Source organism: Psammomys obesus, unplaced genomic scaffold (genome assembly GCF_907164565.1).
Source record: "Psammomys obesus unplaced genomic scaffold, mPsaObe1.curated_primary_1811, whole genome shotgun sequence".
In the NCBI taxonomy this organism is placed as follows: domain Eukaryota; kingdom Metazoa; phylum Chordata; class Mammalia; order Rodentia; family Muridae; genus Psammomys; species Psammomys obesus.
Genome location: NW_026596134.1, coordinates 25,272,570 through 25,342,981, shown reverse-complemented (window position 1 = coordinate 25,342,981; position 70,412 = coordinate 25,272,570). Strand labels below are relative to the sequence as shown.

Below are 70,412 nucleotides of genomic sequence, written 5' to 3'. Positions count from 1 at the left end.
GGTGGAAAACAACCACCCTGATGAAAGCTACAGGAGTGCCAGTTAATTGTCTCTTTGGTTGTATTTTTGTATTTTTTCTTTCTTCTTTTCTTCTTCTTTTTTTCCCCCCCCTCAAAAAATGTTTTCCAAAGGAACATAGGGATTGAATGGGAGCCAGATGTGTGACTCCTGGCTCGTGTCCTCAGTGGAGAAAGTCTGAACTTCACAGAACAAATTATGGTGTCCTGTAAGCCAGGGAAGGCCCCTGGGCACTGGAGGCCCCAAAGAAGTCCTGCCTCCTCTGCTTGGTGTCTCTGCCAGCATGGCTGGCTGTTGGGGACCTGCCTTTCTGCTGAGCCTTCTCAAATGCTGAGTCACACCTTTAAGCAAGGAGCCACAAGGCAGGTAGGAGACTGAATTTACATTGTCCGACAGGGAAGTTGGAAAACCAAAGAAATAAAATGATGTCTTGTCCCACATAGCCTTTGGCCTCTGGGATTTGTTTGGCTAACATAGGACTGTCTGTTCCGGGGCTCCCTTTCATTTTAAGGGGTTGGGAGTCCATTTCTGTCTTCTGAGAGTGCATGCTTAGGACCAGGGTTTACCTGGAGGGACACTGTCAGGAATTGGACAGGAGTGACAATTGGGACTGGCTGCCCAGGACTCTTCCTCCGCATACTAGGTGTGCTAAGCAGGCTAGGCCAGCTGCAGAGAAGGGCTTTTGTCTATTGAGATGAAGCATCCGTGGAAGAGAGATTCTCTTAGGTCCGTTCCCCATCTTAGTTTCCTGTAGCCGCTGTCATTTTTGTGGTTCGGGGTTCTGCCATTTGCTTATCCCCATGTCCATCTCATCCATAAGTCCTGTGGACCCTGAGGTGCTGGGAGTGGAATCCAGGGCTTTTGCATACTGGATCCACTCCCATTGGATACGGTCTCTAGAGGGATTTTGATGAGATTGGATCCTGTCACTTTCCTGCTTGAGGTGTGTCCGTGGCTTCCTTTTTACTCAAGAGAATTCCTTCAGCAGGGCTGCCCCTGCAGAAGCAGGCGGGTCTCTGTGAGCTGAGCTGCACAGAGAAACCCTGTCTTGAAAAATAAAAACAAGGGGCTGGAGAGATGGCTCAGCGGTTAAGAGGGCTGGCTGTTCTTCCAAGGGTCCTGAGATCAATTCTACCAACCACACGGTGGCTCACAACCATCTATGGTGAGATCTGGTGCCCTCTTCTGTCTGGCGCACAGGTGTACATGCAGGCAGAAAAGTGTGTGCATAATAAATAAATACATACTTAAAAAGAGAAAGAGAAAAAGATCAGGGTTTTGTAAAGTGGGCCCTGCTCACTCTCTCTTCACTGGGCTTGCCCTTGACTGTTGGGTTCTAGTCACACTGGCTGCCTCTGATCCTTTCTGTTCTCGTGGTTCTTGTAATTGCTCCCTTAGTCTAAAATGCTCGTTCTTCCTTCTTCCACTTTGTTTCTTCCTCTACTCATTTCCCCCTCACCCCTTATCCTTTTAAAGTTAATTAATTTTAGGCAGGGTCTCACTGGCTGGCCTGGAGCCCTCTTGTAGACCAGGTTGACCTTGAACTCACAGAGCTCTGCCTGCTTCTGCATCCTGGGTGCTGGATTAAAGTTATGCATCGTCAGGCCTGGCTTCCCCCTTCTGTTTTAGCGTGTGGTCCGTGCTAACCATGGGTCCCAGATCTTCATGCTGCAGAGTGCCGGGATTACAGGTACACACCACCACAGCCAATTGTGATGCTCTCCCCCGGCATTTTACACGGCGGACACCTCTCTGAGTCACTGCTCTGCGTAACCTTTTGGATTCTCTAGTGGGTTCTTACTTCTATTTGTTGCTTTCTTATTGTCCCCTTTAGAATACTGACCTATGAAAAGCTTCTCCCCCCCCCCCTTTCCTTACAGCACTGAATCCCATGGATGATAGAATAATTCTAGGCACTCAGTAGGTGCTAATACTTGTTGAAAAGAGAAAGAATGGAATGGGGCTTTTATCTTTTCTTACTGTTAATCCTGTGAGATCTGGCTTTTGAAACCTAATCGGTGGTCTTAAATATTTCTCATAGGCCCATCCCCACCACCACCATCTTGACAACCACCCTGTGATCTGTTTTGTTTTGTTTTTCACGTCCACTCTGCCTACATGGGATCTACTGCTGTTTCATGAGAAGGTCCAGAATGATCTTACCTGAATCTGATTCACTGTTAGTGTTTTCCCTTTTGCCCTTAGCACAGATTCCTTACTAGCGACTAAGGCCTGCCCAGTCCAGCCCCTACCTAGCACTGAGCTTGTTTCTCACTTTCATGTTGTAGCCGTCACCCAGATTGACCTTTCTTCTGTAGGCTTCCCTCTTTTCCCATAGGGCGAACCCCCAGAGCCTTGCCAAGATAAGGATTTGGTAAAGGAATTGGACCAGGGGATTTTAATCTAACATGCAGTGGCAACCTCTAGCCAGCAGGTGGCAGTCCAGTGCAACAAGACAACTTCCACTGGGCATGCCAGCTGGGTTCCAATTCCTTTCTATTTCGGCCATGAGTAGGCCCAGGGTCCCTCCTGAGAATATGTAATGCAACCCTACATTTTCTTGCTTACATTCAGCACCAGGCTCTCTGAGGCTGGGAGCAGTCCTAGTGGGACCTAAAAACCATTATGGGGTTTTGGATGCAGCTCAGCGGATAAACACTTGGGTTCTTGTGTGTGTGTGTTACTGTGAAACCAAAACACATCTATGTATCACTGCCTGGAGGGTGGGGATGGGGGAAGGCTTGTTAGGAATGTGGATTCCAGCGTCCTGCCCAGATTTACCAATTCCCACCCGAGATGTTCATGTGCCTCTTCCCATTTGAAGGCAGGATCACAGCTGACACTTTTCTCCCCACAGCAAGAGTTAGGTGAGGGGCTGGAGAGATGGCTCAGCGGATAAGAGCACTGTTTGATCCTCCAGAGGTCCTGAGTTCTATTCCCAGCAACCACATGGTGGCTCACAGCCATCTATTCTGGAATCTGACGCCCTCTTCCGATAGAACACTCATACATGTTAGGTGAATGAGTGGTAGGGGGAAGGGGTTACTTGGAGTCTGATTCTGCTTGAGGAGTGGAGAGCGAGCTAGTGCCTGAGGAGATGCTTGCTCAAGGTTACTCTCTGGTGAAAGTACTCCCTGGTCCTGAGAAGGAAAGATAATTTCATCTCAGACCAGTGAGGAACCCTAAACCTGCAGCAGAAATTTTAGCTTCTGTTGGAAACAAACAAATAATGTGACAGTTTTGTTAATGTTCTGAAGAGATGATTTCTGTGTGGCTTTAAGGGAAAGTTTTATTTATTGAGGTTTATCATTTTATGTGTTTGGGTGTTTTGTCTTCATGTGGGTGTCATAGCCCCCTGGACTGTAGTTATAGACAGTTGTGGGCTACCGTGTAGGTGCTGGGAATGGAAGCCCCATCGTTTGTTTGGAAAAACAACTGGTGTTTTTTGGTTTTTCAAGATAGAATTTCTCTGCATAGCTTTTGCTTTCATTCTATTGACCAGGCTGGCCTAGACCTTAGAGGGCTGCCTGCCTCTGCCTTCCAGGTTACGAGATTAAAAGCATGCACCACCACTGTCCAGCTCAGCCACTGCTCTTAACTGTTGAGCCATCTCTCCAGCCACCCAGAGGGAATATTTTAAATACAAAAGTTCCACCCTAGGAGTCTGGGTATGGTGGCGACATACACCTTTAATCCCAGCCCTCTGGAAGCAGAGGCGGGCAGATTGGACTCTGGGGTCAGCCTGTTAAGTGATCTCTGAGTTGCAGGCCAGCCAGAGCTATGCAGTGACACTCTGGAAAAAAATTCACCCTCAGTCCTATGAGATGGCTCGGTAAAGGCCACTTTCAGTAAGGCCTGAGGACATGAGTTTGATCCCAGGCACCCAAATGACCGACTGACTCCCACATGTTGACTTTTACATTTCCCACTAAGAAAATCATTCCATCTTTTTTAATGAAGATTATTTTGGCTACTGTGGCACCTGGTGTGCTGCTCAAACGCTTCTTAAGAAGGAGCTGGGTGTGGTGGCATGTGCCTGTAATCTCATCCATGGGAGGCTGAGGAGGCGGCCAGCCTGGGCTACATAGACAAGGATACCCCACCTTAAAAAAAATAACAAAGGCCAGGCATGGTGGTACATGCCTTTTAATCCCAGCGCTCAGAAGGCAGAGGTAGGCTGATCTCTGTGAGTTTGAGGCCAGCCTGGTCTACAGATTGAGTCCAGGAGAGACATGACTGGATACACGGAGAAACCTTGTCTAGAAAAACAAAACAAAACAAAAAAAATTAAAAAAAAAAAACCTCAAGAATAAAACAAAGACTTTCTAGGAAGTTTAGTATTCCTGTGCCCCTGGGATTAATGGTGGCCTTCAGACCCTGAGTGGCCGGCCACATTACTTCCTGATGTGGTGCTTCTGCCTCATCAGCTGCCATTCTGCGTTCCTTCTCCCACTCTTCTCTGGGTAACCCCCTGTAGCATCCAGCTATGGGTTGAGCTGGCCAGAGGCTGAGTTAACCATTCAGGCGTGTGGGAACATCACGGTCTTGCCAGTTCGTGTGCTGCTGGGCGATCACAGGAGAGAATCGTTCATTTAGTCCGACCCTGCCCTCTCCACTGAGCAAAGCTCTCATACCAGGTCACACCTGTGGTCCCTGGCCAGCCTGCCAAGTTCTGTCATCCGTGGCTGAGGTGCAGGCCCGCAGACAGAACACGTCCTCAGCCACGGACCTCTGATCAGCCATATGCTAGGGAGAGCCGCTTGGCCTCCACCCCTCCGAGGCTTCTGTCGGCGGCCAGGCCGCTGCGGTTGGATGACACGCACAGAGTGGGTGGGTTGGCCAGGAAGGATGTGCCGGCTCCGCACTGCCTCCGGGCTGATCCCCATCCTCTGACCTGTAGTTGCTTAGGGACCAGTGTGGGGTTGGGGGTTCCAGTGATGGTAGAGTGCCTGCCTCGTACATGCAAAACACCAAGCTTGCTTCCCCCTCAAAAGGCCGACTTCAGTTTGCTGGATACTAGGAGGCTGCTAATCCGAGGGGCAGTTCTGCCACAGCAGTCCAGTCGGGATCAGGAAGCGGAGAAGCGAGGCTTAGCGTGTGCAGGGAGAGGGGCCGGCTGCAGCCCTGTGTGCAGTCTGCCCGCTCCTCACAGGAGCCTCCAGCAGCTGACAGCAGGGTTCCCTAAAGCAGGTTCCTAAGCGTTCCTATTGTTTACCTCATGGAAGAGGAGGAGCTGAGCTTTTAGGGAAATGGAGAGCAGCAGAAAGTAGGTTTAACGGTGTTTAAAAGAAAAAAAAAAAAAAAAAAGAAAATTCCGCAGAAGACGACTTTGAAAATAGCATGAAATCCGATTAACTCCCGGCAGTGCCTCCGTGCCGAGCTGAGAGCGCTGGGGGCGCCGAAGGCAGCAAGGAGGAGGCTCAGCAGGAGACGCTCTGTCAGAAAGCAATCGCTTTCTGCCTGGGGGTGACCACTGGGGTGGCCGAGGGTGGAGAGGCCACAAGCTGAGGTCCTCTGGGGTGCATCAACTGGCAGTTCCAGGCACCGGCCCTCGGTATTGGGATAGGGGCTGGGAGGAAGAGAAAGCCAAGCTGCGGGAGGGAGATCCTGGAAAGAAATGACTGACTTCCCCCGAGCCCCCCGTGCCAGCCTGGCTCAGAGCCTCTGCCTTCTGTGGCTTGTGAATGCTGATCATTTCTAGGTTCCCTGATTTTGGCAGAAGTCAGAACTGGGGACAGTGTCCATGGCAGGTGCTGTGGGTTTGCACTGAGCTTCAGAGCTCAGCTCTCTGAAGACCGGAAGGAGGCTGCTGTCTGTGAGATAGTGGACGTGTCCTTCAGTCCATCTATGGTTACTGTCTTAGGGTTTTATTGCTGTGACCAGACACTATGACCATGGCAACTCATTATCATTATTAGTTATTACGTTTTATTCACTCTGTATCCTGGCTGTGGCCCCTCCCAAACTCACCCTGCCTCCCTCATCTCACATATGCCCCTCCCCTAGTCCACTGATGGGGACGTCCTCCTCCCTTTCATCTGACCCTATCCTATCAGGTCTCATCAGGACTGGATGCACTGTCTTCCTCTGTGGCCTGGCAAGACTGCACCACACACACACACACACACACACACACACACACACACACACACATACACACACACACACTGCAGCTCTTATAAAGGAAGACGTTTGATTGGCGCTGGCCTAGAGTCCAGAGGTTTAATCCAGCATTGTCACGGCGGGAAGCATGGCAGCATACAGGCAGACATGGTGCTGTAGAGGCAGCTGAGAGTTCTACATCCTGATCCCCAGGCAGCAGGAAGAGACTGTGAGACAGTGGCCTGGCTTGAGCATCTGAGACCTCAAAACTCCCTGCCCCTTCCCCCCCCTGTGACACACTTTCTCCAACAAAGCCATACCTCCAACTCCTCACCTCCAAATAGGGGTCACGGCACTGGGGTGTAGCTCAGTTGGTGGAGGGCTTGCTCAGCCTCTGCCTCCCGAGTGCTGGGATCAAAGTTGTGCACTACCACTGCTTGGCCTTAACCAGTGAACCATCTTTCTAGTTCCCGAAACAATGTTTTTTTTTTGTAAAAGATTTATTTTTATTCTTATTTATGTGTGTGGGGATGGGGCAGAGAGGCCAGGCATTGGGTCCCCTGGAGCTAGAGTTACAGATCACCCATCTGACGCTGGTGCTGGGAACCAAACTCAGATCCTCTGGAAGAGTGTACTTTTTAGATGCTCACCTGAGAGCCATCTCTCCAGCCCTTCACCTTGTCTTTTGAGTCAGTCTCTCAATGAGCCTGGGGTTCATTGTTTTAGTTAGGCTGGCTGAACAGGGGATCCCCAAGATGTGCTCTGCCTTCATCCTCCCCTCCGGTGACAGATGCACACCTACACACCTGGCTTTTTACATGGGTCCTGGAAATCCAGACTCTGGTCCTATGTTTGCTTGGCAAGCACTCTGCCAACTAAGCCAGTCCCAGCCTGCATGAAGTGTATTTATGCAAAAAAAAAAAAAAAAAAAAAAAATATTGTTATGGGGATGGAGAGAAGAGCATTGACTACTCTTCCAGAGGATCTGGGTTCAATTCCCAGCACCTACATAGCATCTCACACCTGTCTGTAACTCCAAGATCTGACACCCTCACACTGCCATACATGCAGGCTCAGCACCAATGCACATAAAATAAAAACAAATTGTTATTAAAAAAATTTGTTGTTATCCCATTACAGTGAAAACACACGCACACATACGCAGAGGGGAATAATTAAACGGTTATTCAGTGTTCACTGACTAGTCTTTCTGTCTCACTAACTTTTCTCCGTGGGAGCTGTGGTTAGCCCTCTCTGGATGCTGGGAGGAAGGCAGGGACCTTGTCTCCCGCTAGCGCCATTTCCATCTTGAGTTGCCTGAGAGACACTGGACACCTTAAGCTTTGCCTCTCTGAGCTTCCCTAAGGGTGGTGCAGAACAAGTGAGAGACTGCCCTGTACCTCACCTGGAGACAGACAGAATCGCCAGAGGGCTTTCAAACTTGGCTTTGTCCAGGCCAACTGTTCAGCAGTTAAAATCACAGTCTGCATGGTCTCACTGACATGTTCTGCGACGCTTACCTTCTAAATACAGGCTCTGTCCTTCATTCCACCCACTCATTAGACTACAGTGTACTCCTAACTAATTTTCCCCACATACGTACTAGAGTACTAGATGGGTTCTTCTGTCTTCCCTCCCTCCGCCCCTTTTTACCTCCCTCCTTTTTTCTTCCACAAGTAGGCCTTCAATAATCCTGTGTGATATTCCACCTTGAGCTACACACCCAGCCTCCTCCCAATATAGCCCCCTCTAATTAAAATTTTTTTTAATTTCAAGATTTATTTATTTTTTATGTGCAAGAGTGTTTGGCTTGCATGGACAGCTGTGCACCTCATGTGTGCAGTGTTTTCAGAGGCCAGAAGAGAATGTCAGACCCCCTGAAACTGGAGTTACAGGTAGTTGTGGGTCTGTATGTGGGCGCTTGGTTGCTGTACTGGGGTTCTCTCCCAGAGCAACAAGTGTTCTTAACCACTGAGCCATCTCTTCAGCCTCCTGTATAGAATTCTTGCCAGAGATTTATGCTCTCAATTTAGTCCCGAGAAAACACCAGATAAGCTGAGCGTGGTGGCATAAACCTTTAGTCCCAGCACTTGGGAGACAGGGGCCAATCTGGTCTACAAAGTGACAGCAAGGGCTACACAGAAATCTTGAAATATGCCACACACCTATCTTGAAATAACAAACAAACACATCAATGACCAAAAAAAACAAAACAAAAATAAGAAATTAAGAACAAAACAAAAGAAAAAAATTAAGAAACAATTAAAAATTAAAAACAAAGAAATTAAGAAAGAACAGAAAAGAACAAACAGACAAGCTCAAATTGAACTCAAATCAAGTTCATGCGTTGTAACTGACCAGTATTATTCACAAGTGGTCCCAGCACTTGGAAAGCAGAGAGTGTGTGTCTGAGGCCAGTTTGGTCTACCTAGTGAGACTCTGTCTCAAAGACAAAACAAAACGTCAAGGTCATATAAAACAAACTGAGAAACTGTCACAGATTAAAAATGCTAAAGAGAGGCTGGAGAGATGGCTTATCGGTTAAGCGCTGCTCTTCTAGAGGACTCTGGTTCAATTCCTGGCACCCACATGGCAGCTCACAACGGTCTGTAATGCCAGTTCCAGAAGATCTGACACTGCCACATAGACGTACATGCAGGCAAAACATCAATGCACACACATACATACATGCATAAAAGAGACTTGACAGCTTGGTGTGGCCCCTGGATTCAATGCACTCTGGAAAAAAGACTGGGACAAACCTGGTGAAATATGGGAAGGTCCTGTGGTCTAATTAATAGGACCTCGCTGCTATTTTCTGTTATGATCCTTTTTACCACACTTCAGTGAATCTTTAACACAGGCGGAATTACGTAAAGGGCATATGGGAATTCCGTGTACTGTTTTTTATGTTGGTTTTGTAGGCTCAAAAGTACTTAAAAATAAAAAGCTAAAAAGAAAATTTGGGGGATGGAGAGACCATGCCCTCTTGCATGGTCCTCTTGCTGAGGACCTGAGTTTGGTTCCCAGCCCCCATGCAGGACAGATCATGACCACCTGCAACTCCAGTTCCAGGATCTGACTTCCTCTTCTGGTCTCCAAGGGCACCACACACACATCTGGCACACACAGTTGTGAGCGTGCATGCAAGCAAACACTTGTACACATAAAATAAAAATAAGGAAATCCTTTAAAAAGAAAAAGAAACGTTTCAGGGGTGAGGATGTGAATGAGCGCTGCTGTGCCTGACAAGAATGCCAGTGCCTGAGGCACAGAGACCTCAGCTCAAGAGAATAAGAAGTGTGAGATGATGAATCTCTCTAGCCACCCTGGTGGCACATTCCTGCAATCCTAGCACTTGGGAGGTGGGAGCAGGAGGATCAGAAGTTCAAGGCCAGCCTGTGCTAGATAGTGAGTTAGAGAGCCTGGGTTACATGACAGCTTCTCTTAAGATCAAAAAACCAAAACAAAATAAAAGGAACAGATGAAGAATCTGCTTTCCTCTGTAAATGGTTTTGCTCAGGCATTTCATCACAATGGGGAATAAAAACCAAAGGTGACACGAAGATCAATATACCCGTGTAATTGTGTTTTCATATACCAGCAGTGAACAACCCGGAGAGTAAATTTAAAAAGCCAATTCCAGTAACACAACATTCAGAAAACTACCTAGGAGTAAATTTGGGCAGGTAGTTAAGGGTTAACCCACCAAAAACTGCAAAACGATTATGAAGGGACAATCAGCCATATACCCGGAACCCCAACACAAGAAGAGAGATCAGAAGTTATCCTCGGCCACATAGTGAGTGAAAGGTCAGCCTAGGCTAAATAAGACTGTTTCCAAAAACCTAAAGGAAAGCTAGCGAGACGACTCAGTGGTTAAGAGCGCTTGCTGCTATTCCAGAGGCTGGGAACTACGTTCCTAACTGCCTGTGACTCCAGCTCCAGGGACCTGGCACCTTTTGGCCTCTGTTAGTACTTGAATGCTCACACACACACACAGGCACACACAAACTTTCTTTAAAAGTTAAAGAACAAACATATACATCAGAAAACTCATTATTAAGGTAGTACTCCACAGATGTTGAAAAATCCTTATCAAATTCCCCCTCCTCTTTTAGCCAGAGCTGACCAGTTCATGATGGACTGCCAATTGTCCTGAATAACCAAAACATTATCAAAAGAGAAAAGAAATGCTGGAAATTTGGAAGTCTTCAATCTTCTAACTGTCAAGGGGCCTGTGTGTGGTGGTACACACCTGTTATCCTGGCACTTGGAGGCCAGGCAGGACTACAAGTTCCAGGCTAGCTTGGATTCCACAGGGAGACCTTAAATCAATGGGGGGAAAAAAAAGCACACAGACTAGATAAAAACTTAAAAAAAACAATTTACACAAAATTTACAGTCATCAAAATGATGTAAAAGCATACATAGGTCAATGGAAGAGAATCTAGATTCCAAAAATAGGGGCTGGAGAGATGGCTCAGTGGTTAGGAGCACTGACTGCTCTTCCAGAGTCCCTGGGTTCGCTCCCCACCACTCAAACAGGGCTTCACAACCATCTGCAACTCCAGTTTTAGGGATCCAGTGCCTGATTCTGGCCTCCAAGGGCATCAGGTCTGCCTGTGATTCCCCCATACACAAAAATAACAATAAATTCAAATAAAAAGAAATTCCAAAAATAAACCATGGATATCTCTGGCCAGTAGGTTTTGACCTCAGTCCTGAGAGCATTCCAATAGGAATAGTAGAGCTTAGGTTTGTTGTTGTGGTTGTTTTGATAAATGATGCTTTCATACCTGGACAGTTACTTGCAAAAGACTGAGGAGAGACCCCTGCTTATTCTGTATAAAACACTAAGTCAGAATGAATCAATGACCTAACTAAGCTAAGCTTATAAAGCTATGACCATAGATAGGGTCATAGATGATCAGATTTGACACTAAAAATGAGAGCAACAAGAAAAAAAAAAAAAAAAAAAAAAAAAACAACTAGACCCCTCATACAGTATAAAAACTAAAATAAACAATAACCAAAACAAAAGCAGGGGAAATGGCAATGTCTGCCTGTAAGGCTAACACTTGGGGGAAGGGTCTGGAGTCTAAGGTCGGTCTTGGCTTCATAGGAAATGTGGAACCAGTGTGAGGGGCATGAGAGTTTGTGTCTCCTAAACCAAAATCAACACAAAAAAAAACCTAGACACTTTTATGTGACAAATGACATTTAAAAAATGCAGAAGAAACAAAATATAAGAATGAGGTCAAAGATTTTTCAAATTATATATCTGAAAAGAGTTTAATATGTGGAATATGTAATGAATCTGTTAAACTAAAAGAATAGGCAAACAAACAAACAAACAAAAAAAGAATAGGCAAACAAATAAATTATAGTTTGGGGCCTTGAGTAGACAGGCACAGGGAAAGGCTGGGGAAAGGCAGCTCAGTGCACGCTTAGCTTGCATAAGAGCCTTGGTTCAAGCCCAGAGATGGGAGTAGGGGAAGAAAGTGAAGTAATGAGACAGGCGCCAACTTGCTTGGATAAATCTCAAGAACATTATGCTAAGTAACAGAAGCCAGACACAAAAAGGTCACGTATTGTATGTTCGCCTTTGTGTTAAACAAACAGCAGGTAAATACGGACAGACAAAAAGCAGATTTATGGGTGCCAGAGAGAGAAAGAGGGGGAGTCATTTCTTTATGGCTAAGAGCGTCCTTCTGGGATGATGAAAGTTTGGAATAAAAAAAGAAGTATCGGCTGTACAGGATTCTGAGTACAGCCAAGTGTAAACCTCACACTTTTAGGGACTGAAGAAATGCCTCAGTGGTTAAGATCACATAGATGTAATACAGAGGACCCAGCTTCAATTCCCAGCACCCTCGTAACTCTAACTCCAGGGTATCTGGCCTCTGAGGGCCTGGTATATACATATGAACTAACTGTGGGCCTTTAATAAAAGCAGATGTTAGGATTTTGGAACTAAACCTGCTCCTGGGTTGCCTAACAACTCCTGTCGCCCACCAGGTGGCCACACCTTGAAGTCTTGGTTACCTTGCCCCTTAAAGGGACAACCCGACACGTGGTCTCTCTCTTGCTCCTGGCCTCTTCCCTCTCTTGGCTTCTCTTGCCTTTTGTCTCCTCTTGGTCTCTCCTTTCTCTGTCAGGGCGCCCCCTCTCTCTTTCTCCCCATCATGTCCAGCTCTCCCTTCTCTCTCTCTCTCTTCATCTCCATCTAATAAACCTCTTTCATATAACATTTGTTGTGATCATCATTATTTAATTTAATTTAACAGCAGAGGCAGGCAGATCTCTCAGTTCGAGGCCAGCCTGGTCTGCAGAGCAAGTTTGAGGACAACCAGGGCTACACAGGGAAACCCTGTCTCAAAAAAACCAAAACCAACCAAACAAACAAAACAACAGCAAAAACTCACCTAAACACATACACACACACATACAATTAAATACATACACATACACACAATTAAAAATAGCAAAAGTAAGATCTTCAAAGTTTGTCCATTTTTAGAGAGTCAAAATCAACTGTATTTACATCTCAGCTCAATTAATTGGGCTCAACACACACACACACACACACACACGCCACACCAGCAGCAGCTGCTGCACTCCGAGGTTCCAGTCCCATGCTTCATTCTCCCCTGGTCCAAAACCTGACACTCCTATCCTCAAATTAAGCAGTAGGTAATGCTCCTGCTAGATGAGGACATGGTCCAGCACCCAAGAAACTCCACTGTCTTTGTTGTTTCTCTCTTTATACTGTCCGAATCCCTGACAAGAGCCACTCAAGGAAGAAGGGCGTATTCCGGCTCACAGTCGGAAGGTATGGTCCGTCCATCACAGGAAAGACGTCACAGCGGCAGGAGCTTGAGGCTGCTGGTCGCATTGCATCGGCGGTTGATTAGCTAAGAAACGAACTCTGGTGCTCAGCTTTTAACGTTTTTGTTCAGTCTGGGACCTCGGCCCATGGACTGAGGCCACCCATAGTCAGGGTGGCTCTTTCCATCTCAGTTAACCTAATTTGGAAAATTCCTCACAGCCAGGCCCAGAGATTTGTCTCCTGGTGTTCTGGATCTTTCAGGTTGACAGTTAATATCAACCCTCACATTCACACCCTAAAGGCTCTGTCTGATTTTGTTTTTTTTTTTTTTTGGAGGGGGGATACGGAGAAACAGAAGCTCCCCAGGCCTCTGCCCTAACCAGCTGCCGCTTGAGTTCCGTTACCAATTAGGATGCAGCTATGGGTCTGCTGGGTCTGGCCCTCAGGCTCTGAAGTGTCTGGGCACAGGCCGAGTGGCTCAGATACACAGACTGTGAGAGCATTTACCTTAGAAGTCTGTGTCAAGTGGAAGGCTTAATTAAAGTGAAATGAAATGAAATGTAATAGAATTAAAGATTCCCAGGAGAGGGAGAAGAGAAAGAATTCCTCAGAGGTAGTGCAGGCATCGTAGGTCCAAAACCACCCAGAGCACAAGGAAGGAGGTATTTGGCTTTTGGAAAACATGGGTGAGGTGGGCAGGGGAATGAGGTCAGGGAAGGTAAGGAATTTAGTCCCTGTTCATGGGCCACGGTAGACTGTGGCTGCAGGTTTCGTAACCTTCGGTGGCTCTCAAGGCTGTGAACCTGACTGGAAGTTGTCTATAAAACCATGAGGACAGAGCTGGGCATAGTGGTATACCTCTGTAATCCCTGGAAAGCAGAGGTGAGCGAATCAAGGGCTCAAGCTTAGCCCCTGGTTGTACAGGGAGTCTGAGGCCAACCTGGCTCAAACGAGACCCTGTTTCAAAAATAAAAATAAAAACCACTAACAAAAATCACCACTTGTTACTTTCTCTCAAACTTCTGGGTTCTGTTCAGTATATTGCCTGCGCTAGCTGTAGTTAGTGTGTGTGTGTGTGTGTGTGTGTGTGTGTGTGTGTGTGTGTGTTTTCTAGCTAGCTATTTCCTGCCTCCATGATCACACCCTGCCCACCCAGAGCCTTTAACCTAGCAGCTCTTCTCCTTGGGCCTCTGTCAGTTGGTGCCTGGAATCAGAATGCTTTCCTGCCTGGCAGTCACACCCACCGCCTACTGCTCCAACAGCTAAGCTCTCCTTCACCCTTTCCCTCTCCTGAAGCAGCTCTCAGATGTCACTGATGAGTGACGAGCAATGTCCCAGGTGCCAAATCTGAACTCACCTCAGGGCACCTCCTCCTCATCTTATGCAAAACTCCCCTACCCCTCAGCCACCCCCACATCTGGGAACTTGGGCTTCACCCCTCTGCTCTGTTGTCTTTCTGAGAGGCAACAATCCCCCTGCCTCAGCCTTCTTGATGTTTTTCAGCTAGACCCTGACTGATGCAGTCACACGTTACTAGTTTTCCTACCTTGACCTTGTACCCTGCAGCTTTACAGAATTCACTTATCAATTCAAACAGCTGTTGGTGTCCTTCTGTTTCTCTGTACGTATAAAATCATGTCATTCTGCAAAGAATGATAGTTTGACTTCTTCCTTTCCGGTCTGGATGCCTGTCAATTTCCAGGAAGTGTTTTGTTTTGTTTTTCTCCTACCTAAGAAAAATGGGAAGCCTTTGAAGGGAAAGCTGGAAAGCTGACCGTATTGTATTTGCCTTAGGAAACTTCATTTGGGGACTGAAGAGATAGCTCAGCAGTTAAGAGCCCTGGCGGCTGCGCTTACAGAAGACCTGGGTTCAATTCCCAGCATCAACATGGCGGCTCACAACTGTGTTCTCACCCAGACATACATGCAGGCTAAACACCAGTGCACAAAAAAAAAAAAAAAAAGTGTGTTTAGGCCAGAAAGAGAAGCAGGGGGCTCTTTTAGAGTTTCCCTTCTCTCTCCACAGGCATAACACACATCTTTAATTCTAGCACTAGGAAGGCAAGGACAGGTGGATCCCTGTCCATGAGTCAGGGTATCCCTATGTTGTTCCTGCCCTGGAACTGCCTATGTAGATTAGGCTGGCCTCAAACTCAACAGAGTTCTCAGAGTCCATATAGGTACTGCTTGCCACCAGCTCCCCAACTGCTAGGATTAAAGTCAGGCACCACCACACCCAGCTACTTTTTATTATTATTTTTAAAATTTTTGAAGACAGGGTTTCTCTATGTAGTCCTGGCTGTTCTGGAACTCTCTCTGTAGACCAGGCTGGCTGAAAACTCACAAAGATCCACCTGCCTCTGCCTCCTTCGTGCTAGGATTAAAGATGTGCACCACCACCACCACTGGCAGGCCACACCCAACTACTACCCACCTTTTTTAGTGTGAAGTTCAGTGATATTAAATATATTCGTGTTGCTACACAACCGAGCTGCGTGACTTTTCATCTTGCAAACTGAGCTGCCCTCATTAAGCTCTTCTTGCAGCCACCTTTTGTCTCTGAGCACTCCTGAAACCCCACAGAAGAAAACATACAGAGTCTGTCCTTCTGGGATGCCCTACTTCCCTAGCACAACGTCTTTGACTTCCATCTGTGTTGCAGCACGTAGGGAGCTTTTGCAGGCGTCTGAGTGGATGGGAAGGAATAGACTCAAGGAGTTTTCAAGTCAGGATGAGTACAGGGAGGTAGGTGTGGGTTGGAGGGAGCACGCTCCTGCTTTTGGCCATGGTTTCAGATGAGAATGTGGACAGGCTGGAGGACTTGGAGAATGGGGCCCAGAATGACCCAGGGGCGGAGCTGCGAGCAGAAGACATCCATCCTTATGTATCCCAGCTCATCCAGGAGACCAAAGAGAAGCAGGCAGCCACTCCAGCTCCTTTGTCTCTGTTTGTGTCCTGCAGGGTGCAGACTTCACAGCTCCAGGGGGTGGTCTTTGTGGCATCCCAGATGAAAGGCAGAAGGCGCTCAGATACAGCAGGCTGGGCATCCCAGGGGTCCAACGTGTTGTCTCTGGTTTCTTCACCTTCCCAGGAACTGCAAAGCCCTCCCTATCTAGAAGTCCTTTCTCCAATTCCGCATAGCTGTGGAAAGAGCCTGACCCTGACGGTTCCCATGGTGAGTGAGAATGTGTCTACTGAAAGCAGGCTGGAGATTGACCCGATGCTGAGCCCAGAGACAAGCCCCCACCTCACCATTGTGACAGAGTGAGCAGGGGTGGTGGTGGCTCGGAAAGGGGACTTGGTGTGGGGAACAGGTGAGCTGTCAGAAAGAGCTGCACCAAAGAGACCTTTTTTTGCACCATACCTGGGAAGAATGGAGGCAGATAAGGGCATTCCAGGCACAGGGAGAGACTGAACAAAGGACAGAAGGTGAAAACCAGGAGGAGGCACTCTTCAGTTTGTGGCCAGAGGGACCTGACCAGGATTCAGCAGGGATCTGGGCAGCTAGAGCTAGAGTTTAGCGTCTCTGGCTATGGAAGGGATGGGATGGGAAAGGCTGGAAGCCATTTAGGGATGGGGGGTGGGGAGGAGTGGCTCTTTGAATTTAATTAATTAACTAATAATTAATTATTTCTGAGATAAAGGTTTCACGTAGTCCAGACTGGCCTCAAACTTGCTAGTTACGTATGTAGCTAAGGATAATCTTGAACTTCAGGTCCTCTTGTCTCAACCATTGAGCGCTGAGACTCTAGGCATGTGTCCCCCTACCCAGTTCATGTGGTCCCTGGAATGGAGCCCATGCCACACAGGCACTCTGACAACCTCACTACATCCCTCATCCCTAAAGAAAAAAAAAGTTGAGAAATTCCATACAGCATTTACTTAACTCCCCCCCCCCCCACACACACACAGCGGACCCCTTTATCTTATTTTGTTTTGAGACAAGGTGTCGGTTTGCAACTCAGATTGTCCTGGAACTCGTGTGTAGACAGCCTGGCCTCCAGCTTGCAGCCTGGCCTCCTCCTGTACTAGCTTCCAGTGTGCTGGGAACACAAGCATGCGTCCCATCCAGCACAGCACTTGGTGCTTCTGCAGGAGCTGTGTGGGCATTCATTCACGACCTGCCACACAGCCGGCCATCCCTGCCGTCGCAAACACCACCGGGACCCCTGTTTTTGCAGATGGGAAAACTCAAGGAACAGCTTGCCCAGAGGGCACTCGACTTGAGCCTGGGGAGTCTCTCTCTAGGAAGCTGTGATCTCTGGCTGCCATTATTCTGTGTCCCTGCCCACGTCTGAAGAGAAGTGTTTAGGGATCTGGCTGTGAGTAGAAGTGGCTGGAAATTGGCTTCAGACAGGATGTGGGCAGTGGCTGACTGCAGTCGTAGGCTCCCAGGGCCTGTGCTTCCTTTTACTATGATATAGCCTTTGCTAACCTCAGTCTTCCTGTCTGTTAGATGGGGACAGGAACAGCCCCCTCTGTGGTAGAGTTTGTTGGAGGGTCCTTTGTGTACTCAGGATGCCCTGTCCATGTACCTGCACCCGCTTTACTGTGGTGCAAACAAGCTCATGGTCCCCTTGTCTCCTTCTGGGGTGCTTCTGAGGAGACCCTGCTTTCTGGGAGTTTCTGCCATTTCCTTGCAGAGGTGGAACCGGCTCTGAAGCCAGCTGAGAGAGAGAGAGAGAGAGAGAGAGAGAGAGAGTTCAAGGGACAGAGCAGAGGCTGGAATGTTGGAAATTCAAATGAGCTGCATGAACGCCTTTTATTTTTGTTCAGAACATCTGAGTCTCCCTGTGGGGACTCCTCTGCCCAGAGTAGTTCCTCCCCCTGTGCAAGAGAAGATGTGAGAACCCCTGGGGGCAGGATGAAGCAAGGTTGTCACCCTCTTACCCACCCTGGGCCTTGCCACCAAAAATAGCAAGGGCTAGGGTATCAGCCCTAGGGAAGGGAGGGCTGAGGAAGCCTTTGAACTGGAGATACCCAGGAACCGGGCTGAGCCTGTAAAAGGGCAGGAAGGTGGCAGCAGGTGGCCCTGGGTTCTCTTTGCCTCCAGGAAGGCTAAAATCACCAGCTCAGATCAGCAGAGCCAGGGCCTGGGAAGTGAGGTCAAAGGTTAGCTCACAACCGCTGTGTAACACTGGGTAACCCATCTTTTCTGGGTTTCTGCTGCTTCTCTCTCGGCCCGATCCGCTGCCCGATCAGATGCTTACAGAATCCTTCCTTCCGAGGCCTTCCTAGATTCGTGCCCTGGAAGACTTGTTTATCGCCTTGCTGCAGCACACTTCTTGGCCACACCGTTGGAGTAGGGTTCAGGACTGTCCAGTCTGTGACAGGAGCTGAGATCTTTAAAGATCAGCAAGCATGCTTGGCATGTGGAGATGGTGGATTTCCTCCAGCTCCCTCCTGGGGTAACTGCCTCAGGGAGGGGAGAGGCTGTGAGCACACAGACAGATGGATGCCTTCATGGCCAGGGACAGGCAACTATTTAACCATCAGGGCAGCTCAGGCATGAGCCTATATATACATTTGGGTAAGGAAGCTAGTGTGCTATTTGCTGACTCTTGTGTTCTAGGGTAAGAGGAGGTCTGTTGTCCTTACTTGGTCAGTCCCTCATCCTCCTGTCCTTCCTGGGGCCATGAGGGAATGTCTTGAATGTCTTGCCAGGGCAAGAGAGTAATGAAAGTGCACTCCCCCCCCCCCATTTCCTCATGGCACCCTTGGCTCTATGGCTTAATTTAAGGCAGGAGCTTGCTTAGCAGCTGCCAATCACAGGCCAGGCGGCCTTAGTCACTGCCTGGGGGGTGTTGGGGGTGGGGAGAGGGCGCCCTCACGGCATCTTTGTGCAGGCTTTCCCCCTCCCCATTAAGCAAAGACTTCTCATCATCCTTGGTAGCCCTCAGAAAACAAACCTTGAGACGGAAGCAGAAGGTTGAAGAAGGGTGGGGTGGGTGCAAAGTAAGTGAGGAGGACCCTGAATTCTTGGTTCGGGGGTGGGGTGGGGCGGGGTGGAGTGGATGAGGCACTGCTCTGCCTGCCCAGTCTTCCCTGTGCAGCAATTTCAGTTTCTATTTTAAACAGTTTGGGTTGGTTGCTTCCCTGCCTTCCTGCTGGGTGTTTATAGTGAGGAAAATAATTGGTAATATTTGCACAGATGTGCTGGCACCGCAGCTCATCACAGGCACCTTTACTCAGGGGACAACCCCAGCCCCAGCCCCCAGTCTCTCTGCCAGCCAGAGGAACCAGCCTGAAGGGGAGGAACCGACAGCCCTGGGCCTTGGGCAGGAGGCACAAGCAGAGGTGGGAAGCGGGAGGGCTAAAGTGCCCCAGGCATGCCAGAGGCAGGCCTCAGCCAGAATGGGGGAGCGTGGTTGCCTGTGTTCCAAGGACTCTAGGACAAGCCCAGGCTCCACGGAGCAGGCACTTCCTAGCAGGGGGAGCAGAAACCCCCCAGAATCCTTATCTTTGGTAGAGCCTGAATTTGTATCTGAGGTTAGGAATGGAAGTGAAAAGGATGTGAGGAGGATGGGGAGGGGGAGGTTGGAGGGACAACCCACAGACTAGGTTTGAAAATAGTAAACCAAACTAGGTAAGATGCTATTTGCCCATATGAGACCGCCTGAGAGACACATGGAGATTACAGGCGGTAGCACACGCCTGTAATCTCAGCACTGGGGGAGGCAGAGGCAGGAGGATCTCTGAGAGTTTGAGGACAGTCTGGTCTACAAAGTGAGTCCAGGACAGCCAAGACTACACAGAGCAACCCTGTCTCAGAAAGAAAGAGAGAAAGAAAGAATGAATGAATGAAAGGAAAAACGGAAGGAAGAGAGCCGAGGACACAGGAAGCCGCTTGTCTCCTTTTCCTTCTTCTCAAGGCCTGGAGCAGCATACTGGAAGACGGAAGGAAGTGGGTGTTGTCTGGGCTGTGAGGTAGCCTGCCCAGTTAGGTAGGAGCGGGCCCTGGAGCCACCAGCCTAGAGAAGGAATGATGCCTCAGGGTGGGCAGAGCTGGGTGAGAGTCTTCACACCTCCTCCTTGTCTGCTGAGCATTCCTGCGCTGCAAACCCTCTGCTTGAGGCATGGCTGGGCCTGGGTGCAGGTTTGTGTATATGCAAATGTGTCAACATGGGATGCATATACCTGCATATGTATATGAATGTGCCTGTTGTGTTCCCTTGAAGCTAACCCTGAGAAACATCCAGTGGGGAGCCATTTCAGGCAGTGCAGTAGAGCGATGGGAAGGAGATGAGGAAAGGCAGCCAGTGAGGGCCATGAACTGCTACAGTGAAAAATGGATAAGGTCCTACTGCGGACCCGTGGGAACTAGGGACAGTATGCCTGGTCTCCCAGCCAGGGGGCACGACATCAAAGCTTCTTACCCACTCATGCCCACCAGGCACTGAGAGAAGGCTGAATGACCTCTCCAGTACTTTCAGTTTGACCTGCCTCTGGCCATGTGTCATCAAATCCCAGTATGCCGAGCGGGGAGAGGGGTCTGGGCAGATGCTAGCACATCTGCTTAGGGTGGTGGATATGGTGATGTGGACCCCAGGGACCTTTAGACAGTTCCCTATGGCTGGCCTCAGCTGAAGAAAGCTGGCTTATTCAAGGTCACACTCCTTTCTGGGGGGCCCACAACCAGTGACTGATAGATGAGATCATAGCAAGGCCTGGCTTGTTGCCCTGTCTTGTGTCAACCCTGAAGAGCATCCTGGTTCTACCCTGGGTGGGTCAGGCTGTCATTCTGGACTACATCGAAGTCTGGCCTTTCCTTATTCCAAGACCTGCCACCTCCCTTCCGAAAACACATCCCGTATGCTAATTTCTCTTCTCAGATCTCTGGCTCATGCAGTACAAGTGGCTGTATACAGAGCTGTGTCTTATATATGGATGTCCATGGGGCGTGGGTTATGTATAACACACCTCCCCAGAGCCTTCTAGAGACAGTGAGTGAGTCTGAGGCCAGGCCAGCTCTTCTGCTAGGGGTCCAGGATAGAGAGGATATTGGGGATTTAGTGCTGAGGCAGGAACCCGAGCACTTCCTCTCCGCACTTCCCAGGAGCAGCTCTGCGAACAGAAGATGTAGGGGAGCCAAAAATGGACAGCAGGGGATCGGGACCATGGGCGTGCCGAGCCCTGTGTCTGGGCAGTTGTGTAGAAGGCAGTCACACTGGTTTTCATCTATTGCTCCCTTCTTAACCTCCAAGGCTTAGAAGAGCTTTTTCTGCAGGCTTGCGCCTTATCTTACCTTGCCTTGCTTAAGTCAAACGCAATCCATCAACCTCCATCCCAGCCACCCCAGGCCGAGCATCCAGGAGCAGCACTGGCCTCTAGCCTCTTTTTCTCGAAGGCCATGTGGAGATCCAGAACAACAGACATGGGATAACGGAGGTCAGCGCTGGAGACACGTGGGAGACAGGCACAGGACCGCACGAGGCCCCAGGGGGCACCAGGTGTTACAGAAAAGTTTATTACCAGGGTAAATAAAGACAGTAAGAGGGCATTAAAACTGCCAGTGCAGGGAGTGGAGGGCGGGTAACCCCTGAAGTGAGGCAGATGAGGAGGTGTGAGAGGCGGATAGTGGTGGAACCATAACCCCATTTGGAACTTGATGGGGTGCGGGAACGGACAGGTTCCCCAAATCGTGCACAATAGTACCGTAGCTTGAGTCCCGGTGGGCCTACCTTCCCACTGTCCTGTGTCCTTTGTCCTTCATGTCTGTGAGACCCTGACATTCCATAGTGCATGGGGATGGAGGGGTTTGAAAGCAGTCCTGAGTGATGGTTATCAGTGAAGGTGCTTGAAGCCATTGCCAACACTACCCCATCATTCAGAGATGGGAATGTATTGTGACATGTGGGAAGGCTTGGCCTTCCTGCGGGAGGGTTTAGAAATGGCTGCAAAATTACTCCCAACTGGATATTCCAGGTGAAATCTCAGCAGCCCGGGCACCTCCATGGGAGGCTCCTGCAAACCCTGTCCACCAGCACGGAGAGTTACAGAGAAGCAAATCCCTTAGACATGTGTCCATGTCCATCCTCGGCCTACACTTCCCAGTCCCCAGCGTCCCTTCTCACCCTTTTCCCATAAGCCTGGATCTAGGACCCCGCACTCACTAGCTGGGGAGTAACAGTACCCATTCTCAAGCTCCTCTGGTAGGGGTGCCATCTCAGGGTCCTTCTAGTGGAGCCCAGAGAGGATGGTGGGATGAAGAACAGGGTCCGAGTTGGCAGGTCATGTGGTCCTGCAGCATTCCAGGCCCCCACCCCATCTGCTTCTGCATCTGCCTTTTGTCTGGTACAGAAAAGCCCCAGCAACCTGCCCTCAGCACAGAGCTCACCAGCCCCATCTCCACCTGGGAGATATGTAGTACCCAGAGTCAGGAAGAACAAGGGATGGCTGGGGTCCATGTATTTCTCTCCTGATTGGAGGGTCTTGAGCATCATGTGGGGGGCAGGTGCTCAAGTTGTACGCAGGTGAGAACCCCCTCGGAGTGGAAGGATTGGCTGGGTCCTTTGTCCCTTGGGCATTCCTTTTCCTTCCTGGAACCTCCTGCTCTTTCTCTGTGGGGAAGATGGCAAATGGAGGTTGAGCTGCCTGTGGGGCAGAGGCCCTGTAGGGAATGGGCAGAGGGGTTGGGCTTGGCCTATTAGTCAACCCTGCTCCTGCTTCCCATCCACGCCTGGCCCGCTCTGAGACTGGGAACAGTGGACAAGAGGACAGGATTGCACTGTGTGAGCTGCAGAATGGAACCCCCCCTCTCCAACAAGCTATGTGACAGATTCTCTTCAGGGACAAGGCTCTCCATAGAGCACACAGTTCCAAGCCTTACACCTTTCTCTGGTAAGCCAGGAGAGGCAGGATGAAGGTCCTCCTACTGACCACTAGCCATGGCCATTCTGGGACATGTAAGCAGCCAGAGCCACCACCACAGCCACATAGAGACCGGCCCCCACAGCGATGGAGAGTGTGGCTAGGAAGAGCGCCCGGCGGGAGGTGGTGCCGGCCAGGCGGAAGTCCCCTTTGGAGATGGCCTTGCTGGTCTAGGGAGACAAAAGGCTGATATAAGGCAACAGCTCCAGTCCACCAGGCCCTTGACCCCATCCTGCAGGTGAGTGTAAAGTCCTCCGGTAGAGAGAGGCATCTCTGGGCCCTCAGGACACTTACCCCCTGGGAGAAGTAGAAGGCAGCAATGCCCAGAGGCCAGAAGCAGCAGAGCATGGAGAAGAGCGTGAGCCCCAAGTGGTCCCTGGGAGGCAGGGTGAGGAAGGTGTCTTCACTCTCACTCTCTGTCGAGGCTGTATCGCTCTGCAAGAGAGTGGAGTTTGGTGGCAAAAACCTAGGGTCTTATAAACCCTGCTAGCCTGACAAGAGTTAAAAACACACAGGTGGGTAAGTAAAGGAGCCGGCCACCAGTCCCTGCACGGTGGAAGGAGATAACTGACTCCTGCAAGCTGTCATCTGACTCCCTCACAGGTGCTGTGACTGTACATACAGTAAACAAACAGAGACATAAACAAACTTGACAAAACAAAAACCAAACTTAAGAAAACAGGTAACACCCTACGGGAAGGTACAGAGCAAACCTTCCCTGCTGTTGACAGGGGAGGCTGGCTTTGTCACTCTATGCCACTCTACCAAAAAGCCTTTTCAGTGACCTTTTAGTGCTACTTTTAGGAACCTCTCACCATGGAAGAAGACAAGTCTCTGAGTGCAGAGATGTTTATCACAGCAGACAGACTGGAAGATGAGAGGCTTCCTCAGTGCCCGAAGACCGGGAGATCAAGTTAACAAATGATGGAAGGGCTCACAATGAAAGACCCTGTCACTTTACAAATCACCTTATAGAAGATATTAAATTACACAGAGCAATATCCTGGAAAATCAGGTTAGAAAGCCCCGTACTTTGTGGGAGAGAGGCAGAGAAGAAGCATGATCAGCTACCAACACAATCACATTATTTTCAAGTGATTAATAGTTGCTACTTACAATGGTTTATCACTTGAGTTGATAAATAGTTAACCCAAGCTAGTGCTTTTCCTCCTCTCTTCCCCCTCTTCCTCTCCTCCTCCTTCAATAGGATATCATGCTAGCCTTTAACTTACCAGATAGCCAAGGCTGACCTTGAGCTCCTGATCTGTATCCAGCTCCCAAGTGCTGTGAATACAAGTGTGCTTTCTTTTTTGAGAAGTCTTACTATGCAGTGCAGGCTATAGACCAAGCTGACATCAAATCTTCCATCTTCCTGCTTCTGCCTCCTGAGTGCTGGGATTATAGGCATGCTCCATCAAGCCCAGCTTAGAACCTACATTTTTTTTTAAAAAAAGCTACTTACCTCCTCCTCCTGGCTGTCCTCCTGGCCCTGCAGCTCTTCTTGAACCCCATAGGACACAGTGTGGATGGTGACATCCTCCTCAGCTTGACCAGGCTCTGAGCCCTGCTCCGAGGGCCCGGCTGAGGGTTCCCTGGCTTCTGTGAAGCTGGTCTCGCAGCTGCCTGCTTTGGGTTCCTTCACCTTGTCCCTCCCCAGGAGACAGCTGGGCCGATACCAAGCCTCTACGGCCAGCTGCAGGGACCCCGGGTCTAGGAGCTGGTGAGCCTGGGCAGGAGCGGCACCTCCAAGGAGGTAGGAATAAAGCTTCTCCTGGCAGGACCAGCTGGACGGGGCCTCCGAGTAGGCATAGGGACTGTGGAGGTGGGCGGGGCTCCTTGGCAGCAACGGGTTCTGTAGTTCACTGAGGCTCTCCATGGTTCTGCCAGCAGTTGCAAGGGAGAGGAGTCTTGGCCCGCCACGCAGTCCTCACGGAGCCTGCTGGGAGAGCAAGACAGGTAGTCACAGAGGCCGGGCCACTGGACGTGACCTGGAATGTTTGAGCATGTGAATTCCGTACTCCAACATGGCCCTAAGCCCTGATTTGCTGTTTGTCACCTGTGGGACCGTGAGCAAGCTATTTCTCAGAGCCTCAGCTTCTTTGTGAAGTGGGGAAGGTAGCGGTACTCCCTTCAGAAGGCTGGTTCCATCATTACTTGACTTGGCCCATGTTATCTAGCTATCTGCCAGGCACAGTACCCGGTGCTGAAAATACAGCAGTGGAAGAGGCAGCATTCAGGGGGAAGAGAGGTGTGCCTGCTTGTCTTCAGGACAAGCCACCCAAAGGCCTGTGTGTTGAAGGCTTAGTCCATGGTGTGTGGAAAGATTGTGGAAACCTTTGGGAGGTGGAGCCTAGCAGAGGTGTTAGGTCATGGGGTGTGGCCCTGAAGGGGATTTGCTGGGAGGCTGTCTTTCCTGCCCACTCTGGGGTTTTGTTTGTTTTTTTAACTTTCTGACTCCAGTAAGGGGTAATGGGTAAACTTCTGTTTATTATGCTCAATTATAAACCGGGTGGTGGCGGCACTCAGAACTCGGAAAGCTGTGAGTTCGAGGCTAGTCTGGCCTACAGAATGAGTTCCAGAGCAGCAAAGGCTACACAGAGAAACCCTGTTTTTGAAAAACAAACAAACAAACAAAAAGGAGGTGGGGGAGACACACACAACAGCTCCCTCCACTATAATCTCCGTGCAATCCTGGCTGCCTCACCAAAGGCACAAAGCGACAGGGCCTATAGATCTTAGGCGGAAACCTCTGAAACAGTCAAAACAAGCCTTTATTCTTCTTAAATCGATTAAGCATTTCTGTCCCAGCCCCAGAAAGCTTATTTCACGCAGAGAGAGGAGCGCCTGCGAAGGTCCTGTGGCTGGACGAAGGGTGGCAGGGAGGAGAGTCTGGGAGAGGGCTGATGTCGCTCAAGGTGCAGGAGGAGGATGGAGGGCCAAATGTGGCCCTGCTGAGGTCCACGGGGCTGCAGACACAGCAGAAACGAAGGGCGGGATTTGGCTCCTGAAGTGTTCTCTATGCTGAGCGCACTGGGCGAGAGTCTAGTCCAACTGTGAAAGCATTAAGGTGCTTTTTTCATATTAAAAATTAAAGATTTATTTATTTATTTGTTTTTTTTCGAGACAAGGTTTCTCTGGGTAGCCCTGGCTGTCCTGGAATTGGCTTGGTAGAACAGGCTGGCCTCGAACTCAGATATCCACCTGTCTCTGCTTCCCAAGCACTGGGACTCAAGGCGTGAGTCACGACACCCAGCTATAAATACTTATTTTTTAAGATTATTATTTATTGTTTTTTTATTTATGTGTATGTATAGGTGTGCTCAAACATGTAAGCCCTTTAGGAGGCTGTAGTTACGGATGGCCATGAACATCTGGAAACTGAACCCTGGTCCTCTGTAAGAGTAGCAAGCCATCTATTCAGCCCCCGTCCATTTATTTATTTAGAGAGTGTTTCTCTGTGTAGCCCTGGTTATCCTAGAACTTGCTCTGTAGACCAGGCTGGCCTCACACTCACAGAAATCACCCTGCCTCTGCCTCCCTGAGTGCTGAGATTAAAAGTGTGTCATCCACCTCCACCCGGCTCCATTTATTTATTTTGAGACTGGAGGTTGAGGCAAAAGGCCCACAGGGTTCAAGGTTGGCCTGGACTACAGAGATACTGGGAACCTAATGGTGGTGCTGGAGAAAAGAGAACAGGTGATGTTACAGGTCTTGGTGGTGGATGGGTCTGGAGGGTGAAGGAGGGTTTATTCTCAAGCCAGGCAGGAATGTGCTTAGCTTGGCACAAGGGCTACTTTTATGGCTACAGCTTTTGCCAGGGGAGGAAAGTTTTTGCTTTCCCTACCTACCCTCCACCAAAATGAAGTTTTAAGAAGTGTACTTTAGGCTAATCTGTCCTCTGAGGTAAACTGAGCTTGGGACGTTCCTGCAGGACCTAAGTCTTCCTGGGTGCTGAGGCCTGCATCAGTGGACATGAGCACAGGGTTCACGGGTTGGGAGTCAGGGACACTGGGAGCCATTCCTGGAAGTACACACACCTTCCCGGATGAACTGGAGGGCTGCTTCCCTCCAACTGTCTGTCTATCTGGAAGGTTGGCTGAAGGGAGGAGAAAAGCCATGGATCTGTTGTCTCCAACACATCCACACACTCCAGCAGGGAGGAATAGATATGAAGAGGGTGTTCAAGCAGCTGTAGGGACTTCCATAGTTTCGGGATGGTTCAGGAGTAACTTGCCGTGGATTTTGGTCTGCAGATTTGGATTCTTCCTTGGCTTTGAAGTGCCCGAGTTTCATCACCTAGATGATACTGGGTGGTGGTGGCGGCGGCGGCGGCGGCGGCGGCGGCGGCGGCGGCGGCGGCGGCGGCGGCGGCGGCGGGCGCACACCTTTAATCCCAACACTCGGGAGGCAGAGGCAGGTGGATCTCTTGAGCATGAGGCCAGCCTGGTCTACAGAGTGAGTTCTAGGACAGCCAAGGCTACACAGGGAAACCCTGTCTTGACAAACAAACAAACAAACAAACAGAGCAGATAGATGATAATCCTTGCCTGTCCCATGAGGCTACCTTGAGGATCCGAAGAAATGGCTGAGGTATGTATGATACATATATGCATGTAAAGTCCAACACACATGCTTGCTGCCCACAGAGATCAAAAGAGCATGTCAGAACCCCTGGAACCGGAGTTATGGATAACTGTATGCCACCATGTGGATGCTGGGAACTAACTCGGGTCCTCTGGAAGAGCAACGAATGCTCTTAACCACTGCGCCATCTCTTCAGCCCAAGAGGCCGCAATCCTTATTTCTGGGCTTCAGAACTCCTCTTTGCCCACTGGGGCCATTTCTGACCTCCCAGCTGCCATCCCCCTAATGACAGAAGGGAAAGCGTAGGGAGAGATTTCTGTTCCCAGGGCTGAGTTTATCTGATCCTTATCCCTGTTTCCAGCCCCTAGCAAGTCTTCACAGTCAACGCCTGGGAAGGAGTCATTTCTGCTCCTGCCCCCGAAGGACACAGATGGATTTCTAGAAAGACGGTTCTGGAGTAAAATGAAGACAGAATGGCCCCAGGGAGAATACCTGGGTGGTGGATAGAGGATGGGGGCATCAAGATGGGAGCAAGGCACACGTGGGCATGTCCAAAAGGTGTTGGGCTCCCCTAGATGACTCACCATTGGGGAGGGCATGGGTTGATACCCACATGAGGGCAGAGGAATGAGGAGAGGCTGCCGTGGTGCTGAGTCCCTGAGGGTTCTGCGCTGGACCTGGAGCTAGAGAAACGTCTAGTAGAGAATCATAAAGAGCAACTGTGGCCCAACAGTCCGACTCCCAAGGCGGAGAGGGCACAGGTGGTGCTGGGGTGCACGGCTGCCGTGTGTCTGGGGGCCCTGCTTAGTCATCACCCTGCTGTGGGTTCCATGTGGCTGTCACCGAAGCTTCCCAGTGCAGTGATGGGGCCTACGGCGTGGGCTGAGATACAGGTCAGGTTGCCACTGCAGCCTCTCACCTTTCGTCCCCGAGAGTCTAAAAAGCCCGTGGGACTGCTATGATGGGAGTGGTGCTCCTTCCTGGCTGGAGTGCCTAAATTACACTTGGGCAGCTCTGGGCAGATTCCTAGCAGGCCCACTCTCTCTGACCCCCCAAGAAAAGCCTCTGAACCCCATGGTATCCTCCTGTCTCCAAGCAGATATGATCCACCAGTGTGGAGTTGAAGACCACATGAGCCCAGGGCTCATGGGTTGGGTGTCAGGTACATTGGGTGCCCGTTCCTGGCCCGTCAGCCTTTTCTGGCCTTTCAGTGTCCCTGAGTGACTTTAGCCCTGCTTCCCAGTTCCACCATGTCACATCAGTCCCTGCCTCATCCCTACCTATTTCTCTGGGAACCTGGGCCATAGCTCCCAGAGGACCCCCAGTCTCTCCTCTAGACGGTCTCAATGTCTAGCTCTTGGGACCAGGGCCTCACAGCTGCAGCAGCGCTCTGTCACTCTCTTAGTGGCTGAGGTGTGCAGGAGCCTTGAGGAGGAGTGGGCAGCCCCGGGGCATTTAGAGCAGCTACACACATCAAACTCACTCCTGCCCTAACCTCTAGAGGCCTTGGCAAGTCTCTGTCCTTTCCTTTCATGCCCTCTCCTCCCCACCCCCAAAAGGATAGAGAGATGCCTGGAAACCAGAGGGGGATTCTCAAGCCTAAAGCAGGCAGAGGCAAGTGATCCCAGCTCACTCCCGCTTCCTGTCATGTCGGGACCCAACTGAGTTCCTACCCACCCCAGCTCCCCCTCACAGTCCAGGGTATTCAGCCTTTTCTGGATCCCCTTCCTCCTTGTGCTCTGAGGGTTTCCCCCAGCCCTCCAAGTAAGGCTAGCAACCCTTCGTGCACAAAGCTGTGTTTGTTTTTTTTTTTTTTTTTTTTTTTTTTTTTTTTCCACAGTGGAAAAAACAAGAAGTCACTTGAGTGTCCAAGAACTGGAAACAAGTTCAGTAAATGCTGGGTGTGCAATCCAGTGGAAAAGGCCTTTGAACAGGTTCACAAAGAATAATGACTTGAGAAAATGCTCATTGCCATTCCAATGAGAAGGAAGAAAAGCAATCGGCGCGTGCAGCGTCTGTACTCCGCCAAAATGTCAACAGTGATTAGCTCCTGAGGTGGTAGCACAGGTGCTTTTCATTTTCCTCTTCATTCCCTTTTTTCTCCTGTTTCCCATGCTTATCTATCTATCTATCTATCTATCTATCTATCTATCTATCTATCTATCTATTCTTTACAATGAGCATGTACTACTTTTAAATCAGAAAAAAAAAAAAAATTAAGGGATTAGATTTCTTCCAAGCCAGCTTATCTAAAATCCGATGAAGGCTAAGAGCCCCTTCTGGGTTTGGTGGCTGAGCGCAATTTTAAAGCCTTTCCCTGCCCACACTCCTACCGATGCTTCTACTTTCGAAAAGTCACTGGTGGGTGGTGGCAGCCAAGAGTCATGAATCTCTGTACACCTCACGTCTGTCCCCCACCTCACCCCAGCCCAACAGAGTTCATGGCCTCGTCTCAGGGACTCAACCCTGAGTCCTCAGTGGCAGAAAAGATAGTGGGTCACCAAGTCTTCAGTGCCGGTGGCCTGGCTGGACCTTTGGGTCTGATCCTTTGCTCTGCCTCCCCGTGCTCTTGTTCCCCAGGGTAGGAGACCAAGGCAGGGCAGTTCTCACAGCTGTCTCAGCTACCTGGTCTTCCACGGGCTGTGCGTGCTTTCCAGATGCTGGTGTGCTTGCTGGTACACCTGCAAGTGTGTGTGTGTGTGTGTGTGTGTGTGTACACGTGTACTGTGCTCCAGAGGACAGGCATGAGAACATCTGGATTCTGAAGTTCCTGTAACTTACACAGGTGGACTTGTGGGTCTGGGTCCTGCAAGAGGAGAGTTGGGGGGAAGGTGCCTCTGAGAAGGCCAAGCCCCTGGGTTGTCTCCTGAACCTAGAGCCAGCTGAGCCCTGAGGTTGAGGCTTTGCACGCACAGACCAAAGACAGGAAACCATCCCCGGGATCCCCCAGGGTCCAATTACAGCCTCCTGTGATGGTACAGAGCAAGAGTAGAGACCTCCTTACCCGGAGAATGTATGGGAGAGTTAGGAGGAGCTGACTGTGAAAACTCGGCTCAGTCGCTCCCTGGAATTCTATTGGGAGAAGAACAATAACTCACACTTATTGGGGCTTTTCACCACGTGCCAGGAACCAAACTGTTCTGAGTGCTCATTTGACTCTATAATTCTGACAGAGCATAACAATAGGGGGTGGCAGCAGCAGCGGCGGCTTTCTCTTCCAGCTGTGACAGACTGTGAGTGTCACATTAAACTGCCAACAGAAGCTGGGAGAGCTGGGATGGGGGGTGGGTGGGGATGACAAGAGGGCCCCGAAGAATCACAGAATTCAAGGGATTGCAATACCAAGCAAGGTCCCAGAGGAAAGGGAGATCCAGGGAGGTGAGCCTGAGCTTCTCTGTGGGGCCGGTGTCTCCTGAGGGGCCGGTTCATTGCCGGCTGCTTACCGGCTGCTTACGGCAGCCTCAGGGAATGACAAGGGAGGGGGCATCGGTTGACACCTCGATAGGACCAGAAGTTGACACCTCCAGAAGTAGGAGCAGACCAGAAGTGGATCAGCCCTCACGAGAACTGAGGCCAAGCTTGAAATTAGCCACCACAAAGTAGACGTTGGCAACCCGCACGAGGTGTTGCTGTCCACCTGAGCGACAGTGGTCCCTGGGCAGGGGTTCCACCCCCGTAACTTATGAGTCTAGGAGAGGGCATGGTCAGTGCACGTGGTGCTGAGAATCAAACTTAGGAGGTCGTGCATGCTAGGCAAATACTCTGCCTTAACTTTCTCTCTCTCTTTTATGTATCTGGGGCTTGAACCTTAACCATATTAGGCAAGTGCTCTACCACTGAGCTACATTCCCAGCTCTGCTTTTTATTTTTGTTTGTTTGTTTGTTTGTTTGTTTGTTTTGAAAGTGGGTTGTCCAGGCTACTCTTGAACAACTTTCAATCCTTCTGAACTTAGTCATCTGGGCGTGATGGCACGCACCTGTAGTACTAGCAATTGGGAGCTGGAGACCGGAAAATCAGAAGTTCAAGGTCATCCTTGGCTATATAGAGTCTGAAGCAGCCTGGGTTAGAGACCTTGTCTTAAAAAACAAAAAAAAAAAAAAAAAAAAAAAAAAAAAAACCTAGACATCTACCCAACTATGTTCTAGATCACTGAGTACGTTGATTGCACTCAAACTAAGGCAGTCGCATGTTTTAGTCCACGTAGATGAAGGTCTAGCTGGATGCGTTGGGAGATGCCTATGATTCCCAGCAACTGGGAGATGGAAGTGGGAGGATCAGGAGTTCAAGGGCACCCTCAGCTACAAATTGAGCTCAAGGCCAGCCTGGGCTACATGAGACCTTGCCCCTCTCTCCTCCCTCCTGAAAAATACACAAAATTAGGAAAGGCTAATCCTGTAGAAAGCAGACCAATGGTTGCTAAGGGCAGGGTGATATGGGGGAGACACCCAGAAGGGGCCCAGGGACTCTGGAGTGACAGGACTGTTTCCTATCCTGGACTTTGGAGTGGTTATAGAAATGAAGGTAAGTACATAAAATTTATATCAAATATAATACATTTTCAGGTTAGAAAGGTGGTACATGCTTGGTGTCAGCCTGAGTGCTAAGCCCCCACCAAATGCTTCAGATGTGGTAACTCATTTAACTATCTTCACGCCTGGCAGAGCTGGGGCCCAGAGGGGCTGATAGCGTTTCTAAGATCCCACATCTGGTGAGTGGCAGAGCCTGCTAAGTCAGTCTGGCCAGAGTACATGCACTTAATCGCTAAGCAGAGATAACCTCTTCAACCAGGAGGCGTGCGTGCGTGCGTGCGTGCGTGCGTGCGTTCCTTCATTCATAAAAGCGTCCATACATGTGTTGGTCTCTCTCTGTGTGTGTACATGTATGTGAGGACTTGGTGAGCCTGGGTACCAGTCCAAGATTTCCGCCCTGTGTGCAACGGAGTCACCTTGTTGTTTGCCTCTGTGCCTTTTTGTACGTGTCCCCCCCCCCCCCCAGCTGATCCTGGAGCTTACTGGGACTGTTCTGTGTCTGCCTCTGTGTCCCTGTAGGAATACTGGGGTTACAGATGTGCACCATAACATCCAGCTGCACAGAACAGTTCAGGGGATTTGAGCTCAGGTCCTCTCTTGTGTAGCAGGAGGTCTACCCACTGGCCCACCTTCTAGCCCCCTGTCTGTTCTTGAGACAGGTAGGTCTGGGTATGGTGCCAAGGCTGATATGGAACTTTTTGGTCCTCCTGCCTTTACCTCCCAAGCTCCACCAGGGCCAGCTCTGTGAACATTATCTTAAAACCTTACATCAGAGCCAGATGTGGTGGCAGGAGATTCTTGAGTTCAAGACCAACCTGGGCTACGCTGAAAGACCCTACAAACTAATAAAACAAAAACAAAGCTGATTATTATTGCTTCCTATTATTTGTTTGTTTGTTTTTCGAGACAGGGTTTCTCTGTGTAGCTCTGGGTGTCCTGGACTCCTTTGTAGACCAGACTGGCCTCAAACTCACAGTGATCCACCTGCCTCTGCCTCCCTGAGTGCTGGGATTACAGGCGTGAGCCACGTCAGATCTCTGAGTTCAAGGCCAGCCTGATCTACACAGTGAGTTCCAGAACGCCAGGTGCTCAGGATGGGAAATCTTTGGAGGCCTGGATTTCAATAAATACAGAGTTACTGTGAGGGTCCTGAACTATCAGCCACCGTCTCTCAGGGCAATAGGAAAGGCACTTTTAAACCAGGATGGAAAAGCTAGGACTTTCCACGAGGCAGAAGATTAAACAGAAGTGATTACAATCCTGGGAAACGGTACAGTCTTTAAGGACAGGCACCAGCTGCACCACCTTCTAGTCAATAACACATAAACTGTTTGGCCGGCTGTAAAGTGCTGTGACTATGGTAGCTGTTGGTAGAGGTTTATGCTGGATTGATGACCTTCGGCCCATAAGCAAGAAAGCCACGAAGTGAGTTTGGCGTCCTTAGCTGCAGCTCACTAAATCAGCCAGAAAAGAGAGAACGCCAGGCGTGGGCGTAACAGGCAAGGTGGTTTGAGCCAAACAAAGTGGAGAACATGGTTTTCTGTTTGTTTCAGCTCAGCAAACTTAACACAATTGATCACCTCCATCACAATTGTCTTCATAGCTCCTCATGCTTCCTAACTGCTTTTTGTCAGTTGTTTGTTTCTTACGTCTCTCTCTCTCTCTCTCTCTCTCTCTCTCTCTCTCTCAAGGGTCTCTCACACAGACCTTAAACTCACCATGTAGCTGAAGCTGGCCTTGAACTCCTAGCCCTGGGCCTCTACCTCCTAAGTACTAAGGATGTACCATCATGCCTGCTTCTAACAGTTCTTAACCATACCGTAGTCTCCTTCACTTGAAAATGAAAATTGTGGGATGGCAAGACGGCTCAGTGGGTAAAAGGCCACATCTGATAAAGTCACTTCAATCCCTGGCATCCACATGGCAGAAGGAGGAAAACAACTCCAGAAAGTTGTCCTCTGACACACAAGCGAAGACATGGGCCTCCCTGTCTCCCACCCCAGATAAAATTGATATCATAAAAATTTAAGGATCAATCATATCAAGGGGCCGGGGATGTGCTTTAGTTCATAGAGTGTTTACCTAGTATGCACGAAGCTCTGGGCTTGACTTCAGAACTGCATGAACCAGGTGGAGACCCAGAGGATCAGAAGCTCCAGTCTTGGATACACTACAAGAGACTCGGGAGCTCGGTGACAGGGTGCTCGTCTAGGGGGCACAAGGACCCGTGTTCAGACCCCAGTATCATGAAAAGAGAAGGGAACAGCAGGAGAAACTCGTTGCCAAACTTAGCAGCGAGTCCTCAGGCATCCTGCCACAGGAGTTTCCATCCCTGCCCCTCCTCTCTGCTCTGAGACGAGCGTAGAACACAGCAACCGTGGAGGGTGCCTTTCAAGGCTAGGCTACAGAAGGCTGTGCGTCTTTCATCTTCACTTCGCTAACGTGTGTGCCCTCTTGGAACCTCGAGCTGTCCTCTAGTGGTTGGACTGTTTGTGGCCACCGTGTGGTGTGAGCAGGGGTTCTGGTAGGTAGACCCCACGGCCATCCCTTCGGTCATCAGCAAGACGCCAGACATGTGCGCTAAGCCATCTTGGGCCCTCTTGAGTGTGCCCCTCTGTCACCAGGTGAGCTCTGTTGGCACCACATGGAGTTGATGAGCACACAGCTACTTCTGCCTGAGTGTCTGACCCAACAAAGTCAAGAGCATGATGAAGCATCTGTTGTTTGAGCCACTGTGTTTTGGGGGTGGTTGAGGCAGCAACAGACACGAAGGACATCGTCCTTGGTGCCCTTAGGACTGTCAGCTTCTCTTCCTCCGCTTCACAGCCGTGTTTCTGGGAAGCTCCCCTCACATGCACTGGCTCACAGCTTAAAGGCCACTTCCTCGGGAAGGCTCTCCCGCATCCTCAGTTTAGATTTTGGTTCCCTGGTTATCTGCGCTCCAGTGTTCTGCGTTCTTCCTCTCAAAATGCTTATCACAGTCTCTATTTATATATGTGTGATTCCTTGATTAGTGTCTTTCTCCCTCACCAGATTGTGAGCTCCAGAGGGGTGGGATGTGAGTGTCTTGCTCATCCGTATATCCCCTTGCTTGGTGTATAGTAGTATATCCCCTTGCTTAGTGTATAGATAACCTCATGAATGAAAGACAGAATTCAAGAGCAAGGGAGCTAGATGTGCTGTACTAGACTGAGGCTCCTTGGAAGGAAAAGACTTTCTAGGGATGTAGAAAGGGCTCAGTGATTAAAAGAACCAGGTGCAGCTAGGCACCATAGCCCATGCCTTTAATCCCAGACTTGGGAGGCAGAGACAGGCAGGTCTCTGAGGCCAGCCTGCTCTACAAAGCTAGTTCCAGAACTCCCAGGGCTACACAGAGAAACCCTGTCTGGGGAAAAACAAACAAACAGAGAGACAGAGAGACAGAGGAAGAGGAGGCTCTTCTGGAAGGCCCAGGTTCAGTTCCTAACACCCACACGGCGGCACACAACAGCCTGTAATTGCAGGTTCAGGAGATCTGGTGTCCTCTTCTGTCCTCCATGGGCACCAGGTACACAAACGTGGTGCACAGACACACACTCAGGCAAAACTTAAACTTAAAAGAAAACATTTTCTAGGACTCGGGATGAAGGGCATCACCGTCTGGAGACGTACTCATCTCTGCACAGTAAACATGTCGTGGGCAGTTACTTCAGGACGTTTCTCGGGATCCAAAAATAGACAGGAAGTGGCGCCTGCTATGAGGAGGGGTATACAGTCCGGACTAGTAAATACAAGGCTTATGTAGAATGGAGGAAGCTGTGCAGCTGTGCACTGAAGGCAAGGGGCCTCCATCCTGAGATGGTGGGAATTAGGAGAGGCTCTCATAGCAGGCAACGTGGGCAATGGGTCTTGAAGGTTAAATGGGAATCACTTAGGTGAGAGAGTAAGAGCAGGATATTTCTCACAGAGGAGACAGAGGAAGACATGGATGGTGGTAGGCAGGGTTGATGGAAGGAGGCAGGTGAGGTGAGAAGGCATCCTACACCTATAGGGGGCAGTAGTGAGAAAAAAAAAACGGGTACCACAAGGTTTAGCGTGGCCTTGCCTGTGTTTTAGCGCTCTCTGCTCTCTGAACGGCAACAGTGAGTAGAAGGGATGGGGGTGAGAGCTGAGTCAGAGGGGAGGCTAGAGGCCTTGTTGAGAGGCCATTGCTGAGGGCCGGAGTGAAGGCTCAGTGGCCAAGAGCACTGGATGCTCTTCCAGAGGGCTGAAGTTTGGTTTCTAGTATCTACAACTGACAGCTTGCAACAGCCACACAGCTCACTATGACTCCAGCCTCGGGGGAACTGACCCCCTCTTCAGGCTACAACAGGCATCTGCACATACAGACACATAAAACTATGTCCTAGAGGGGACGAGACTGAAGCTATGGGGCTAGTTGTAATGCATACCTTTAAGTCCAGCAGTGGAGAGGTGGAGGCAGGAGGCTCCCTGTGAGTTCAAGGACAGCCCCATCTACATAGCAAGTTCCAGGCCACCCAGAGCTACATAGTGGGACCTTGTCTAGAGAGCGCGGAGGGTCTGATTGTTGTAGCTTTGGTTTTAGTCAAAAGTAAATAAGATACGGAATCGACCAGCAATGAATGCATAAAGAGAATATGGTATATATCTGGGTATGGTGGCTCACACCTGTAATTGGGTTAAATAAAAAAAGCCAAACCAGAAAGAATGGAAAACCAAACACCGAGTGTTCTACCTCATATATGGAAGCTTTAACGTGGTTGATCTGTAAGTAGAATAGTTTGGTTATTAGAAGCTGGGAAGGTTGGAGAGGGGTGAGTTGCATACGTACCAAACATAACCAAGTAAGAGGGAATAATTTCCCATGCCCCACAACAGAGTGAGGTGACTAGGTCATAATAACGCATCATGCATTATTTTATAAAGACCTAGAAGAGGGTGTCTCCAAAGCTCCAGACATGAAATGATAAGGAAATATATGTCATGGACCCCACAACATGTTAATGAGAAGAGAGGGAGAGGGCAAGGTGAGGATGTGATATGGCAGAACGGATGGAGAGGAAGTCCTGTCTGAAGAGGGAATAGTCGGGAGGCTACCTAGGCAGGAGTTTGTGGTTAACTAGAGAGAGAGAGAGGAAGGAGTCCAGAATAACTTCAGGTTGCTGGTCAGGCGAAGAGTGATGTGAGCAACTGAGGCAGAAAAGCAATAGGAACCCTCCTGGTTCAAAAGGGCAGCCGGGGCATAAAGACTACTTCTGAAGCTGGGTGTGGTGGCATCCTGGGAGACAGAGGCAGGTGGCTCTCTGTGAGTTCGAGGCCAGCCTGGTCTACAAAGTGAGTCTAAGACAGCCAGGGCGCTATAGAGAAACCCTGTTTCAAAACAAAACAAACAGATAAAAAACTCCAAAAACCAACCAACCAACAACAACACTAAAACCAAACCACTTCTATTTCTTCTTCAGCTTTAGGGCCTGGAGAGATGGCTCAGTAAAGTACTTGCTGTACTTTTATAAGGGCCTGAGTTCACATCCTTAGTACTTACATTAAGAACAGGGCCTAGTGGTGTGTCTGTAGCCTTAGTGCTAAGGGGTAGACAGACAGGCTGAGGAAGGTGCTCGAGGTCAACTTGTCAACTTCTGACCCTCTGGCCTCCACAGGCTTCTGTGCATGCCCTAACACACTTGCATGCACAAACACACACACACACACACACACACACACACACACACACACACACAGGCTTATTTGAATAGCAAGCGGTGTAATTTTGGGGCTGGAGAGATGGGTCAGCAGTTAAGAATGCTCTCTGTTCTTCCAGAGGTCTGAGTTCAATCCCCAGCAACCACATGGTGGCTCACAACCATCCATAATGAGATCTGATGCCCTCTGCTGGTGTGCAGGTGTACATGCAGATAGAGCACTCATACATAAAATAAATAAATCCTAAAAAAAAAAAAGATGTGATTTTAAAATAATAAAATAACCAGGTGCAGTGAGACATACCTCTAATCCCAATAATCAGGAAGCAGAATGAAATGGATCACATGGTCTCAAGACCAGTCAGGGCCACAAAGTGACACTCTATCTCAAAAACAAAGAATAAAGTAATAACAAAACTAAAAACCAAAGCAGACTGACATCTCTGGGCCAAAACGCTCGCTCGTTCCCAAGAGATAAAGAGCAGATTATCCTTGGTGAAGAAACCCTGGGAACCTCTAGCCCCGACACGAGAGGTTAGGGCAGCTCCCACTCACCACAGCTGCCTGCGGAGAAAACAAACTGTGCTGCAGGGGGACTCCAAGTCAGTGCCCCTTCCGGTCAACGCCTCCCTACATTCATAAATAAAAATGGACAAAAAAAAAAAAAGAGTAGAGAAAATCAATTACGGCAAACTGAAACAGGATGATACCGTGAGCAGAGAATGATCAAAGAAGATTCCAGAATCATTCGAATTACATACAGAAAGGGTCCTTAAAAAAATTCATATCCTCAGGCAAATGCGAGCTTGCCATGGGGACCCCCATGTAGGGTGCCAACTGAACATTTGAGGGAGGACAAAGACGAGGAAAATGCAAGCTTTATGAATTAAGATGTTACTGCTTCCCTGATCGAAGCCTGCTCCTTCTGTATCTCTCTTACCTCTCTAGGACCCATAGAGTGTGCGCATGTCTGCAGACATTCTTTGACTGGGCCATTTTCTGAATGTCATAAGAGACTTAGATGTAGGTCACTGTCTCAGTTTCTCTCTTTACACACACACATACATGCAGACATGCGCGCACACACACTTTCTTTTCCTCCTTCCCCCCTTGTTATGTAGCCCAGACTGGCCTGGAATTCATTGTGTGACCCAGCTTGGCCTCAAATTTCTGATCCTTCTGCCTTAGTCTTCAAAGTGCTAGGATTATAGGTGTGTGCCACCTTGCTTGAGTCTGTATACCCTATTTCTTTTATTTAGAATTTAATGTTTGTTTGTTTGTTTTTTAACTTTATGTGTGTATGTGTGTGTGTGTGTGTGTGTGTGTGTGTGTGTGTGTGTGTGTGTTTTGCCTACATGAATGTGTGTGCCTCGGGCCTCCTGGAACTGGAATTAGAGATGGTTGTGATTTGTCATGTGGATTTTGGGAATTGAGCCCAGGTCCTCAGGAAGTGCTTTCACCACTGAACCATCTCTCCAGCCTTGTATACCCTATTAACAACCACTTTTAATTTATTCTTCCTCCTCCTCCGCTCTCCTCACCCCTACCCTACATAACTAAGGCCACACACACAGAAAAAGTAGCCTTGCTGACTCTTGTCTTCCCTCTGAGGGAGAAGGGAAGTGGCAGGGAGGGGGCAGAAGGGGAGCGCAGGAATTAGCTGATGGATAGCTGGAAAAGGAACAAGATGTTATCTGCCTGGTGACCAGAGGAACCCTGAACTGAGGGCTCTGGGGTGTGCATGGATACCCACAGGCCTGCAGGTGGAGGGAAACTGTATATTCCTTTGCCTAGTAGCAGTCTGGTGTTCCCCCCCCCCCGCCCAGGACAAACCTGGAGAAAATAAAAGCTCTTTCCTAGCTCGCTGTTGTTTCTGCCACTGTCACTTTGGTTATGGGGGTTAGTGACTGTCCATTAACTCCAGAGAGCTGACTCTTGCCAGTGCCGCACCAACAGCTGGGAGCCAGAAAGCGCTGACGTGGGGAAGGGGGGGCTGGTCCCCCACCCTTGCTGAGCACTCAGGGGATGTCAGAGGGGTCAGTGGCATGGCTTACTCAGCTCTACCAGAGTGCCAATTAGTGAAGGTTTGTTTTTTTGTTTGTTTTTTTTTTTTTTTTTGTTTTTTTTTTACCCAAGCATTGGCTGTGCCTGCCACAGTTGAGGGAAAATGATTGTAAGAGGAGCTTATTTATTTATTTATTAAAAATAAAACAGAATCCTGTCCACATGGATGGGTCTTTCCCTACTGTCTCTTCTTCTAGTCTTTCTAGGAAGGAGATCCTAGCCAACCAGGGTCTCTGGGAAGAGCGGCTCAAGTCCCTGGCTTCTCCTCCAAGTCCTCCTTGGTGGGTAGTTTCTGGTCTCTTGGCTTGGAGGCTAAGGTCCTCTGTATACACTGTAGCTTCCCTTGAGAAATAAGGAAAACAGAGATACTAAATGTACAAGTGGCCTCTTCTGCTTCTTCTAGCTTCCTTCCACTCCATTCGGAAAACCCACTTCATCACGGAAAGGCCATTAACATACCCGCCACACCGGGTTAATGAAAGTGGTACCCTGTATCCAAGAAGAACTGAGAGGTTTGCTGTTTGGGACAGCCTCAGAGAGCTCCATAGAACAGCAGGCCCTGGGAATCTCAAATCTCATCGGATTCCAGTCTCTCCTGCTATGGAGGAGAAAACTGAAGGGAAGACACCTGCCTGAGACAGTCAGAGGCAGATCTGGAACCAAACTCGGGGGTGGGGTGGGGGGCTGATTTCCAGTCAAACTGACTCTGATACATTTTCACAGTTCATCCCTGTGTTTTGCACCCAATTACTGAGTCCTTACTATCTTCCAGGTGCTGTGGGGGGAGGGGCGTGGAGGGAAGCAAAGAGATGAAAACAACACAATCCTCGCCTTCAAGGAGCTATTTTCCCTGGATCTGCGACTCTTGGGGAAATATAAAAACAAAAACTATGAGTCAGGCTCTCGCCCTATATTATCTTCCATAGGTGTTGATGGAGAAAGGGTGCAGGAAATCCTTTTATTTCCTGAAGATTTATGAGTTGGACTCCATTGTTTCTGGGACTCCTTAGAGAATGCAGGCAGAAGGAGCCATGGCTGGCCTGCAGAAGAGAGGGTGAAGATGACAATGAACACATCACGGTTAGCAGGCCTGTCTAGGGGGTGCGAACAGTGAGAGTCACTGTGGGGGATGCGCCTCCAATTAATTATGTTGCTTCATGGAATCTCAAGACAGTTTCCCGAGGTGGGCAGATACCCAGAGTTCTTAGCATCGCCTTAGGAATGAGGAAACTGAGGTTTAGAAGCTTGGGCAACTTGATGCCAGTAATTGGAAGCTGCCTGCCAACCAGGCTTCCTATCTTCCGAGGGGAGAAAATTAAGCTAGGTGGGAGGGGGGTAAATGAACCAGTACAAAACCAGTGGTCAGCCACAGCAGTGAGCTAGAATTCCTTTTGTGCAGTTTTATTTTCACTGGTCCATTCTGCCACTCACAGAACTCTGCACTGAAGAACTGGAAGCAGTTTGCAGGCCCAAATGAGCTCATTCAACACACTCTTGCCAGAGAGAGAGAGAGAGAGAGAGAGAGAGAGAGAGAGAAAACTCCAAATGGAGGCTCTGTCCAGGGTCATCAGCATTCAGGCATATAACAGAAAACCAGACCCAGGTCCCTTACTCTGTTCTCTCAAGCCAAGCAGTGTGATGCAAAACCGGCCCCTTTTTACGGAGAAAGAGCGGCACAGGATAAAGCTGAGTTACCTCCTGGCATTTTTTTTTTTCCTTTTCCTCAGAGAAATGTGTTAATCACTATTGAGGAGATAGACACCCCCCACTTTCTTTGTCCCAAGGGCTATTCCAGGTCACAGAATTCTAAGAGCAAAAAGATCACGGCCTCTCCAGTCACCCTGGTGACCAGGTTTGGATAGGAGAGAGATGCTGAGTGAAACCCACTCGGGTTTTTACCAATGTCACGGAATTTTGGTGGAGGCTCGTGTGCCAGGGAGTCTGGGAGACTTGACTCTGTTCCTGCAACCAGTAAGCAAGGCGTCTCAGAGCTGTTTCGGGTCAGGGTCAAGGCCTGGAGTGCATAAGGGTCAAGCTGCTCGGGTGACTATCATAGTCTGGGTTCCTCCTAATGTCACCCAACAAGGAGGTGAGGAGTGGGGTTGGACCTGGCCACAGCTCTGAAGGAGCGCAAGGACCTGTAGGGGCTTCATTGCTGGGAGGGTCCCCCAGCTCTCCCCAGCTCCTTCGGTGCCTAGCTCCGCGCTCCCGCTGCGCCCCAGGAGGGCATCTTACCTGTCCCGCTGCGGACCGTCCCGCCTCCTCGCGGGGCTCGGGGACCGGGCATGGGCCGGCGAGCGACGGTGTCTCCGCCTCGCGGCCGCGGTGGAGCTTCCGGGAGAGCTCCCTGCTCCCGGCCCGAGTCCCAGTCGCTGTCGCCCGCCGCCGCTTCAGCACCGCGGACAGCTCCCGCGCGCCCGCCACCGCCCCGCGCGCCGAGCACGGTCCCGGGAGCCCCGCATCCCGGCCCCGCCGCTGCTCAGCGCTCAGCCTGGCTCGAGGCGGCTCCGCCAGACTTGGGGGAGCGGCGAGGAGGGTCCCCGCCTCCCGCCGCCACCGCCTGCCTCTCGCCTCCGTGCTCCCTTCCACGCTCCAGAATCAGCCCACCAGGCACTCCGGACCCAGCTCCCGGGAGGGGCGGGGCGGGGCGGGGCGGGAAGTCGGGGAGCCCGGAGGAGGCGACGGCGGCGCGAGGGGCGCGCAGCTGGAACCGGCTCTTCTGCTTCCTGGAGCCAACCCCTCTTCTCCAGCCCCTCTCCCCTGCCTCCTCCCGCACACCCCAGAAGCGTTGCCTACAGCTCTTGGGCTTCTTAGGGCGTTTTGGAGCTCCGAGGCTCCCAAGCTCTGAGTTCTAATTATCGATCAGCCCTAAAAGGAAAAACAAACAAAAAGCATTTATTGAATGCCTCCTAAATGCCAGACATCAAGCGGGCTATTTGTTATTTATTTAGCCAAAGTGATCTCATTTAATTGTCTTAATAACTTACTAGGCACCCTCTCCCAAATATGGATGAGGATGCTGAGCTGAACACAGCTAAAAATCTCGGGATTTGGGGATACCAGTTCTGTGTTGGGAAGCACATAGATTTCATAGCTCACGCATCCAAGTTTTGGTGATGGCTTGTTCCACCACTGTGACCTGGATGAAGTTACCAAACCCGTCAAATCCTCCAGACAGAATCCGCCTATGGGAGGTCATGTAAGGACATAAGTGACACATTGGCATCCAATAGACCCAGGGGTGAGCCTTCTCTGCCGTTCTCCCAGGGGGAGGCCTGAGATCTCACCACAGGGTTCTGCCGCTACGTGTTCCCCACAGGGCTCTTCTTCTGTGCCCCCATTTCCTTTGCTTTCTTTCTTTTTTTATGTTTTATTTATTTATTTAGCAAGGGGATAGCCCCTCCGTGAGTGTTGTCAATGGATAAAGGTTTTTTTTTTTTTTTCGTGTCCTTCCCTCTACCCATGACAACCTCTTGAGATTCATCATGATCCCCAGAGGTCGGGGGGGGGGGGGGGGAGTATAATCTCCTCAAAGGAAAATAAACAGGGGTGGGCAAAGGCATCTCCAGAGCAGGCTGAGGCCGGGGCTGCTGAAGGACCCTGGGAATGAAACTGGGCAGTGGTCCCTCCCTTCTGCCATCCGGGGAAGCCACAGCACACGGAACACTGAGCTCCTGTTGGTGTGTAACACCTAAAGCAGTCCCCTTCAGCTCCCAGCATGCGAACAAAGGGCTGAGATCTGGCCCTCATCTTATCGTTAATGAGGGGGTTGTGTCTCTTTCCCTTCAAACTGGCAGAGGGCTCCCTAGGCCCGGGGTCTGTGTCAGGTCTGGCATTAGCGGCTAGCCTGCTTGTCCTGACTCTGCCCACTAGAGTTACACTACGGAGGCCCTTGGGCCATTGGTACGCATGTGCCCCTCCCTATGGCACTTTGTTTACTTGTAGCCTCCCTGTCATGGGAGTACAGGGTCCCTACTTGGCTTTGGCTCCTCTCCTTGTCCCCTCCCCAGCCTGGCTTTTCTCCATGCCTGGGCTGCTTACTGAATCACTAATTAAAGCATGATGATGATGATGATGATGATGATGATGATGATGATGATAGCCAGTGAAGCAAAAGCTGCATATAAATCCAAATACTAACGTTGATAATTACGTGCTGCTGTCTGGAGGGAAGGCTCCAAGAGCGTGTCAAGGGTCATGGCTTCGGCTCCCAGAAACCTCAGGTGCTGGCCTTGTTTTGACACTGACTGTGCAACTTCTGGCAGTTGCCTAATCTTCCTGGGCCTTTGCTCCTTTAGAATTCTAAACCTTTCTGTAGCTTTGAAGCAACTGTAAGGAGAATCAACACTGTGTGAAATTTGTAATGGGGAACAGTTGGCTAATGCAGCAATAAGCACTTCTAGGGAAATTACCTTCTACTGCCTATAAGGAATAGGTGGAGCTGGGTCTACAATCCTGTAGACGTCCATTGGAGGTTTTTCCTATTTGCTCTCTCTCTTCTTTCTTTCTCTGTCCATCTTGTGATGAAGTTCCGCAGCTGAGAATATAAAGTATAAGCTCACATCCAGGTCTTTGAAGGGGCTACACTGATGGGTTCTAGAGAGATAGGCACGTTGGCCAGTAATTCGACTCACGGTGACAAATGCTATCATGAAGTGTTTAAAAAGTGCCCTCTGGCTTGGGACATTCTAGAAGGCTTCCTGGCGGCAGTGGCATTTGAACTGAGTTTTGTTAAAGAGTAAGACATTCTCACAGCAGGATGGGAGGGAAGGAGGCGAGAAAGGGAAGCAGGAGTCAGCCAGGAAAAGATAGTCCACCAAACAGATGATGAGAAGTTGGACAGGGTTAAGTCAGAGGGATGAGGAGCGAGAAATGGGATTAACACATTAAGAGAGGTTGGTAGGTGGAGCATGCTTGTAATCCCAGAACTCAGGGAGGCAGAGGAAGGCAGTGGCTACATAGAGAAATCCTGTCTCAAAAAAACAAACAAACAACAACAACAAAACAGAGAGAGAGAGAGGAGAGAATGACTGCATGGAAGAGTGGAAGAGCACAGGAGTCAGGAAGTAACATTAGAGCTGGGTGATGTTGGCACATGTCTTTAATCCCGGCACTCAAGAGGCAGAAGCAGGCAGATCTCTGAGTTTGAGGCCAGCCTAGTCTACAAAGTGAGTTCCAGGACAGCCAGGGCTACACAGAGAAACCCTGTCTCAAAAAACAAAAACAAAACAAAAAAGTTGTGGTCTCTTTGGATATACATTCCTTCTCTCTCTCTCTCTCTCTCTCTCTCTCTCTCACACACACACACACACACACACACACAAACATGCCACTACCACCACTACCGCCTGTTTTCCCATCTTTCTTGTCTTTATGGAAAGGTAAATATCCTAGTGTAAGCCAGGAGAGGTGAGTGAGGCAGAAGAGTTCTAGAAGTCCAAGGGAGGAGAGAGCAGATGTCTCCCTGGGATGGGAACAAGTTCCACCGGAAGAGACAGAGCGAACATCTGGGAGGAGATGCCCCTGAGTCCTGTTCTCCACCCAGCCCCCTGACAGTCCCCAGGAGAAATTCCACACTGTCGAGTTCTGATTTTGTTGGAGTCAGCTAATCCCTTTCCACCTGGGGACTTCCTTTCATAAGCGTTTTCATGCATAAAAACTCTAAGTTCTCTTTACAAGGGCTTGATTTCTCCTCACCGGTTCCCTGGGGAATGTAAATCAGCACCAAATGTGAGGGGACCTGCTTCCTTGCTCTCCAATAAACCACACATACAAGGAGAGGCCCCCATAAGGAGAAAGACAAGGCCTACCACTGCCCAGTGAGCCTAGCTTCTAGACAAGTTCACAGTCAAGGCTATGTGTGTCCTACAGGCCCTGGGAGATGAGAAGGACAGACTGGAAGAGGACAGGAACAAGGAGCCTTTGGGCTGTCCACTGGCCAAGCCCTGCACCCATGGCACGACTCCAGCAGGACAGATCTCCCAGGTGGCACATTTGCAGGAGCAAGCAAGTAGTTGGAACCAATTCTTGACTCTGGACCTAACAGAGAAACCTGGCAGGCCTCACTGTGTCTGAGTCATGTCCTGTGGTTAGAAGCAGACACCCCGGCAATTGTGTCTGAAGCTTGTCTCTTTAAACCTCTCATTTGGGGGCTTTGGAAGTACGATACCAGCTGCTCACTTCCTCTCTCCATGGGAGATCACAAAGATGAGGCCATTTCTTTAGAAACACACTGCTTCATTACAGGGAAAGGAGATGAGGGAGGTTCTCAGCCCCAGTTCTGCCCAGCCACCGTCCAGCTAAGCAGTGCTCACTCCAGCCTGGGAAAAAGAGTGCATGCATGAGGTGGTGCGATCTGCAAGGCAGAAGAGAAACGGTGACATGCAGAAACAGCCTGCACAGCTCAGACCTCCAGCGCTCTCTGCCATCCACAGGCTGCCTTGGGCTATGGAAGCATTTGTTCATCGGCAGAGAAGCTGCACTGTTGGCATTGTCTCACTTTGTTTTCCAGGGCAGAGATGAGTGAGTACGCCTGTGCGAGGGCTTGGGGTGCTTGCTGGGTGAAATGAGCAGCTACCAGCTGACCAAAAGAAGCCCCAGCAGAGGAACCGGTAAGGAAGAACACTTCCCGCCTGCCTCACACTCTTGCAGTTTGAGATGCGTCTGCTCAGCCACTATCTCACTTAATTCCCATCGACATACATCACTGACAATGTATAGATATGGCCAACAAGTTCCAGAAGTTACTCCCAACTTGAAAAAAAACCAAAATAGTCACCATCAATACCGAGCTAAAGGAGAAGAAAGGAGACGGATGGGTGACCCCGCCCTTCATCCTTGAAGCCAGAGCCTGACTGCAGAAGGGAGCCCTCTTTACCTTGACCTTGGGCAATGCTGAGTAGGCCCCAGACTCCTCTCCTAAAAGACTCTAACTGAAACCCTCCGAAGGGCTGACAGTCAGAAGAGCCGGGTTGCTTCTGTGTGTACATTTGCATGTACATGCATATGTATGCCTGTGTGTGTATGTGGGGTGTGTTTGTGTGAGTGTGAAAGCCTTTAACTGCCCCTGACTCCTAATTACTCAGATCACAGGTATGTGACATCAAGCCTGGCTTAGGCAGTTTTTAGACAAGGCTCACAAACTTTAGGCCAAGATGCCAGCACCACGCATTCAGTGAAGGGCAGGCACAGTTTGGAACCAGCCACTGTTGGATTTCTTTCCCCATCCCTTCCCCCATAATCCTTCTCATCCTCATCATTGTTTGAAGGACCTGGACATTTAATGATGGAGCAGGAGGAGAGACAAGAGGAAATAGCTTTGCAGTGTAGAAGGGGCCTCAGGCCACATAGCCTGGTAAGTAGGATGGCTCAGGATCCATATTTTCTACAGGGTCAGGAGCCTATACTGGTTGGGTCAAAGGCTGGGCATTTCTCCCCCTCACCCCCACCTTGGTCTTTGGTTTTCAAGACAGGATTTCTCTGTGTAGCCCTGGCTGTCCTGGAACTCTGTAGACCAGGTTGGCCTCGAATTCACAGAGATCTGCCTGCCTCCGCCTCTCAAGTGCTTGGATTAAAGGTGTGCACCACCACTGTCCGGCTCTTTTTCTTAAGATGAGGTCTTACTATGTGGCCTGGACTAGCCTTGCGTCAAATTTGTGATCCTCCTGCCTTAGCCTCTGAGAGCTAAGTGTGCCACCATGTTCCAGTAAGGCTGAGGATGTGTATGTGTGTGTGTCCAGTAAGGCTGAGGATGTGTATGTGTGTGTGTCCAGTAAGGCTGAGGATGTGTATGTGTGTGTGTCCAGTAAGGCTGAGGATGTGTTTGTACACATGTGTGTAAAAATATGTGTGAATGTGTGTATGCTGAGTGTGTGTGTGTTAGCACATGTATATATGAATGTGGCACACATATGCACGTTCATGTTCACATGGGAGCAGCCAGAGACCAACCTATAATCCCAGCACTTGGGAGGCGGAGGCAGGCGGCTCTCTGAGTTTGAAGCCAACCTGGTCTACAGAATGAGTTCCAGGACAGCCAGGGCTACACAGGGAAACCCTGTCTGGAGGAAGGGGGGAGAAACCAGTGACAGACAGACAACAAACAAACAAAAACCCTAAACCGAAACAACAACAAAACAAAACAAAACCCCAAGCACCCCCACCCCTCCTCACCTATTAACAACAACAACAACAACAACGCCTCCATACTCAGTAACAGTAAGTCTCCACCTTACTCTCCAAGAGTGAAAGGATGAGGCCGGGAGGAGTCGTGGGAATCCACCTCAGGGCATACTAACACATAGGGAGAGACTGACATGTACAGGCACTTCTCTGACTGCTCTAGATGGACTGTCTTATGGAGTTCTAAGCACCCCTCGAGGAGGACCCTCTCATTGTCCCTTTGTGCAGATGTGAGGTAAGAGACATCACTTCTCCAAGGCTGTATGACGTCTGAAGGCGGAGTCCACATTCCAGCTTGGGCAGCCAGGCTCTGCGGCCTCAGTCTTCCACTCTACTACGGATGGCTATTGGCTGTGTGTGGTGGCACACGCGTTTAGTCCCAGCCCTCAGGGGATGGAGGCAGGAGGATCTCTGTGAGTTCGAGGCCAGCCTGGTCTCCACAGTGAGTTCCAGGACGGCCTGTGGTTTTGTAGAGAGACCCTGCCTCAAACCCACCCCCTCAAAAAACAAACACACAAACAAACAAAACCAAAAACAAAACTGTCAAGTATTAATTCTTGTCACAGAAAATTTGGAACACACGTGAATGTCCAACAAGCAGGGGTATGGGTTTACATAGCTGGTTTGTTGCAGTTGCCACTAATGTTCTGAGGTAACATCTCACGATGTAGCCCAGGCTGTCCTCAAACTCGAAACCCTCCCGCTTTTTACTTTTCTGAGCACTGGGATCACAGATGTGTGCAACCCCACTCAGCCATAAATGTAAAAAGAAATTTTTTTTTGAGACAAGGTCTTACTGTGTAACCTGAGCTGACCTGGGACTCACAACCATGTTCCCACTGCAGTCCGAGAGCTGAGATCACAGGCATAAGCCGCATACCCTCTCTAAGTGACATTTTACAAATCGACGATGCCAGAGCTGGGTGTGCTGGGCATACTTGCAATCCCACAACTCAAGAGGATAAGGCAGGGTGCTATCCCAAGAAACAGAGGGTGGGGAGACAGAAAGACAGAGAGATGCAGAGAGAAACACGCAGGGAGAATGTACAGCAACATGAAGAGATTGCTCATGAGGGTGCTGAAACAGTTTACCAAATTGCACTTATACTGTAGCTGTAAGTATGCAAATAAACCTAGAAAAGAAAAAAAAAATAACATGGAGGAGTGAAAACAAAAATCTCATTAAGGCTTGTCTCTTGATGGAGGCATCTACAGTTCGTCTACAGGAATCAGAGATTCCTCCTGATCCCCCTTTTGCATTTTCTCCATTCTCCGCAATATGCCTGCGCTACTTTAAAATTATCTTAAAGCTGACATGAAAATAAATATCCACGGAGTAGAGGGTGGCTACAGTAGGTACTCTTGAAGGACTCGTCTCTTGTCTCTTCTCTCAATATCTTCACCCTCAGCAGGAACAGCGACAGGGCTGGGAGATGACCTCCACCCCTGGCCTGCCTCAGTGGGAGAATTACATTAATGAGGTCATATTTCTAAAAGATAATGCTCTCCTTACAGCCCTAGTGATCCTCACTGGAAGGAGATACTGAAGGCAGAAAAGCAAGCAGTGGGGAGGGAGAAGAGAGTGGGAAACATAATGGCAGGGAAGGAGGAGGCAGATGAGCTGGTGGGGAGGACAGGAAACCGAGCTGGAGCCTCCAGAAGGGTCAGGGAGCTGGCAGAACAGAAAGTGAGGGAGTGAGGAGGCAAGATGAGGAGAGGGGGAGGGAAGGAGAGAAACAGGGAGGTGGGAGAGAGGAAGAGAGAGGAAGGGGGAGAGGGAGAGAGGGAGAGGGAGGGAGAGAAAGATTATAGCAAATTGGTAAGAGGTTTAATTATTTTCACATGCCAAGGTTCATGTTAAGCTGCAGTACATTGCCCCAATATTACAGAAACCGGTTTCCCCCCCTGCAGTTAAATGCTTCCATTTAGGGGAAGTCTTTCCCAGGACTGGCAACTCCAGTCTCTTTCCCAGCAGCCTGTCCTCACCCCCAGTCCTCACTGTTCCAGCCAAGGACCTTTCTGGACCACAGCCACTGCAGTTTGCCAGGGACAACTAGACCCGTGCTCACCGCAGTTCCTCCAGCCCATCCTGGGAGCTTCGGTACCGACAGACGTGAGTCAGGATGTAAACACTGCTAGTGAGGCCCAGCTGTCCCAGATCACAGTGCACAAAGGATGCTTAAAGCTACCAGCTTTGAAACAAACAAACATACAAACAAAAACAGTGAAAAGGTGTCATGGAATAATGTGAGACCTTCAAGGGTCATTTTTTTACTTTTTATCTTTATTTATTTATTTTTTATAATTTATTTCAATCTTATTTTATGTGCATCAGTGTAAAGGTGTCAGATCCCTTGTAATCTGTGCTAAAGACAGTTGTGAGCTGCCATGTGGGTGCTGGGAATTGAACCCGGCTCCTCTGGAAGAGCAGATAGTGCTCTTAACCACTGAGCCATCTCTCCAGCCCCAAGGGGTCATTTTTTAAATCAGCTGTAAAGTGAAAAGTGAGGGTCAGAGACAAGAGACTGGGCTGTGGCCAATAGTCAGTTGGTAAGCACACCAGCCTTAGGAGTTCATACTGGGTTCTCTAGAATGGTCCCTCAAGAGTATTGTTCTGTGTCTTCAAGGGGCCTATGTGATGATGACACTTCTGCTTTTATCCTGTGTGCGCACGGAGGCCAGTAACTCAGGAACAAGCTCTACTTTTGAAATTAAAATACTTGTTTCTCATTAGTTGTGGTTGTATGATGTATTCGTGTGTGCACACACCGCCTTGACATTGACTGTGTAGCCACGTGTGCAGCAGTCAGAGGACAACTTCTTCCAGTTTCGAGTTCTGGGGGACTGAACTCAGGCCATTGGGCTTTGATGCCAAGGGCCTGCACCCGCTGAGTCATCTCTCTGGCCCTCTACTTTCAGGCTGCAAAGCAACACATCACCCAAGCATCACTGGGCAGATCACGGCTGGTTCTGGGGCTCCAGAACAAGAGCTTCTCTTGCTCAGCCACATATCTTGTGGAAAATTCCAGCCACGGGAACACAGGAGCAATTTCAATGCCTGCCTCTTTTTCTGGAACGTCCAGGCCAAGAGTCCTTGGGGCAACACAGCAAATATTTGAGGCATACATTCAGAGCTAGTGTGTCCAGGTTCCCGTTCGCATGTGCTGCTTTTGACCACAAACTCATCTACACTGCTTCCATTCCAATGGGTAAGGCCCTCAGCTTGTTTTCCTGGATCGTCACGGACTGGGCACACAGGAGACAGGGTAGGAGACACAAGTCAGGGCCCTGGTCATCAGAGAATGGAGTCTCTTAGCTGTGGGACAAAGCACAGTGCAGACACATGGGAAGTAATGGGAATTCTGGGTCTCCTCACAGCATTTTTCCTTTGGATGGTCAATCCTCTCTCCCTGCAACCTCCTGCTCCAGCCATGTGCCTGTCCTGAAAGCTTAGCTCAGGGCTTCTCCCTCAGCCTGGATTGGCTGCCATTTGCCATCCTGTAGGCCTTATTTCCATACCACAGTGCTCAGTGCACAGTACTGTTACATCTGACTTCTCTGTCACTTGCCTGGGCATCTTGTGGTAGGACTGGGCTATATCCTCTGTGCCTTACTGATGTCTGATGTAAGTAGATACGTCATAGATGGTGCTGAGTAAGAAAAAGCATATATTATGCTTCTACCGCCTAAAATACATAAGCTCTGAGCCATCTCATAGCATTTGCTCATTTATTTATTTTAGACAGGATCTCATGTATCCCCGGTTACCTTAAAACCAGGTGTGGTGGTGGATGTCTTTAATCCCAGCCCTTGGGAGGCAGAGCCAGGTAGGTCTCTGTGGGTTCAAGGAAAGCCTAGTTTACATAGCAAATATAAATCTAAAATATATTATATAAATATAAATATAGAGAGACCTGGTCTCAACACACACACACACACACACACACACACTTTCTCCAGGCTGTTCTAGAACTTAATAAATAGCCAAAGATGACCTTGAACTTCTAATTTTCCTGCCTCTACCTTTTGAGTGCTAAAATTGTAGGCATATTCCACCATACCTGGTTTATGCTCTGCTGGGGAATTGAACTCAGGGCCTCATGCATGCTAGGCAAGAAGTGTTCTACCAACTGAACTACATTCCAGCTCAGGTACCAGGACCTCTCACTTGTCATTTGAGGAATATATTTTGGTGTCAAAAGGAGTAATCTCTTTTGTTCCTTATTTTATTTTACCCCTTCCCCTGAAGGCTCGGTCTCATTAAGGGCAAGCATGACTTCACTCAGCAGGAGTGCCTTGCTGTGTCTCTAGTTCGCCCTCCAGGACCCACTCATGGCTTCCAGCATGCCTGTTGTTAAGGTGACTAGAGCAAACTGGAGTTCGGTGGGAATGTCCTGAACACTCATAACATATCTTAGCCGTTTACCTGGTTGCTGGGCAGGTGAGGCCGGGAAAATTTAGTGGCTAGGCAACATATAACACCCCGGGAAAGGAAATTAGCTGGGAGTATTTGCAGATTAAAGTGGCAAGGAAACTTGATGGAAACAAACATTGGAAGTACCTGCCAGGCTTTTAATAATGTCAAAGGAGAAGAGTCTGGAACCAGCTGGTGGGAAAAGATAAGGAACACATTTTATTTCCTCTACTCAGACCACACCAACTGTCCTCCCGCCCCCACCCTAAAGCTTGTGTTTTACTATTAGAAAACAATCAGTTGCACTTCCCAGGCAAGGTTCCTTGTGTAAGCAACTCCATAGGTAGGAAAAAGCATCCAGTCCTTTAGCAAATGCCTTTGGCAGCTTCCCAGGAGTTGTGTTGCTGTCCGAGGTGCTGATGTCCTGATAGGTCCCCAAGGCCTCTTGGAGTCTTAGGCTCATCTGTGCCCACACAGGACACGGTGACAAATGATAGAAAAAAAAAAACCCTATCTGGGGGCAAGAGAAGCCCAAAATCCTCCGGACACACAGGCCTCCAGTCCTGTAACTGAAACCCCCAAGGCAGGACACATTACAGGATTTTTTTTTTTTTTTCAAATTTTAACAAAGTGTTATGGTAGAGTGTGTAAAATCCTCAGTTGGGTCTGGGGAAGTACCACAGCATCAAGCAGGTCAATATTTCTCCAGGAAAATGTATGAGCAGCCTCCACGGTGTAATCAATAAATATGTTAACTGTCCTTACTGTTGGTTAGGTCAAGGTCTTCCTCCAAGTCAGCTCACCTCAGACTTGGGGCGGGGGGAATGATCTATTTGGATCTCTCTCTCCTCCCCCCTCCCTCCCTGACCATGCTAATACTAAACCCAAGGCTTCAAGTACAGTAATCAGGCACACGCCACCACTGAGGTACACCCCAAACTCTGGATTTCAGACTTCTTTTTAAGAGTCTACCAGGTCCACAGCAGTGCTAACCTTAAGTTGGGTCAAGCTGACCTGTGAAAATTTCCATAGCTGATCAAACTTTCTGAGTTTGTATGAAGCAAAATAAACCCTTCTGTAAAAGCAAAAAACATGTTTGCTTGTTGTCTGTTTTTTGAGACGAGGGGTTCGGGCCGGGCTGGCCTCAGATTCTCTATGTAGTTAGGGACGACATTGATCACATGATGCCGAGCTCCTGATCCTCCACAGTCCTGGGATAAAAGCCAGAGCTTTGTGCATGCTAGGAAAGCACCCCGACTCCAAATAACAACTTTCTATTTTCCCGGGAACTTGCTCTGTAGACCAGGCTGGCCTGGAACTCACAGAGATCCACCTGCTTCTGCCTCCCCGGCGTTGAGATTAAATTCATGCACCACCACTGCCCAGCCCAAACAACAACTTTCTAGGCTTGTAAACACACTAGCTAGGAGCGGGAGGCAGAGGGTGGGTGAGATGAAGGAAACTAAATAGCAAAAGCAGCTTGGACCATCTATTCTTCAAGCTTCCCCACCCCCAACACACACACTCCAAGAGCCGCAGCTACAAACAGTAGCTGGAGATCCTGCAAGCTTCGTGAGAGGTCCACAGATGGAAAAAGAAAAGGCCATTAATCCTTTCTCCTAGTGACAAGCATAACAGCCCGTTGTCTCTGGGCACGCTCACCTCTCTCATCACACAGGCGTGAGCTGGACCTACCGTGATGGGGAAAGCATGTTTTCTTCTGACGGCACAAAGTCACACTGGCTGCACAGCACCTGCCAAGCTCTGTAGGAAGTGATGACCTGAATGACCTTCCCTTAGACGGTGTCAGCCCAGGTCATATCCGAGGAGACTGAGGAGAAGAGAGGGTGAAAGAAGCTGGTTAGTGGTGGAATCGGGGAACGGAACCCTGATTACATCACCAGTGACGTAGAACTTCACCATTTCCTCGCACTGTCTTCGTCAGCACAGGCACGGGGCAGTGAGTTGAATACGGATGGGGCACCGGATCGAAACTTAATCTAAGACAGTCAATTTTGTCTGCAGTGGCTCTTGAATTAACCACACCATAAAATACACATTATATGTACATTAAATAGACATTATAAAACATATGATATACGTTTGCGGAATGTTTTCAAACTTTAACAAACTCAGGCTCAGCTAGATCTGGTAGTAGGGTATCTGTCATCAGCCCATCAACACTTGATGGGGCTGGCGAGGTAGCTCACTTGGTAGAGTGCTCACCTAGCATGTACAAGGTCCCAGGTTCGGGCCCCAGCCCTGCAGAGGCTGACAATGGTGGCACATACTTGTAGTTCTAGCCCCGCAGGGGTGGAGGCAGGCGGGTCAGAGCGGGTAAGTATGCCCAGGAGGAAGCAGTGGAGTCGGAGCCCTGCAGGTGTAGTGGCTTACTCCCAGGCAGACAGAGCTCTGTGAGTTCAAGGCCAGCCTGGTCTACAGAGTCAGCCAGGACAGATGGGGCTACGCAGAGAAACCTTGTCTCAACAAAACAAAAATCAAACAAAACAAAGACAAGCTCATGCTATATAACCAGAATGTCTCGACCAAGAAACAAAATAAAACAAGGAAGTATAAAGAAGCCAAGCTAAATGAACAGGAAGTGCAAGAGAGCTGTGGTGGAAAGGAAGGCAATGGGCAGGTGAGAAGGAGACAAGTTTGGGGAGGGGAGAAGCAGCATCCAGACCATAGTTAGTTTTTACCTAAAACCACTAGGAAACACAAAGGTTTAGTACGTAGAGTCTGGGGTGGTCAGATTCGCCCTCAGAAGATCTCTAACTATGGGGGACATAGTTAAGTGAGTTTAGGCACATCAGTTAGGAGGTCGCTACTATAGCCAAGATGAAGTAAGGCAGCTGCCTAGGATGCAGCAGGAATAGAGGGAGTTAGAAAGGGGGCAGCTTAAAAAGCTATTTAGGAAAGAAAGGGGATAGGAGTTCGTAGGAGGTTTGATAGGGCAGAGTAGGGGATAGTGAAGAGAGGAAGAATGTCAGATAGGCCCAGGCTTCTGGGTTTGTCGGCAGCTGTGAGGTAGAGGCCAGCACGTCCCAGTGATGCCCGCAGCAGCCTGAGTTCTTTCTTGAAATTCTTTGGTTTGGTTTGGTTTTTCAAGACAGGTTTCTTTGTTCAGCCTTGGCTGTCCTGGAACTAGCTCTGTAGACCAGGCTGGCCTCCAACTCAGAGATCCACCTGCTTCTGCCTCCCAAACACAGGTAACAAAGGTGTGCAATACCACATCCTGGCTAAAGCAAGGATTTCTTGATTTCATTACAGGAAAAAAAAAAAATCAGGATGAGTTAGTGTGAAGAAGATTTGGAGTTTGTTTCTTTCCAGAGCTGAGGACCGAACCTAGGGCCTTGTGTTTGCTAGGCAAGCACTCTACACTGAGCTAAATGCCTCATTTAGCTCCCAGGTTTGGAGTTTGTTAAGAAAAGGCTTGGGGGTTAGAAAGATGGTTCAGCAGTTAACGGCCCTGGCTGCTCTTCCAGAGATACGGGTTTGGTTTTCAGCACCCACATGGCAGCTCATGACCAGCTGTAACTCCAGTTGCAGGGGTCTGACACCCTCTTCTGGCCTCTGTGGGCACCAGGCGTGCGTGTGATTGCTATACGGACAGGCACACAGGCAAAACGCTCAAGATGTATATAAAATAATAATTAAAAAAAAAACATTTGGGTTGGGGAAGATGGTTCAGCAGGTAAATCCCTTGCAAGCGTGAGGACCGGAGCTAGCATCCCGAGAACCCACGTAAAGGCTGAATGAACATGGCAGCCCCCTCCCCTGGAACCCTCATGTAGGAGTTGCAGACAGAGAATTTCTGGAGCAAGCTGGCCAGCCAGACTAGCTAAAATGGAGTGGGTTCAGCTGAGAGATCCTGTGTCAGTACAAAAGCTGGAGCAGGATCGAGGAAGACACTGGCAGCCAGCATGAGCTTCCAGAAAGCGTCACTGCGTGTGTTTTAGCCGTGGCCATTTATACGATTTTGGTGGCTTCTGAAGCTAAATGCAGACGGTTGCTAAGGAAATGTTCTTCCTTGTTGGTAAATGTGATAACAGGGTGGTTCCTCAGGTGCTGCAAACATTACAGCCTGATGAGCTCCATACCGATCACTGAGGTGGCACCAGGGGATTAGGCTTGTCTTTTACTGTAAATAGTTTAAGGTCCTCCCTATGAAGTTCCTAGAGAATTGCAGGTTTGTAGCTGGCAAAAAAAAAAAGAAAGAAAGGCCACCCTCGGTCATCCACGCTTAGGCCTTCAGTATGGTTCATTGCTACTTTAATAGACTTCTCTATTAAAGGAATATGGTCTCGACGTGGGCAAACATTGCAGCAAGGTTTGTTTACTGTACTGGAATGTTTCACTCGTAGCTGGTGAGAGATTCTAACCAAACCCAAGGTGAAGGACTTTTCTTTCTCGGGCTCCCTTAATTCTCCTTGTCTTTCTATCCTGCCTCAGCTTGGGCAGTTGAGGGTCAGATGGTTTTGCCATCTGTGAGAAGGACCCCAAGAAGAGCAGCAGGTATGGGGGTGCCTTTAAGCTGCCCAAGTTGACTGTATAATGGGCAGCTGGGCATGTGGGGCTAACATAGAAATACAAACTTGGGGGAAATTAGCAGAGACAGGAATCAAAATGCACGTATGAATGCACATTCTGGGAGTAGGCATAGTTAGAGAGGCAAGGACCCAGCTTCCGGGACCCCGGCACGTAACTAGTTGGGTGAAAAGACTGAAAAGGAAGTGGAGGCAAAATCAAGCCAAATATCAGACTGTGGGTAGAGAAGTGAAGGGGAGAGAGGTTCATGAAGGAGGGAGTGTTCAGGTGTAGAAATAGGTCAGGTCAAGAAGGAAAAAAAAAAAAAAAAAAAAAAAAAAAAAGGACCAGGGGCTGAGAGAGGGCTCAGAGGTTAAAGGCACTTATTGATCTTGTGGATGATCTGAGTTCAGTCATTGGGGTTCCCTGCTCTCATTTGTACACACACACACACACACACACACACACGACAAAAAGGTGCATGCACATTGCATCTCGCACTGGTGAAACCACTCCTGACCCTAGGAAGCCTGTGTCTGCCGGGGCAGAGCTTTTCCGCAGCTCTGCTGGGACGGGGAGGCAAGGACGGGGCAGTCGGCAGAGAGTGCGGCCTGCTGCAGATGAGCTGGTGTAGACAGAGAACGCTGAGGATGGGAGGGAGAGTAGCTCAGCGGCAGGGTGCCCCGGGTTTGATCTCCAGCACGGCAAAACAAACAAACAAACAAACAAACAAACAAGAAAATGCTTAGGACAACAGGTTCCCTAGGATAAACCCAGAAAGGGGGAGCGAGAGGACAGAGTAGGAGCTTCACCTGCTTCTGGCCTCAGGTGGTCCCAGGGTGGCCTGAGGGGAGTCAGGAACTGTGGAGGAGTGAAGAACAGAGAGGAGGGACCCGGGCTGAACCCCCAGAGCTAGGGTCAAGGGAAGCATTCTGTGCCTTCCGTCACTGGCACCCCTCGAGGCCAGGAGCACTGTGAGCCCTTCTAAGGCGAACTGAACAGCAAAGTGGTATTTGTCAAGACAGAGTTTATAAGTTCAAATTTTATACTATTTATGATAAAAATGGTTAAGTGGGGAAAGTGAGGCTGTACTGATGTGGCAAGCATAAAAGTTCCATTGTTTTGTTTTGTTGTTTTGTTTTGGGGCAGGGTTTCTCTCTGTAGCCCTGGAACTTGGTAGGCCAGGCTGGCCTCAAACTTAGAGATCCTGCTTGCTTCCGCCTTTCTAGTGCTGGGATCAAAGGTGTGCGTCACCACTGCCTGCCTATTCTTTTTTTTAGTAGTGTGTCTGGAAGCCAGAGGGCAGCCTGTGGGAACTGGCTCTCTTCTTACACTGCATGAGTTCTGAGGACTGAACTCAGGCTTGGCGGCTGGCACCTTGACGCCCTGGCCATCTAGCCAGCCCAGTATTCTTTTTTTTTTTTTTTAATTTAATGTGAAAGGAACTGGAGGCTCGGAGGGGTTCGGTAGATCTCTATTTTTGGAAACACGAACGCCTAGTGTGAGAGTTGACAGATCGAAAGTGGTGTCACTTGTGTCAAATCCGAGCAAACAAAAAGAAACACGGCCTGGAGGTTAGGAGGGGAGGCCACGTGTGCCTGAGCCTGAGAATGATTATAAAGACTCTCTGAAGGGCTCACGCCCGTAGCAGGAACTTTCCTCAAGGACTTTCCAAATTGCAGCTCGCTGTGTGAGTCATGAGCATGGCTATCCGGATGCAGGAGAACGCGTGCCTGACACACTGTCTTCACTAATGAACTGATGTCAACTCCTGAGACAAGACCTTGTGACTAATTTTCTCTCTGTTGCTAAGGTCCTCTCTTTTGCTTCTATTAGCTTTTCTTTCCTTTCTTTCTTTTTTAACCTGGGGATCAAATCACGGGCCCCATGTGTGTGCTCGGCACGTGTTCCGTCACTGAGTGGCCGAGTCTTCTTTTGTGAAAAATCTCTCTGTGTCACGGAGGTTGGCACTAAGGCACATAGTAACCCTTCGAGACATTTCCGTTGAAAAAGCTGGGTCAGGGATGGTGGTGTGGCCCTGTGATCCCAGCGTTTGGGAGGCCGAAGAGGGTTGCTATATGGGGTTCAAGTCCAGCCTGTGCCACATGGTGAGTCTGAGGTCATCCTGTCTCAAACACTCAAGGAAGGAAGAAAGGAAAGAAGGAAGGAAGGGACAGAGAAGGAGGAAGGGATAAAGGGAGTGGGGGAGGAAGGAAGGACTCAGTTAATGCAAAAGGAGTTAAGAAAACCAAAAGAGACAAAAGATGGGGCAGGGGCTGGAGAGGTGGCCCAGTGGTTAGGAGTACATACTGCTTTTGCAAAAGACCAGAGTTTGATTCCCAGCACCCACCTCAGCAGCTCGCAATTGCTGGTAATTGGGTTCGAAGCTCTAAGGACATCCAGTGCCCCTGGCCTCATTGGGCACCGCACTCAAGTACATAAACCGCACAACTCTTCTATTTTTATTTTTTAAAGATTTACTTATTTATATGAATGCACTGTCTGCATATACATCAGAAAGTTAGTAGAGGGCATCAGACCCCAATACAGACGGTTGTGAACCACCACGTAGTTGCTGGGAATTGAACTCAGGACCGTTGGAAGAGCAGATAGTGTTCTTAACCACTGAGCCATCTCTCTGGCTTCTTCTTCTTCTTTTTTTTTTTGAGACAGGGTTTCTCCGTGTAACCCTGGTTGTCCTGGAGCTCGCTCTTACACCAGGGTGGTCTCAAACTCAGAGAGATCTGCCCGCCTCTGCTACCCAAGTACTGGGCTTAAAGGTGTGCGCCACCACTGCCCCAGTTTACATAGTTTTAAAAAAATCTTAAAAGATACATAGAAAGTGCAAGGCACAAGGCAGAAGTGATTCCATATATTATTGATTGCAGTTATATTAAATATAACTGGATTGGGTGCTACACTGGAAGGTTTTCAAATTACGTTAAAAAAACATAAGAGCCAGGGCTGGGAATACAGTTCAGTTGGTGGGGTGCATGCCTGAAGCTCCAGGGTTGTCTAATCCACGTATCGTGCTGCGTGCCTGCAATCCTAGCACCTTAGGAAGGTTCAGCCTTATCCCCAGACCAGAGAATAGGGGCCAGAGACTCCACTTTAAAAAAAAAAAAAAGTTTAATTAAACAATCAGCTGAAAATTACTAACTTCGTAATAGCATGACCTCAGAGAGGGAGAGAATAACAATTAAAAGATTAAAAAGGAAAGCCCACAAAAGTACCCTGTTATAGTGGGACATTTGAACACTTCTTTCTTTCTTTTTAAAGATTTATTTATTCATTATTTATACAGCATTCTGCCTACATATGTGCCTGCGCACCATTAGAGGGCACCAGATCTCTATAGGGCACTATAGATGGTCATGAGCCACCATGTTGTTGCTGGGAATTAAACTCAGGACCTTTGAAGGAACAACCAGTTTCTTAACCCCTGAGCCACCTCTCCAGCCCCAAATACTTCTTTCAATGACTGATAGATTAGGTGAAAAAAAAAAAAAAAAGTGGGAATTCATGGGAGAGTTGGGACACAAGTAACAAGTGTGGTCTAAAATTAGAAAGAACACCTGGGGCTGGAGAGATGGCTCAACCGTTGAAAGCACTGTCTGTTCTTCCAGAGGACCCGAGTTCAATTGCCAGCAACCACACGGCAGCTCACAACTGTCTGTAACTCCAGTTCCAGAGGATCTACCACCCTCACACAGACACGCAGGCAGAATACCAATGCAAGAAAGAAAGAAAGAAAGAAAGAAAAAGACATTTCACCCCAAATCTGTGTCAAGTATTATAAACTTGACACGGTCTAGAGCCACCTGGGAAGCTCAGCTGAAGAGCTGCCTCTATCAAGCTGGCCTGTGGGCATATCTGTGGGGCATTGTCTTGGTTAATAATTGACGTGGTAGTGCTCAGCCCAGTCCGGCCCCCTGGAGAGATGGTTCAGCAGTTAGGAGCACTTGATGCTCTTGTGGAGAGCCTGGGTCAGTTCCCAGCACACAGCCACCCGTAACTCCAGCTCCGGGGGATCTGACACCCTCCTCTTCTTCTTTTTTAGTTATTTTTATTTAATGGGCATTGGTGTTTGCTTGATGTGTTGCTGTGTGAGAGAGTTGGAACTGGAGTTCTATTTGGTTGTGAGCTGCCACGTGGGTGCTGGAAATTGAACTCCGGTCCTCTGGAAGAGCAGCCAGTATTCTTGACCACTGGGCCATCCCTCCAGCCCCCTGACCAGTCTTCTGACCTCTGCAGGCACCAGGCACGAGTGTAATGCACGTTAGAAATTCTAACTAAAAAAAAATGCTAAGATGATCATTTAAACCTTACCATTTCAACAATCATATCAAAGATAAATATTCTAAACATCTCCAAGTAAAGACACAGATTATCAGATCAGATTTGTAATAAAACACAATCCAAGACCCAACTATATACTGTTGACAAGAAATATACTCTAAGCTGGACCAGGTGACACAGGCCTGACACAGGAATCTGAGGCAGGAGGATTACTGTCTAATGTCTTATCTACATAGCGAGCTCCAGGTCAGCCGAGGCTATGTAGTGAGACCCTGTCTCTAAGAGGAGGAGAAGGAGAACTCGAGGGACTCTTTCTGGATAAGCACCCCAGCACCAGTGAGAGCACAGGAGAGACGTCACGGGTGGGCCGAAGCCAGGACAGCTCCTGCAGGGCCTCCGTTTCAGGTCCAGTCTGAGTGAGATTGGTTGTTAAGGGCAACGGTCTGTTGTTCCCGCTGTTTCTCCAGGTCATTCTGTTCCAGGTGGTAAGGGAAGTCATGCTTAGAAGTGAGCGGTGCAGGCAGTGCTTGAGGTAAATTACTAAATAAACCAACAAGCGGTGTCTAATAACTGATCTTTCTACCTTATTCTACTTTAAGAGGAGGAGGAAGAGGAAGAGGAGGGAAAAGAAGTAAAAAAGAAAAGGAAGAGGAGGAGGAGGAGGAGGAGGAGGAGGAAAAAGAAGTTCTTGTTGTTGTTACCATCCAGCATGAGCAATTTAGTGTTTCAATACAAAAAGTAAGAAGAGTGTCGAGATGTGTCTTAAAGTACTTGCTTGGTATATACGAAATTCTAGGTGCAATCCCCAATCCCGCAAGAAAAGAAAGGACGGACAAGAAAAGGGACATAGAATATAAAGGTGCATGCAGGGTAAAATTAAAGGATGAGCACTGGAGAGGCAGGGGCAAGAGGACCATCAGTTCGAGGGTAGCCTGGGCAACAGAGCAAGTTCAAGACCAGCCTCTCATACACAGGGGGACCCTGTTTCAGCCTCATAGCACAGGCCTGTAATCTCAGGCAGAACTGCATCCTCCTGTGCCAACCTCTGGGTAGCTGGGATTGCAGGCCCATTACCAGGCCCAGTTAGAAAGAATATACACATAAAAAAAATTCAATCCTAGAGCTGCGTGTGGGGGCCCTCTTTGTCTTTTCTGCCTGGATTCATGGACGGTTCCTATTGCCCGCCCTGATGGACTATGAGCCAAGGCAACCCGTCTGTCCTTACATGGCTTTTTGTCAGATATTTGATCCAGACGACAAAGAGGGGAATGCCAATTCAAAGTTGACTTTTTCCTGTTTCCCATTTTGTTCGGCCCAGGACCCCAGATCACATTCAGGGAGGCTCTTCCCTTCCCAGTTAAGCGTCTCTGGAAAAACTCTCACAGACATACCCAAAGCTGCAGCTCATCAATGCCCTATGGTTTCTTAATCTAATCAGGTTGACAAAGCTAGTCATCCCAACTGGGGAAACTGAGACAGGAGGATTAAAGACTGGAAGCCGACCTGGGCTGTTTAGGGAGACTCCTTCTCAAAAGAAGCAAATGAGCCAACGAACAAAAATGAATGAATTGAACCGGGTCGTGGTGGCACCAGCCTTTAATCCCAGCACTCTGGAGGCAGAGGCAGGTGGATGTCTGTGAGTTTGAGGCCGGCCTGGTCTACAGAGTGAGTTCCAAGACAGCCAGGGCTGCAAAAGGAAACCTGGTCTTGGAAAAACAAACAACAAATAATAAAAACAAAAAAAATGATTTAATGAGATTTGAAATGCACACGCTGTCTAAGATGTAGTCAAAGAACGGTTGGGTTGGGTTTGAACTTATACCTTGTAACTAATAGAAAATTACTTTAAAATGGGGACCACAAGGGTCTGGAGAGGTAAAACTATGTGCTGCTCTCGAAGCCGGCCAAGTTTCCACTCACGTAACTCCAGCTCCAAGGGGACACATCGCCCTCTTCTGGCCGCTGGGGGTACTGCATGCAAGTGGTGCACATACATGCGCGCAAAACCCATAAAAATAAAAATTAAGAAATAAAAGCCCCCAAACATAAAAATATAAAGGAAGGCTGACTGGAAATCTTTTAACAACCGAGCTCACAGAGGTTGACCATGACTGGGAGTAGCTGGGACTTCACAGAGTGCCGGAACATAGAGTGGCACACTTACTCTTCAAAGTTGCCTGGCTAGGGGCGCAGCTCAGGAGGGGTGCTCTCCCGGCATGCGCGGAACATAGCGGTGCACACGTGCAATCCCAGCACTCGGGAGGCAGTTCAGGGTTACCCTCCTGTACACAAGAAGCTCAAGGCCAGGCAGGGCTACCTGAGGCTCTGTCTAAAAAAACAAACCAACAAAAACAAACCCCAGGAAGTTCGCCTTTTCTTTCTTCTTTTATTTTTATTATTTTTAAAAATTATTTTCTTATTATCATTTTTTAGACAAGGACTCACTACGTAGCCCTGGACGTACTGGAACTCACTCTGTGGACCAGACTGGCCTCAGACTCACAGAGATCCGCCTGCTTCTGCCTCTCATCTGCTGGGATTAAAGGTTTGAATCACCACGCTCAGCTAAAGGGACTATTTCATTTTCTTTATTTCCTTTTTACTTATTTGTTTTTGTTTTTCAAGACAGGATTTCTCTTCAAGACAGGATAGCCTTGGCTGTCCTGGACTCACTTTGTAGACTAGGCTGGCCTCGAGCTCACAGAGATCTGCCTGCTTCTGCTTCCCCAAGCGCTAGGACTAAAGGCATGTGCCACTAAGTGCCTGCCTAAGTGACTATTTCTTAAAAGTTAATTACATACCTGTCAAATAGTCTTTTCTTCCACTTTTAGAAATTTGCTTAGAAGAGAGAGAAAGAAACAGAGAGGACTAAAATCCCGTAGAAGTCAATGCCAAGATTAGCTTTAAACTAGAAACACCTATAAACCAGTGAAGAGAGGAGCAAGTCATCGTTCAGGTGCAGAAGGAACCACTCACTAACAATGAAGTGGAATGACGTATTAGTGGATTAAAAACTTCCTGAGTGGAAGAGATAGATACTCCCCCCAAAAAAGTATGCACACCATTATGTCATTTACACAAAACTCTAGAAAATGCAGGCTCATCTATAGAGACAGAAAGCATCCAGGCAGAGCTTGGCATACGAGAGAAACAAGAAGGGGACATGACAAAGGAACATGAGGCCATTTTGGGAGCGACAGGCACGTCCATGACAATGCTGGTTCATGAGAGACTTGTACCAAGTCACTCAGTTTAAGTACATGAAATGTATGGGGTGGCAGCTGTACCAAAATAAAGTTGTTTAAAAAAAAAAAGTTAGGGGCAGCGGGTGACGTGCGTCCTAATGCATAAGGGTGGGGCTGACGTGTGTGCTCATGCATAAGGGGGAGGACTATTTTATTTTTTAAGATTTATTTATTTATTATGTATACAGTGTTCTGCCTGCATGTACACCTGCATGCCAGAAGAGGGCACCAGATCTCATTATAGATGGTTGTGAGCCACCATGAGGTTGCTGGGAATTGAACTCAGGACCTCTGGAAGAGCAGCCAGTGCTCTTAAGCTCTGAGCCATCTCTCCAGCCCCAGACTGGGGCTTGGATGCCCTGAAATCCATGTGAAACCTGGGTGGGCCTGGTAGCCCACCTGTAACCTCAGCTCGAGGGGCGTGCACACAGGGAACCCCCAGAGCAAGCTGGCTAGGCCAGACTAGACGAATCTGAGAGCTCTGGGTTCCGTTAAAGGCCCCACTTTACAGAGTGATGGAGGGACACGCCCAAAGCACGTCCATGAGCCCACACACATGCAAGCACACATGTGCTTACGTGACACACATGCTCTGCAAAGAAGAGGAAACGTCGAAAGAACAGCTGAATAAAAACACAAAGACACAGAGAAAAGCTGCAGAAGTCGATGAAGCAAGCTGAGGAGGCTGTCCAAGGTCACGGAGTCGTCGACCAGCAGAGCTGGCCCGCACCCCAATCTGTCTGACTCCCACACCTGTGTTCCCTTCTTAAAGTGAAGCGCCACCATAATTTTCCCAGTTCTCAGCTTGAGGTGCTTTGTCCTCTCAAGTACGACCTGCTATTGTTTATTGTTGCTGTTGCTGTTGTTTTGTTTTGCTTTATTTTTTTTGACATAAGTTCTTGCTATGTATCATTGACCAGACAGGCAACGCTTTCCTATCTCAGCCTCCTGCGTGCTGGAATGACAGGTGTGAGCTATGAAGACTGCCTTTCATGCTTAATTTTATATTCCAGTTTGGCCACATTACATTCTCATTCCTTCACTGGGGTTTGAGTGTGAATCTGTTGTTGTTATTCTGGTTTTTCAAGACAGAGTTTTTTGTGTAGCCCTGTCTGTTGTGCTCTGTAGACCAGGCTGGTCTCGAACTCATATAGATCTGACTGTCTCTGCCCCAGGAGTGCTGGGCTTAAAGACATGCAACGCCACCGCCCAGGCTGGGTGAAGCTATTTTAAAGAAGAGATTAACATCCATATTCCCTTGACTTTAAGTAAGAGAGACTGACCTTGGCAGTATTGGTGGGTTTCATCCAGCAAGCTGGAAAATCTCCGAGAAACAAATTCTGCCTCAAGACTGTAAAGGCAGGATCCCAGCCCTCGGGGAGGCAGAGGCGGTCAGATCTACTCACTCTGTAAGTCAGATCACTCTGTGAGTTAGAGGCCAGCCTGGTCTACAGAGTGAGGCCAGGATGGCCAGGGCTACACAGAGAAACCCTGTCTCAAAGAACTAAAAAGGAAAGACTGTAAACCCAGGGTCCTGTCTGTGGGATCCCAGCCTGCTGGCTGTCCTACAGGCTGCCGGCTCTGACAGCTGTGGGAGCCAACTCCTCGGAACCAATCTCTTAACACGTTTGTATTTCATGGCTCTGCCCTTCTGTCAAACCCTTATTGGCAGACCTACGCATCGCCCATTTTCCCCCATTCTTTTTAAGGCCGGGTAAGAAGGGGTGTGGCTCAGTGATGGAGTATGTGAGCCATTCTCCCTCCGGCCCGCGGCTGATGGGGCCCTCTATGGACCTGTTCTTTCTGAAAAATGTTATGTCAGCAGGTCTTCTTTACCAGGGCCTCATGCACAGCTCCTGGGAAGAACATTTCCTGCTGGGCTCTGTGTCAAACAAGGAGGGGGCAGCCTCCCCACAATCCAGGCGATGGTCCCTTCTTTCCTCTCTGCACTCTGAGAAAGTCCCCTGACAGCAGACCGAAGCAACAACCCTGGGGACAGAGCCTTGCTCGGTGACAGTTTCCTCATGTTTCGGGATATCCTATGGAGGTCCGCCTCGTGCCTTGAAGGTAGTTGAGAAGGAAAGAAAAAGATGGGGTGGAGAAAAGCCCCTCATACTGTGCCTATCCTGTGCCAGGACAAGAGACTCTCTTCTGGAAGATGATTTGAGATGATGACCAAACTCCATATGGAAATTACTACCCCCACCGCCCGCCATGCAGATGACAGTGAGACAAACAAGGTTCAATCACTTGCTGAAGGTTCCACAACCCAGGAATGGGGAACACCGGACTCCAATTCCAGTGTTCTTCACAGGAGTATGACACTCACACCATCTCATCCAGCTCAGGCTGGCCTTGAACTCACTATGTAGCCAAAGATGACCTTGAACCCCCAATCTCCCACCTCCACAGTCCAAGTTCTGGGATCACTGAGCAGCACATACCCAGTACGACTTTTCTTAAAAATCCGTATCTCCAGGCAGTTATATATCTCCCCCTGAATCTTATAAATAAGGAGAGCCACTGGAGCTTAGAGGTGAGGGGTCATGTGGCTCATTTCCTGCCAGGCAGGAGCTGGAACCTACAATCCTGCAGCCTGGCACGCTGTTAGCTCCTGGCGTATCAGTCATGGCTGGCCGAGAGTAACGGGCCGCTGTGGGTCTGGGCAACAGTATTCCGGGAAGCACGGTGGAGCCCCTCCTTGGAGGCCCTCAGTCTGTGCCACAAGGCCAGACTGAAGGAGGGAGGCCAGCCCAGACCATTCACCGTGAAGCTGCTCTGCTCGCAGCGGTTCCCAGTTTTGAGACCGGCCCTGAGAGAGATGCTATCAGGAGGCGTGTTTAATGGGTTTGGAAATTGCCTAATTTTGTCGCAACTGTCTGACGTCGTCCGGTGAATGTTAAGCATCTAAGGCTCGAGTGGGCTAGTGAGTAGGTCCAGAATACCCAGGGCCCTTCAGAGAGACATGACATCAGGAGGGCAGGGCATGGTGCCAAAGAGACTCCAGGTGATTTCAGTCAAGCAGGTCAGCGCCCTGCCCTGTTCTTCAAAGGGCCATCCTTGCCTTTCCACCTGCTTCCTTTAGCTCCCATCCTGCCTTAACGACGTGGGGCCCCTCTACCGACTCCGGCCCACAGGCCTTCCTCCAGCTCTCGGCTGAGGTCCCTGTGCCAGCATCCCATGATACGGGTCGGTAAACCACCACCAACCTGCCCTGAGAAGTGACTGAGGCTCCGAGCATGCGTGAACCCCCGGGAGCTGCTCTCCCACCCTCCCTGGGCCGCCTGTGAGCTTTCTCCATTCCCCAAACCGCCTTTCCTCCTCCAGAGACACCCGCCATCCATCAGCTCTCTGCCTCACTGCTCGCATTCCCTTTCCCCGGCGGTCTTTGGTTTGGTTGTTTATTTTCTCCCTGCTTCCTGCTCACTTTCTCCACTCTGCTCCCAGACTCGGGTTGTCCCGGGTTGTTTACCAGGGCTGTCCTGCAGGAGACAGGAAAGATCCCCCAAACAGAATGCCGCCCCCATCCCCAGCCGCTGTACCTTCGCCAGGCACAAAAAACCATTCTCTCTTAAGATTTCCCATCGTGGAGGCCACAGCTGAGGTCATTTCAGGGTTCAAGGTGCTGTAATTGATTCTGTGGGAACCTTGAAAAGGCTCATTAACCTCTCTGTGCCACACTTTTCTGGTGCAGGAAACGGAGCTGGGGGAGACGGAGGGAGGAAGGACCAGCCATCATTTACTGAGGACAGACAGGCTGGATGTCAGGGTTCTTGTCTAGCGTTTTCAAATACAAGTCCATTTAAGCAAGCTAACATGCTTTGTGCTAGGCAGATGCTAGCTGTACAGACAAGCCCAGACAGGTACGACTTCGTCTCCTTGGTTCTCTTCTGCGCTCAGAAATTAATGAAATGGGCCCTTTTGAACTGTTTTGTCAACAAAAAAAAAATTCCCACGTGTATTTTTGTTTGCTCTTTGAGACAGGGCCGTGATGTGGAGCTCCAGCTGGCCTAGCACCGTCCATCCATCCTCCTGCCTCAGCTTCCCAAGTGCAGAGACTTTTTTAAATTTATATTTTATACTTTATTTTATTTTTAAAGATTTTATTTTATTTTAGCTTGTGTGTACACATGCATGGCTGTGTGCACCCACCAGAGGAGGGCATCAGATCGCCTTGAAGGTGAAGTTACGGGTGGGTTTCATCCAGCTGATACACTGCTGGGAACCAAACTCAAGCCCTCCACAAGAGCAGAGAAGTAAGCATCGTCACCGCTGAGCCGTCTCCAGCCCACCCGGCTGCTCTGTTGTCGGGGAAAGGATTCCAGTACGGAACTCAGGTTAGCCTTGAACTTGTTATGTGGCCCACCCTGACCTCAAAATCACAATCTTCCTGTCTGTGCCTCCAGTGCTAGGATTACTGGCATCACCCACCAAGCCCGACTTCACCTCTCTGATCTGCACTCGGTTTTCTAGGAAGCAAGCAGGCTGTGGGGAGCGCCGCCTCCTTCTCCCAGCCTCTTCAGCCTTCTGCCACGGACTGGACAGTGTGCCTGCCCGGCTGCAGGTCAGCAGGGCGTGGGCAGTGTGTGTGATTGCCTTTGGATGTTCAGGGTGTGGTCAGGGTCTTGAGGATGGAATGGGATGCCGGTGGAGAAGTTCCCTGCAGCCTCATTCAGGGCGGTTCTGAGTACCCAGGACTGTGGAGTCAGCAATCCTTCAGAGAGAAGAGGGCGGAGTGGGGACAGCTCTCGGGCCCACTGCGCTCAGAAAGCAGCCAAGCCAAAAACACGCTGTGTGAGCCAGGTGTGGCGGTGCGAGCCTGCGATCCCGGTACTGGGGAAGAAGATTGTTCCTATGTCACCACACGCTGCGCTTCTAAACGTGAGGCTCTGAACCAAAGGGTCTCACAAGAACAGGCTCATTACTGCCCACTCACCTCGGATCAAATAAGTTGCCTGCCACGCCATATTTCATAATTGAGGGCACAGTGCCACACTGCAGTCCGGGAGTCTGAGAGTGAGCTGCTCCAGCCCCTCCCTCCCGGGAGTAACGGTTCAGGCTTCAGGGAAACACCCAAACAAAGTGAAAACAAGCTGGCAGGGCAGGTTCTTTTAGTAAAAAAAAAAAAAAAAGAAAAGAAAAAAAGGGTGTGTGTGTGTGCCATGACCCAAATTTCGAGCACCCCTGGGCAGCAAGTCCGCTTGGTTTTTTATTCTAAAGCAGGTGGGGACCGTGTCTCTCATTGGCTGGAACGTTATCCTACAATCTGATGCTATTGGCTAGTTTGTAACGGGCATGATTAAGGCAGTGAAGGACAGGAAGAAGAGGTCAGCCGCTGTGGGCCACCAGGCTCCAGGGAACGCAGCAGTACTTTCCGTGAACAAACATTAATTAATGCCTGCTGTGGAGGATGAAAAGTTTTGCATCGAAGTTTTACAAGGTGGGGCATCTCTACGGAACATCGTTCCTTGGCTGTCCAGCTACCTTTAGAAAGGGAAAGCTCATTACGAAGGGACACACTTACAATCACAGCTCCTGGGAGGCCGAGGCAGGAGGATGGCAGAAAGTTCAAAGACCGCCTGGGCTCTGTCGTGAGTTTCAGGGTGTCCTGGATTACAGAGTGAGACGGTGTCTCAAAACAAAACAAACCTGAATAACGCAAATAAGAAGTGGAGAGACCCTAAGAGGAAGGAAGGCTGAGGTGGTGAGTTAGATGGGGAAATTGGCAACTGAGACTTAGCCTCGGCTAGAGAAGCTGCGGGTTCTCTGATTATACATTTCAAGTCTAAGGAAACCTCTGGTTCAGAAGACTATAACCAAAAGCCTGACTCCACCAAAGACCAAGGGTTAAATGTAGTAACGGCAGATTCAGGTTGGAGAGAGAAGCATTAAGTGCCAGGAATCAGCTACAGCAGCATGACCTCTGATCAGCAGATTTTAAAAGTAGCCTAGGTTTTTGCACCTATAAGGGGATTCCTGGGTAACCCATGATGCTTTAGTGCAGACCGAAGGTTGAGCTGGGCTCAGAACCTCTCCTCCTGTAC

General features: G+C 49.3%; 1 protein-coding gene across 5 annotated transcripts; it reads right to left on the bottom strand.

Annotated features, from left to right (window-relative positions):
• Positions 1-21,404: 21,404 nt before the first annotated feature.
• On the bottom strand, positions 21,405-42,003 carry Syndig1l (synapse differentiation inducing 1 like). 5 transcript variants are annotated; one of them, XR_008718492.1, is made up of 5 exons: positions 41,935-42,003; positions 24,285-24,758; positions 23,117-23,257; positions 22,784-22,992; positions 21,405-22,512 (listed from the first exon to the last, which is right to left on the bottom strand). XR_008718492.1 is itself a non-coding variant. In XM_055593203.1 (4 exons), exons 2-4 carry the CDS (start codon positions 24,696-24,698, stop codon positions 22,834-22,836), a joined length of 714 nt encoding a protein of 237 aa, XP_055449178.1. In that variant the 5' UTR covers positions 24,699-24,758; positions 41,935-42,003; the 3' UTR covers positions 21,405-22,833. The 5 variants fall into 5 exon arrangements, 4 of the variants coding, with proteins under 4 accessions (XP_055449178.1, XP_055449179.1, XP_055449181.1 ...); XM_055593203.1 differs by having other exon boundaries at positions 21,405-22,992; XM_055593204.1 differs by having other exon boundaries at positions 21,405-22,992; positions 24,285-24,761; positions 41,935-41,997.
• Positions 42,004-70,412: the final 28,409 nt, after the last annotated feature.

Coding starts and splice junctions, on each gene's coding strand:
- Syndig1l (XM_055593203.1), bottom strand. CDS start 24,698: ATGGAGAGCCTCAGTGAACTACAGAACCCGTTGCTGCCAAGGAGCCCC. Junction 23,258..24,284: donor AGGACAGCCAGGAGGAGGAG/GTAAGTAGCTTT, acceptor ACTCTCTTGCAG/AGCGATACAGCCTCGACAGA. Junction 22,993..23,116: donor CCTTCTACTTCTCCCAGGGG/GTAAGTGTCCTG, acceptor TTGTCTCCCTAG/ACCAGCAAGGCCATCTCCAA.